At 38.7% G+C, this 69,363-nt stretch overlaps 1 protein-coding gene across 8 annotated transcripts; it reads right to left on the reverse strand.

Annotated features, from left to right (window-relative positions):
- Positions 1 to 24,252: 24,252 nt before the first annotated feature.
- Positions 24,253 to 60,249, reverse strand: AGL (amylo-alpha-1,6-glucosidase and 4-alpha-glucanotransferase). 8 transcript variants are annotated; one of them, XM_086463509.1, is made up of 33 exons: positions 60,168 to 60,249; positions 57,447 to 57,657; positions 56,379 to 56,545; positions 55,721 to 55,924; positions 50,932 to 51,113; positions 50,591 to 50,702; positions 50,183 to 50,303; positions 49,900 to 50,002; positions 49,712 to 49,809; positions 49,016 to 49,155; positions 46,436 to 46,623; positions 44,782 to 44,905; positions 44,038 to 44,201; positions 43,391 to 43,492; positions 43,001 to 43,153; positions 42,770 to 42,920; positions 41,489 to 41,613; positions 41,263 to 41,375; positions 41,006 to 41,140; positions 40,368 to 40,498; positions 39,647 to 39,783; positions 37,818 to 37,951; positions 37,014 to 37,189; positions 35,059 to 35,161; positions 33,601 to 33,826; positions 33,053 to 33,164; positions 32,551 to 32,686; positions 30,613 to 30,725; positions 29,778 to 29,989; positions 29,107 to 29,204; positions 28,557 to 28,644; positions 28,331 to 28,464; positions 24,253 to 26,815 (listed from the first exon to the last, which is right to left on the reverse strand). In XM_086463509.1, exons 1-33 carry the CDS (start codon positions 60,247 to 60,249, stop codon positions 26,698 to 26,700), a joined length of 4,593 nt encoding a protein of 1,530 aa, XP_086319635.1. In that variant the 3' UTR covers positions 24,253 to 26,697. The 8 variants fall into 8 exon arrangements, with proteins under 8 accessions (XP_086319635.1, XP_086319634.1, XP_086319637.1 ...); XM_086463508.1 differs by having other exon boundaries at positions 42,740 to 42,920; XM_086463511.1 differs by having other exon boundaries at positions 39,647 to 39,762; positions 50,576 to 50,702.
- Positions 60,250 to 69,363: the final 9,114 nt, after the last annotated feature.

The raw sequence follows: 69,363 nt of genomic DNA on the forward strand, positions 1-69,363 counted from the left end.
AGCAGTTAAATACAGGCTTCTTCATATACAGCAAGGGAATCAGCATGGATACATATATGGGCCACAGAAGCGATCTGTGCCTTTTTCACACACTGGGGAAGAGAAAACACCACCATCACCTCCTGTGACCCACACAGAGAACACTGCATTTTGCTAAGTTTAAACAGAAATGCCGAGATTCAGCCATAGCCAAATAAAGAAGCCCAAGAATGAATCAGTAAGTTCAAGATTAACAGATGTTTCTTCTATGTTGGTCCTACTAGATTTCTGGTGCTGCATCAAACTGTGAAATCCCCCTTCCCCTCCCTCACCTTCTTCAAATTCAGCTCTAGGATTCTTCCATTCTTTATAACTTGTGTTAATTTAAAAGCAATCCTATACCAATAGTAGCTCAGTTCCTCCAGTATATCAGTAGAAAAGAAGCAGAGCTGCTCTTGTTTTTTTCCTTCACTGATTCAGTAATCCACATTGGTAGTGTTGCTCCAAAACCAGGAGTGCCTTTTCTTTGGGGACAGAAAGAGTAATTTTGTAAACAAAAGAATAAGCATGAGAGTTGGGGGAGCTGCCATCTATTCCTTGCTCTGTCACAAATTTCCTGTGTGACTTTAGCAAGTCATTAATTTCTATATGCCTCATCTAGTAAATGGGATAATGATATTTAACTATTTCATTGGGAGGCTTAATGGTTGTGAAATGTGCTGAGCTCCTTGGGTAGAAGGAAGCTGCTGTCAGAGTAAACAGTAATAGCATGATTATGTTTGGTGGGAAGGTTTTAGGAGAGTCACTTTATAACAGCAATATCACAATTCTGTATTACACAGACAAGCCTGGCTAATCAAGTGAGTCACTTACTGAGGCAATTGTGTTTTACTGCACTTGTGGTACCTATGCACACCGTCTGGACCCCAAAGTCAAGAGGAATTGTTAATACCATGTAAGTCTGTGGAAAGAGATACCTTCTTCAGAGAAGGACAGATTTTTTCTCTAGTCTTGGAATCTAACTGCAAGAATCAGCCTACGAAAGGTTTACAAACATGTGTATGGGCTTTGAAATCTGCTACAGATTAGTAGATCCCACCATGTGACAGATCAGAGTGATAAGCAGTAGCACAGATATTAGTTCCTTGTTGATATTTCCTCTGATATTCCAGAAAACAATAGGTCTTGAACTAACGTATCTAGCATTCAAATACTCTCAATGGGAAAGCAACTACAGATTCTGAACGCATTTGTGAAAAAATATCTAATTCGTTCGGTCAGTGGGAAGCACAGATGCTTAGAATCTCTAAAAAAACTCCATATAACCTTTTTTGAAACTTCTCTATGGATGTAGGTACCGAATGTTAGACACGCATACTTGGCAGTTCTAATTTCCCAAAGTCTCACCACTCTCCAATGACACATCCTCTCCCTCCTTCTCATCAATACTTCCTGGTTTTGCTTTTTTTTCAGGTTTATATTCTTTTAACTGAGAAGACGTTGTGACATCAAATAGTCTTCTATATGGCTTTTGGCCAGCATAATGCGAAAAATGTCGTGACTATCTCCTACAAGCTCAAACAACTCATGGTGACAAAATGACTGGTAACATTCTTGGGCAACAACTTGAAACTGATGCTCCTGCTTCCACCATAGCAATCCTCATTTCATTTGTGATAAGGGATTAATACTGGTCACCTAAATCCTCTGTGATGTTTTAATGTTAGTAAAATGTCAATGAACGTGTGTTGTTTCCCTCTTCAAATTAAAACGTCACCTGAAGTAAATATATCTGTTTATACACTCTGTTTGTAAATACCTAATAACACACGACTGATACTTAAAAAAAATCTTGATATCCACAGCCAGTACCTTTACCACACGAAATAACAAGCCACCTTTTTCACTTGAAAAAGGAACTTAATCAAGCATTCACTTTCACCAGATGTATGTTATAAAATAACAAGGAATTAGAACAGCGTTATATAATAGAGAAAACAGTAAGTCAGAGAATGAGAAAGATATTTGCTCTCTAGAGAGCACATTCTCAAAGGTAAGGCATGGCTTTCATGAGATTACTAGGAATGTTGTTACAATCATAGCAGAATCAAAGTCTTCTAATGGTAGTGGCACTAGAAACTATAGCGTTGGTCCTATCTAATCTGTTCAATTCATGCTGCTTTAGAAATTTAACCGAATTTTCTCTAGGAAACATTACCTGTCCACAGGAGATCCATATTTCAGAAAAAATACAAAATCTTGGGATAAACATGAAGTTCACATATTGTTGTGTCAAACACAGGGCAACCAGCTAGCCAGCCAATTTTTAAGATTTCATTACACCATTTTGCAACCTCTCAACAGCAACACAGCTGAATAAGGATCCTCTCACACTTAAGTCACATTTCACGGTTTCATATCTTAAAGATCAGGAGATTCCACAACATCACACTAGTGCCTATTGAACTGCTGTATCACTGGAAAGTAGGCAATTCCCATGGAGCCAAAAGATGTAATTTAAATAGATTTGTAGGTAGCTGCATTTTTGTGTTCCATCACCAAACGATTTGATTCACGTCAGCCCAAGTAAAACAAAAGACCAGTTATGATATGGAAGTGGCCAGAAATCATATAGTGGGTCCACAGGTTAAAATATTCATTCTACAACCAGCACCTTGGGAAACACATATGAGATAATTAGTAGAAGTCTTTGAAAGAAGAAAAATTTACCATTTACCACAGCCATTTTCAAAAACTCAATCACAAATGAGTGTTGAAATAGGAACTTGTAACACAGGACCAGTGTGGTAGTTCCTGCTTGGCAGTATCTGAATAATGCAAATTCTGTTAGTTGCAGTGCATTAAGTAGATGACAAATTATGAATTATTATGTTAAGGTTACAAATTAGATGTAGGAATACCTGAATGGACTGCTCCTGTTGTCTTACTGTTTTCTGGCCTTTTCTGTGCTCTGGTAAGCCTTTTGCGACAAGAATCATTTCTATACATGTATCTTCTAAAGTGCTCAATACAGGCTTTTGCAAGACAAACCATAGCAGATATACTACAGGAGACAGCATTAAATCTCTGAAAACTCTTGGATTAACCTTACTTTAAATTTTAAAACAAGAAGGATTCACCTGTTTTGCAGATTGCCAAAAAATAGATTGTACTGTGACAAGGCCTACCCAACACCCAAAACTGATCATCCACTAAAGCTGAGGCTTTTCTAGTATGTGTTTATACTTTAGAATATGTGGTTTTAAAATTACATCAGGGCATGTAAGTTCCAAGTATTTGCTTTCAGCAAAAGGAATGCAGCAACTACACTGTTAAGCTGACATCACCGACAGGTCTGTACAAATCTACACTTGCTTATAACAACACAGAGATTTACAACTGAGAATGAGCCCTACTTTTAACGCAGAATGCAGTGTCTGCCAGCAGGACCCAACACTCAGTGGAGAAAAATGTGAGCTTGGCATAACTAAGGTAGGCATTAGAAGATGTACAGCTGGGAGTGGATAAACTGGAATGGGCAAGGTCGAGAGTATTAAAATTTGGCCTATTTCTTCTACTGAAATGCTCACTGAAGGACTGTACAGGGACAAGGTACCATACACTTGTTATGTAAAAAACAGTAAGAATAAAAAAAAAAAAAAAAAGTGTTAGGAAGAAGAATGTGTATGACAAGATCATGCAAATTAGGAATGAAGAAAATTTAGGAAAACGTGAATAGTCATTTAAAACAGTAAAGGAAGAAATTACAGATTACTTATTTCCCCCTGAATCTTGCTCTTGGTATGTATTTGGCTATATTATAATATTGTATATCGTGCCCAGCTCATTCTCAAACTTCCCAGTTTGTTGTCTGTCCATCTAATTTGAACTGTGTGAAATTATAAAGGACATGGCATACCATGCAGCTACAGGAATTACTGTGCCAAGAGCTACTGTGTAGCTCTTAAATTGCACAAACTCTTGTTTGAGAAGGGAGGAGCACATATATAATGGTTGAAAGGAGAAAAGTAAAAGGGCAGAAAGGGAGCCAGAGAAGCAAGTCCTCCACGGGACTGAGTCCCTGAAGTAAGAACTGTAAACAGTATGGAATTTCCACTTTAATGTTTTCAAAGCTTCAGGTCTGAGTGACCCTAAAGCAGCTCTAAAGGACTGAGAAGAATACCAGCCACCACCTTCAAATGCAGCTCTTTCCCATTCAGCTTTTGGTAAGAGTGATAAGAGGTCTTTGAAAGTCATAAGCCTTCTATTTTCTCCCCATGTAAACTCCTCCCCCCAGACAGTTACAAGAGCAAGTCACGGATATTCAACAAAATGATCAATGGCCTAGCTACCCTCTGAATGAAATTTTCTCCTTTTTCCTGTATCAATATTAAATGTTTAATGGGTAACTATAGGAAGTTTATAATTTCAAGCATAAAAATTAACTTTTATTATAATTCATATTTGTAATGTATGGTGTTAAGTTTACAGTAGAAAAATTAACTTTTATTATCATTAATATATATAATAAACCTAAATTATAATGTTTATGTGGTTAGCTGCAAGGTACCTAAAGTTTTATACATTTATAATTTATACTTTGAAAGTGTTTAAGTGTCTTTTAATTGTAGAGGGCCACTTTGTTGGAAGGGCGCAACCCAAAGTTCAAGGGCTGACACTGACCTGTGTGGTGATGACTTGGAGCCCTAGGGAACTGGGACGGCCCCTAATTTATTGTGATGCTGGCTGAGGCACACCACAAAACTCTCCGGCCTCTTGGTTAATGGTAACTTCGATTCTCACTCCCTCGCTACAGAAACACAAGCTAGTTAGGTTATACATGTTCCTCAGTATGCTGTGGCAGCTTCATGGGAATGAAGTAGAAAGCAGAAAAAAAATAACAGAAAATCTAGGCAATTCACTTGCGAGGCATCCAGGTGATAGGCTTTTGCAAAAAAAAAAAAAATAAAAAAATCAATTTTTATTTGAGCAACACAGTATTGTAAATTCAATAATGTATTTCTTTAGGGCCAGAAGAAAAGCGATTACACAGGAATATCAGCTTCCCTTTTTCACTCTAGTTACGCAAAAAAACCATTGAAAACATCACATGTATTTTAAATACTCAGAAGAGTAATTATTGTTTTTCAAACCTCATAGCTTTGTATGGTTGAATTTGCAATCCTGGATCTAATCTCAGTGCTCTTCCCTTTCTAGCTCAATGGGAGACTCTGCTGCTGTAGAAATCCCTCAGAGCAAAAATGAGATTGGATCAAAATGTAATCATTGCCTTGGCTTTGGCTTAGGATGTTAGCCATGATACAGCTATTGATCCGCGATGCTGCTCGTGCAAATGACAAACTTGACTACTTCTACGTGGCTGAAAGAGACGTTTCACACCATTAAACAACAATTTCTTAGAACTGCTATATATTTAAGAAATGATAATTTAAATGTAAATTAGACCAGTAGTTTTCACTTAGCGCTAAAACAGGAAGTCTATGTTTGAATGTCTTCAACACAAACTTCTAGGGTCAAAAAGGCACTGATTAAAATAAGAACCTTTTTGACCCTCTTCTTGTATATCAAAAATCTTGTGAACTAAAGCTTTTTGAACTTTTGGGTAATACAAGACCTAGATACAGGCTGCAGCATTTAAGTGAGACATTTTTCACTACAGTGAAGAGTTTGGAACAGGGTGCAACTGTGAGTTTATTATTGCAACACGGGAGCAGATTTAATCCTCACAGTCCCAAAGAAATATCGGTCCAGTACAATCCTGAATTTCTATCTAAGCAAGCACGAATGGTGGATAACAACTAAGTCTCCAAAATCAAAAAAAGAGCAAAAAAGATGGGAGACGGATGAAAATCACGTCTATGTAAGTCTCAGTCTCCAGTATTTAACAACCACAGCAACCTAGAAACCAAAATGGAAAGTGTAGCGTTAGTGGCACTCTGATTCCAACCAGCCACGACTATTTATTTTGAGAGAGAATATAGAAAGAGGAGGGAGGGATTTGTGAGGGAGCCGAAGGAGCGCTCTGTGTTTCACCACATCCTGTTTTGAACAGTTTCATCAGGCTTACTCTACAATTAATTTTAGGAATAGATCTTGCAGCACCCTAAGGATATCTACACTTTCCTGGCTCTGTGCTCCAGAAGCTCACACTGAACTGATGATACTTCTAGACCATAAACTTTTTCCAAGCTCATCAACAGTGAATAAAGTAAATTAATTGCGGCATTCCAAAGTTCTAGATGATAGCATTAGCCTTGAACTGGACTGCTGGGGAGTTGGAACACACCTCAGTAACCTGAGTTACTTCCTACTTAATGACCTATGACCTATTGATATTATTTTGGAGCTTAGAATGATAAAAGATGAAACCTTTCAAGAAACTGTTTGCTTGACATGCAGAAAGCCAGTGGATCCTACAAAACTGAAGTGTTAAGGAAGAATGAAAATTAAAAGGATAGCATACACTAATGTATATGAGGGCCTAATGTAATTTTCATTAACAAGACTAAAAGTCATTAACTATCTGTAGCACACATTCAGTATATTGGAAAGACTAGAAGCAAATTTATAAGTATAGAATCTACAGCTATTTCTTAGAATATTTTTTCCTAACAAAACTATTTCTAAAAAAATATAAACGGTTGAACTGAATGTAAGAGAAAATGTACTATTAACTGAGCTGAAGTTTTAAGTAGCTGTTTTTTTCTGGTATTGAATAAACCCAGGATCCTAAAAATGAAGCTCAGGAACCAGTAACAGCAATGTCACTGATCGTACCAGTAACCTTAATCATCCTCTCCACTTGCGAGCATATGAAAATAATACCTAGTGTTATGAAAACAGAAGGGTGTCTGCTTCAGTCTGTGTGCTAGATGAAGGACTCTTCTGTGCTCAGAAATAATGGGACAGGAGAGGTACGGATACATTTATATATGCAAAGAACACTATTTATTTATACAGCTTGAGAAACAAGAAGTTAGGTGTGACAGGCTTGAGCAACGCCTGTTATCATTTCTGCAGACAGCTTCCTACGCTGAAATCAGTCCTGTGATAATTATTTCCAAGAGCTTGGTTGGATGGCTTGCCTCATAACTCCATTTTCAACTTTATACCCAAACCATTTTTGCAGTTCCAAAAGTAGATTCATCCCGAAGCACTTGACAGTTGTACAATGACAGGAAATGTACTTTAAGAAAAGGATGAGGAGGAACACAAATGACGCAGGAAGGGGCAGGTGGCACTGATCGGTGGCACTGAGCACGGTATGCTTATTCTGTATTGATGAATTATGAGAAGTCTGATGCATACCGATACCTGAACATGGTCAGACTGGTAACTGAAAATAAGAATAATTGTTTCATCTCCATTTATTCATCTTTTTTACAGTGGCAAAAGAAAAAACCTGCTGGGTGGCTCAACTAATTAATTTATATAGACGATTTCTCAATGACTTGGAACTAAAGCTGTTTCTTGGATGTGACCTACTTTCACATTTAGGTACAGGTATATCCTAGCATAGCTATGATTTACTGTTCCCGACGGTCAATAATTTCATTATATCCTCAGCTTGTGAGCTACTTCTAGACTATCCAACGGAACATTAGTATGCAAGAAATCATATAGTAACACTAATTTCATATCTTTTTAGAACCAATGTATAAAATGGCCAGTCAGGAAATACAATTTCTATATGTATCTTCACCAAAAGCTTCCATAAGCCAAACATAACTCAAACATACAGACTTTTTTTTCTGTTTACAATAATTACTATTGGATTACTTCTAGAATTTTTGCTGCTTAGAACTATGTATAATATTACAGGATCTGACTTAATATTTTTAAAGATGACCATCTAAACTATCACCTGTATGACAGTAGATCTTGTCATACAAACACAGCAACTGGGACCACAGAGGAAAGAATAACTGAAGAAAATGTTTTTGTTATGGTCTTCTTTCTCAGGAAGCATTCCACTCTCACAACAGTAACAATGGCTTTTTAGAAAAAATACAGAAACAAAATAACAGTTACAACAGAGTAGTACAAGAAAGACAGCAGAAAAGTTTGTTTATATATTAGAGATTTTGGGAACAATGCTATCATTGTTACCTGGTTACTTCTGTTAAATTAGCTATGCTAGCTTCATTGTTTTCAAATAAACAATCACCAGTAGAATCTTTAGCTTTATAAATCAAGGAGATTAGTAAAGGTGTACCTACACCTAAAAGCATCAGTGGTTTAACTTGAGCTTAATTAAATATAATTTTAGTAAAGAACTATCGACAATTGAAGTAGAAAGAATGTGAATGTGATCTCATAAAAAGACATTACTTTTATCTCCTGTCCTGAGAAGTACTGAAGAAGTTGAAGAATTTACCTGAAAATTGAAAAAGTCTCTCTTACAATCTAGCCTGACTGCCTTGGATTGGATGAAGAAATAAGTTTTGTAAATTTGACTGTAAATTAAAAAAAGTCCAAAGACTGAGCAAAACCATTTTGAAAACTTTGTCTGACAAACCCAGCAAATGTGTCACTGTCCAGTAATACTTCTGACAAAAATTTAATGAGATTTTAATGATCCAGGATAGAATCTAAGACTGTGAACTGTAATCCAGAATACACAACTAATTAGGACAGCTGGATCTCAGATTCAGGCAGTCCTCCTGATTCTAAGCAAAGTCTGGCTGCACCTACATGAACGATATAGTTCAGACCAGGAGCACTTTCACATCACTCCTGAAGCACTTTATTTTAGCAAAATCTATCTTATTCCTCTTTTTTCAAAGTCCTTCACAGCCCTCATTCTAGTGCATCTAGCCTTGGCAATAATGATACTGTGCCCCTAATCCACAAGGTCCTTATTTATGCTGAGTCAGCACCTCTAACTAACTCTTCAGTCCTCTTTCCTTTATTAAAAGATAGGTCTCATACCATATCGAGAAGGAACCTTCTAAGTGGCAGTTAAATAAATTTTTGGTGATAAACTATTTTCACATTTTGTGTAATTGTAAATGACTTTTCAAATATTTTAGAGTCTGGAAGTTACCTCATTCATTGACCTAAAATAGCTTGACTTCGGTGACTTAGACACAGAGCAAAAGATTTCTCTTACATTTCTTGGCAGAAGGCTATTAATGAGCTGAAGTGAGTAGGTAACAAGGAGATGCTGCAGGTATCTATTGGGCTAAATTTCGATTAGACTGACTAATTAATTTGAAGAGGTTGTAATTTCACTGGATAATGAATTAACATTTTCAAGTACTTAGACTCTATAAATTTGTAAAAATAAAGAGACACCTACTAAATAAATAAAAAATGACATTGGCAATCAGAGCAGTAAGCTTGCTGGTGCAAGGGTTATGACTGCTTATGTCATCGTACTCAACACAAGGAACACCTTCTCGGGCTTCTAGATATTGCCTTAGTATAAATATATTAATATCCTGAGATAGGGAATTTGAAGGCACAAGAGAAGTCCCCAAAGAAACTAACTATGAACTATGGCCTTTCTCAGAAGAATCAGCTGATCTTTATTGTTTAATATTCAAAGGTCTCCTCCAGATGTGCCAGGACTGGGATGTGTGTCTTGGCACTCAGGTGTTGTCAGTCAATCAGAGTCTAGAGAATTCCAAAGGTATTCCCTGACTGTTTCCCAAGCTCTTCCTTTCACTCTGCATAGCAGAGAGAAGTCACCACAGGATGTGTCCTCATGATGCTATGTCACCGTGGCTGCACTGAGTTTTCACTTTCAAAGGCAGAAGTGGGTGAAGTCCCACTCCTTCAGCAGCTAACACTATAAGGAATACTCAGGTAACAATTTCTGTTAGCATTTCTTAGCATTTCTTAGCATTTTTTTCATGGTGAATTTGAAATCTACCACAACGAAAAAAACAGCTAACTTTCTATAAATAGTCAGTTCCCCAGAGCTGGAACAATGTCTTCCATCTTGTTTCAAATTCTAAGCATGCCTGGAATCATATCTGAAATAAACAGAAGTGCAGTACATTTAGTATAGCTACTTTTTCAGGCACATCTGTCCTCACTGATCTGCAGCCGTGTGACTGGGATAGAGTCTGTTAATGCCTACCAGCATCACCCTGAGAATGCCACCAATTCATCCTCAAAACAAAAGCATCTGGCTTCTGTTTGGCACTCCCATTGCACGGCAACAGATAGATGTGCAGTAACGGATGAAATTTGTAATGGATAAAGCTCAGAACAGCTAATATATCATACGTGCTTTGGTAGTGCAAGTAGCTATAGAGCCTGATTTGCAAAGACTGCTCATTACAGAAAGCGTAATATCAGACAAAGGACCTAGAGGCTGAAGACAAAACATTTCTACTGAGGCCCCTTAACCTTACTGTTTTGACCGCAATTTTTCTTTTCTTCACTCTTAATCACTTTCCTACAACATCACTGACTCCTCCATCAGACAGAACATGGTCTTCCTGTGTGAGCTGTGGCTTATACCAACTTCCTGGCTTGCAAAGTCAGTTTATAAACCTTCATATCCCTCTGGCAACTTTCAGTCTTGAGGCTTGATTAACAAAATCAGGCCTTGGAACACTCAAAATTCTCCATCCTATAGACCAAGCCAGAAATGACAGAATTTTTACTAGACTACGGAATCTTTGTTTTCTCAAGTACTCGACTGTCAGGTACTTTGGTCTCCCATGTAGTACTCAAGGTATGGCAAAATGAGTGACATATCAACAATGACACATGATTTCCTAGATGACGTAATAGCATGAGGATACACACAATTCCTAGCACTTTGAGGAGGAGAATCGGTTTTGGAGGACAGTGGGAATGGAATGTGCAAAGAAGTCCAATTCCTATCACTGTTTCATTATCATGTAACCCTGGGTAAAGGGGCACTCAGAGACCCAAGCACAGAAGAAAATGCAGAAATGAACTGAAGAGCATAGCAACAAAGAGCTCCAAAGAGGTGAGGGACAGGCATGTAAACACAGCCTGTTTACAGGGAAGCATGACTCATAGGGTACCTTTCTGTGAAGTGGAAGAAAGGAGTCCCTGGTGTGTATGCAGAGTGGTGAAGTGCATGTGCTCTATACACTGAAGAAATATAGCTGCCCTCACAATAACACAGTTTTCTGAAATAAATAAATAAACCACTTCACACTAGCAGTATTCCCTTCCATACACTAGTCATGAAAACACTTTGAACTCAAGAGTTTACTTAATTGCAAATACCTAGCTAGTTTACTAAGGCAAACATCATGTGTTTTTGAAGTGGTCACTCTTGTCCCTCAATCTAATTGTCCCCTTGTCTCTTGCTATTACTCATGATGTTAAGTCTAAATGTAAGATTATCACCTTTTGGAGGCAGAGGCCAAGTATTATGTCTTTGAAGCACAATGAATCCTAATTAGGTATAATCAATAATAATTATAGTTATGTAATGGAAAATAGGAAGGTAAGGAAAAGGAAATGACTGAGATCATAATAATTACTTTGTGTTTGGACTGATAGGGAAAACTAGTGTGAGAAGCGGGCCAGCCGAGGAAACAGATACCTATTTACTTGGGTTTTCCATAGAGTTGAAATAGCTACGTTAAAGTGCACAAAGCGTCACACTAAACACGACTTATGACTTTAACAAGTTCTGGAAGTGAAGCTATACTTTCTTTCTACTTGAGGTACGTGTATCTCTAAGGGTTTTGCTGTGGCAACCTCTTTGGAATGTAGCAATTACCACCTACGTGGCAAATTGGAAGTTACATTCCTCTGCTAGTAATCCACTCCTCCATTTAGCCAGAGGACAGGGAGGAGAAGGAGATGACTCTAATGGAGGGAACAGTCAGAGCCACAGAGTATTCTACTGGAAGGGCAAAACACACTAGGCATTAACCTCACAATATAAGATTTAAAAGCCCTCCACGTGGAGTGTAAAAGCCCTGTATACCCATGAGATACAAGACAATTTGGACAAAAAATGGAAATTGAGCTCCATGACACTTCTACTCTAATGCTTTATGTTCCTACTGATCACTGAACTCTGGTATTCCCAGAAACATTGCTCAATGCAGCCTTCCTAACACGAGATTGCTTTTTTCTGTTGTTTTCTGACAGGCTCACAGTTAAATGCTACAGGCAAGTATGATAATTCCAGGCTACAGCTATTTTTCTGCTTTCCAGTCCAAGGAGAAGTTACACTACATCTCTGTAATGGTGTCGGCATATACAAACATATACAAATGTAAATAAATAAATATCAGCATGTATCAGCACAATGCTACCATTTCAGGACTCAAGTTTTACAAGTAAAATAATGTTTTATCTCCCAAATAGTTGTGGATGAAAGGCAGAGTTTCAGAATGGATATGTACTTTAAAGGAACAGGAAGTAGTGCTGCAGAGACATAAGCTGCTGAAGTTATTTTAAGAACCACTGTGTTATTCTGTACAAGATGGGAGAGCAGCAAGAACTTCATGCATACTAGTGTTATTCCTAGTCCAGTTAAAAAAAAAAAACAACAACAACAAATCCAAAAAACAAGAACAAAAAACCCCAAACCCATAAATCTCAGTCTTTACGTTGCAGTTCAACAACCTTATGCAATCTCCAAGGCCAACCACAAGTGCTCTTAGTTCTCTAATTTGACACCTATGTTTTAATCACCATTGAAAAATCCTATGTCAAATCCATGTTTTCTCAGTTGTCTTTATTACTGTTGGCTCATATCCAGTTCTTAGGCTAACAAAGTAGTACTCATGTTAAATTTAAAAAGCATGTTCTGTATTAGCTTTCCATATTGCGCAAATTCCTACTCTTGCTACAACCTGTAGACTTATATTAATGCTAAACACAGCACTTTGAAGACCCAAAAATATCAGATTCAGTTGTGAGTAGGTGTAAGATGACACAGTGTTCTGCAGCTTTTATTAATGAAGATAAATGGTAGTAAGATGGTGATGAGCACTCTTAGTAGTATGCAGTGTAAATCAGGCTTTGTAATGCAGTGCTGGATCGTGCTCTGAGTGCAGGTCCTAGGCCGCTTTTGGTCTTCAGCGGGATTTTTTTGTTATGATGGTTCCACGGAGAACCTGTGCCAAGTGGCTGTCCCTCAGGGGTCTGTACTGGGACCAGTGCTGTTTAATATCTTCATCAGTGACACAGACGGTGGGATCAAGTGCACCCTCAGCACGTTTGCAGATGGCACCAAGCTGAGTGGTGTGATCGACACGCTATCCAGAGGGCCCTGGACAAGCTTGGGAAGTGGGCCCGTGTGAACCTCATGAGGCTCAACAAGGCCAAGTGCAAGGTCCTGCACCTGGGTCAAGGAAATCCTCATAATCAATACAGGCTGGGGGATGAAGGGGTTGAGAGCAGCCCTGCCGAGAAAGGCTTGGGGATGCTGGCGGATGAAAAACTGAATATGAGCCAGCAATGTGCGCTCGCAGCCCAGGAAGCCAACTGCATCCTGGGCTGCATCAAGAGAAGCGTGGCCAGCAGGTTGAGGGAGGCAATTCTTCCTCTCTACTCTGCTCTGACGAGACCTGGAGTGCTGTATTCAGCTCTGGAGTCCTCAGTACAAGAAGGATATGGATCTGTTGGAGCAAGTCCAGAGGAGGCCATGAAGATGATCAGGGGACTGGAGCACCTCTCCTATGAGGACAGGCTGAGAGAGTCGGGGTTGTTTAGCCTGGAGAAGAGAAGGCTTCTGGGAGATACCATTGCAGACTTTCACTAACTAAAGGGGGCCTATAAGAAAGAGGGGGGCAATCTTTTTAGCAGGACCTGCTGTGATAGGACAAGGAGTAATTATTTTAAACTAAAAGAGAGCAGATTTAGGCTAGATATATAAGGAAGGCAGTTTTTACAATGAGGGTGGTGAAACACTGGAACACGTTGCCTGGAGTGGCAGTAGAAGCCCCATCCCTGGAAACATTCAAGGTCAGGTTGGACAGGGTTCTGAGCAACCTGATCTAGCTAAAAATGTCCCTGCTCACTGCAGGGTGTTGGACCAGATGACCTCTAAAGGTCCCTTCCAACCCAAACTACTCTATGATTCTATGATCAAGGCTGTTGTTGGTACAGGGTCCCTCACAGCTGTGTTAGACCTGTGACTGGGCATACAGCAACTCAGGGTAATAAGTTAGTGTGTGGCATGTCTGGCAAATATAACTTTTAAGTCTTCTTATTTGTCCAGAATTTTTTATTACTTTTGCTCCGCACTAAGAACCTACTGCCCAGCCTTCTTTGGGTCATCAGATCACTATGATCAGGTAGAGTTCCCGCTCATGAGGACTGGCAGATTAATTTTCTTGAGTTCCTCCAACCTGATGTTCCATCTATTAAATGGATTCCTTACAGAATGCATTATGTTTTGCAATAAATTTGAATGCAATTATAGTATATAACCATCCTTATGGAGAAGTATTAATTTAAAAACATTCAAGCTTAGTACTATTTGTTAACAAAGCCATTTGTTACCTTCTTATCACCCTCTCACAAAACAATAGCATCCTTGTAGCAACTGTAATTATAGAGAAACAGTAATATAAATATCCTTAATACATCTTTTAATTAGGGTAGCAAGTGAAAATATTTTGGGGAGACAACTCAATGTTGTTGTCTAAGATGTCTAAGGACCACCTGGCAGTGATTCACCACGCTGTAGTGATTCAGAAAGCATCCACTGAGAATTTCTGCAGTAACTCAAGAAAATACATTATACTATCTGCTATAGCTGCCTACTTATACTATTGTTTGTACTGCCAACGCATAAATTTGCCTTTGCATGTCTGCTTTAAAAGGGTTAAACCACATCTACATCCACAGCGCAAGATATCAACTAGATACTTGAAACTAGGTCACTGTGTATACTTTTCAACATTAATTCAAATGAAGTAATACAACTGGGAAGAAAAAGAGAACAGAAATGAAAAACAGTGCAGGAAAAGGGAAAAAAAAGGAAAATACAAACACATCTCAAGTCAGAAAAAGTTGCTGACAAAGAATATACATCTCATAACCAGGCAGTCCACAGCTGTGGAGCCAGATACGTTCAGGTTCACATCTAAGTTTACAGAAAGACAAGTTTCATCTTTAAATTAAGGAATCTGTTATTTTTACATTTCCAATGCTTTCTCCATCAATGTGAAAGTCAAACAAAGTCAGGAGTGTGTGGCTTCCAGCAACAGTAATAGAAATGGGTGTATTTATCATAGTCTATAAACATGTGTTCCACATATCCAAATATCTAAATTACGGAGCAACCTTTTGAAAAATCATTCAGCCCGCATTAAAGTAGTATATAGACATAACCTTCATACATCAGTTCCTCACATGCCATGTAATTTTCCGCAGAATGCAGCATGGCGAACAACACCTCAAAAGGCACTCAATGGATATGTGATCTGTTTCATTATATAAAGCCATATGATGATCTAAAGACAGACATGTCCTGGACTTTTTGAAACCTTTGTGACACATTTCAGAACTTGATTTGGAGATCACGCTTGAAACAGAGCCCAGAAAGCTCTGTACCGTTAGGTCAGAGATGAGCACAGGCTGTGAGGTTTCATGATGGCTAAACACAGTATGATGTGAGAGACGTGAGAGCAAAGGAGTTGTAAATTGTAGGAGACAACCATTCATTTATTATAACCTAAGTATTTAACTATAGGCAGTGCAATCTGAAGGCATGTACACAAGCAGACCTTCAGGCCTACTGCAAAGCATCATGAGACTGGGCTTGGTGTAAAGTGCTGTATAATCCCTGGCACTCGTACAGTAGGATTAGATATCAAGCACCTATGGAGGGTGAATCCAAGGTCTTACCACTCCTCATGACAGTCCTGATGACAGGGCAGATATAAGCAGCTCCTGATGAGCGCAGTGCTGACAAACATTAGTGTTACTGGTACCCGGCGGGAGTGATCTGAGCAGGCAGAATGAACACCGTATGGATGGGAAACTAACTCCTGACTTCCTGGTTTTTAATGCCTGTGTTCTGCTGAACTTGACACTGTAAAAACATTACCCACTACCAGTCACCCCTCATCCATATGTTAACAAGAAGAGGTTCTTTTCCTCTTAATACTACCACCAGCAATGTAAGCAGCAATATTTAGAGATCACATCCAACAGCAGCAGCAAAATTGATGGTTCTTTGCTTAGACGATACCTGTTCAGCCAAGCAGGAGTTTGATTATCACCATTATTGTTTCAGCAGAAAATTATTACTGATTAACTGGGAAGGGCAGTGAAAATGATGGAGCAGGAAACCAAAATAAAAACTTTCCAAAAAGAAGTGTGTTAATGAGGTGGCAGTACCCATCATCCACTTCTGCATGTCCTGAAGCTACCAAAAGTTCTCAGGCTACCGCAGTCACCATTTTCAAAGAAAGGAAATTTAGGCCACAGAGACACCTACATACTATGCAAATGTCTCTTCAGTTAATTCAGAGCAATCCTTAAATTCTTAGCATTGGAAACAGACTAGTGTGTGTGGTGTGTACTAATTACTGTCACAAATGTTTAGCATTTCAAAGCAGTTTCATGACAAAATTTTAATGTAATACAATACTTACATAAGGCATTAGTACTGAAAAATGCTAAAGATAATGTAGTATCCTTGACTTCTACTGCTTTTCCCCATGTTCAAAACCATATATACATCAAACATATATACATGTTGAAAGAGTACACTTATTAGTAGTACATTGAGTACATAATTATAGCAAATGAAATAGAGAACGCTGAGAATTATCTTTATGAGACAAAGTTACTATTACAGTAATTACTATTATAAGTTACTTTCATATATGACATCAAAAGACTTTAAAATGTGAAGTTCAAGCACATAAAACCTTAAGAGTCTGACGTAGTACTTATGTTTCCAGTGATTTTGATGATTTCTGGGTGAAATTCACATTAGTATTTTAGTTATATTGAAGAAGGAGGAAGTGAAGGATGGAGAAATTGAGAGCCCTTTTAAGACACCACAGTGAACCAACTGAAGAGCTAGAAATAGGGCTGACAAAACAATGCAGACTTCTGACTGCAGCCAGGTGGAAAATATTTTTTCAGCCTCTACTGGAGTTCTTTTCCCCCTGAGATTTCAATATAAAAAGTATCTATTTTTCAAAAGCAAAAACCAGATGAAGAAACATCTTCCTTGTCCCTCTTTGGTGTTCACACAGAAGTCCTTCTCCCTTTCTCTCCTGCCCTGAACCATCACCACATCTCCGAGTTCCCTGAAGGATTCATTAACCACCAAGTAGTAGGTTCCTCTTCAGACAACCACCCTTAAGATAAAATTGAAGCACTGAAGCATGGACGGAAACACAGAGGTTCTGCCTTGCAAAAGATTCTCTTCCAAACAGTAAGGCTGCAGCTCTCCCTCTCAACAAATATTCAAGTGCTTTATAACTTGAACTCTGGCAGCAGACATAGAAAAACCCACCCCCCACAATTAAATGGGACCTTTTATGTTAAATTAAATCAGGGAGAAGAGTAGGAAGCAAGATGACATTCAACAGCAACATTCAGTTTAGAACAACTACATCATCACAGATAAAAAGTATGTGTTGAAGAAAGGTTTAATTACCCAATTGAAGGCTTCTTATCTCAGGTACTAAACTAATAAAGATTTACTTCTTGAATATCATGGCTTTCAAACCTCTCTAGTCAATCTTCCATCACAGACAGAACAAAACTTTCCAACAATACAAGCACAAAATCTCCAAACCCTTCATGTTTTCAAGGAATTTCTGTGCAAAGGTCAGCTTTGAAACCATGACAGAAATAACCAGATGTCTACCCCTACTAACACATACACCTTATTATCAACTAGCTTTTATTTGCATTTAATATCCTCACAAAGAATGTTTTCTCCAATTTGATAAATCCGAAGTACAAAATTCTATCAGCTTTTTGGGAACACAGCAGAATTTAGAGTCTGTTCTATTAAGATTCCCACAAAGGTACCGACTTTGTATTTCAGAGATGGCAAAAAACCCCTAGGTAGGACTATTTTAAAGGAACCTATCATGACAATGTATCCATTCACAGCATAGGCTCTCTACTCTGGAACAAACAATAGTTTATAGCATTAATACATCGATTTCTACTTTTAACTGCTAGTTGTAAAGGGGTATAAACTGTCTAAAGTCAAAATTATGGAAAAGTAAACCTGCAATTACTCAAGGCATGGAAATCACATTACCCTATATTTACTGTGATCCAGCTGATAACAGAACCTGGTGCTTAAACTTAACTGAATGGTGCTTGGAGGTCTTGGGAAAACTCTGGAGCAACCAAAGTGTACTGAACCCATCACTGGCCTGCAGAGGCCTGGGGAGAGACCTGGAGCAGTACAAGTCAGGCAGCCATTACAAGAAAACAAAACCACCTCTTTAAAAGCTGTCACAGTAGGTCTGATTATAGGCTTTAGAAATTACAAAATTATCTGGAAAATGCGGTGTTCCCACCCAGCTTCAGCAACTGGAATAACTGCTAGAATATGTAGCCCGTTAAAAACACGTAAAGCTCATGGCTAGAACTTAAAGCTGCAGGGCAGATACACCTGGATTTTTTTCAGCTACGGGCTTGTCCTGGTTTAAGCCAAAACAGATCTAATTCTGTTCAGTGATTTTACTTTTCAGTTCAGTCTCTTCTAAGTAACTGCACTTTCTGAAACCAGTGGCATGTTTTTACAGACAGCATCTGCTTCTAGTAGTGATAATGCCTGAGGTTTATAGTTAATACCAGGGAACGGGATGCAGAAAGGCTCTTGCTTATACTTGCTCCTACAGCAACCAAGGTCACTGCTGAATCCTGTATCCCATGTTGAGGTGCTGGCAGTGAAAAGGGGCTGTAACAAAGTGAAAGGTGGCACCTGCATGGAGGAGTGAGCCAGACACGTGACCCAAAACTGACCAGCTAAGTATTCCATCCCATATACATCATATTCAGGATAAAGCTGAGGGATCACGAAGGTCAAGCTCGTGATCAAGGGGGTTTGGTTCAGTATTGGTTTTGTGTTTATTTGTATACGGGGAGGGAGGGGGGTCAACAGAGCACATCTGTCATTTGTGAGTGGCTGGCCCAGCCCTAACCCATGACAAGGCTCCATATTTTTTCTTTTATTGTTGTATTTCATATAAAGCTGCTCTGAGCCACTTAAAATGATCTACCACTTCATACCACTCTTTTTATTCTTTTTTCTTACCATGTCTCAGTGCCTGAGTCCATCTAGGTTCCTTCCTACTGCTGCATTCTTATCTAGACTTCTCTCCATTACTGACTTTCCTTCCTAGAGTACAGCCTTACAATTATCTTTAACAATATCATAACATAAATCTCAGGCCTACGAATCTTTCATACTCTAGGAGAACAAAGGCATTCAAAGCAAATGCTGGCAACTAAATCTAAGCATTACAGTTTGCCTGAGTCCCAAATTAGTAATTTTCAATTACAGTTTCATCATTTTTAGCCTCACTGTTTGCAATTGATTGTCCTAGAAAATTGTGCAAGCTTAATGCCATTAAAAAATCCACATATAAAATACTTTAGTTAAAATAATCACAGTTATAGTGAAAGATTACCCAGGCAGAAATATTTTTCGTTTTCACATTAAGTTTATTTGGACACAAACAAAACATATAATGAGACAGATACAAATGTGAGCAATTACAGAATCATTATATGAACTACAACACAAATAACAGATAAACACCTAACATGCACTTGGTTTCATATCCTAGCATTTCCCATTCTTTAGGAGATAAATAGATTCTTGAACTTTGCAACAAAACAGATAAACCAATTCCTGAACTTTTTAATACTGAAATCTACTCATTAGCTTCAACTATCATTTTAAAATATCAAACTGTCAAAGATGTGCTCCTTTCCACTTCCCCTTCATGGGAGTATATTACCAAAACATTTTCTAAACATCAAAAAAAATTATTACGATTTTGACGTGCGGGAACGGACACTTCAGCCATCAGAACACAGACAAGGGAGTGTGGCCGTACAGAAACACACAGACTTTCTCAGAAGGACGAATTGAAAGGCCCAGCCTCGTCTTACCATGAGCCTGAACAACGGGAGGTGGCGAACTGGCGCCACCCTCTGCTACGAAGCTGGAAATGTTAATTTTTCAGCTATGACAAAAAGTTTCGTTCTTCTTACCCGATCTATCATCCCCCACTTTCTGCCGAGAAGTCTCCGTCCTGCCAGGCCACCGTGCTAGTCGCTATGTTACCGTATATTCACGTGAGATCCTTTCTAATGTCACCCATGATGCTCAAATCAAGCACTCACACTCACAAAACTTATACATCAACTTATTCTACTATATATACTATTATTACATATATATATTATATACTATTATTACATATATATATTATATACTATATATATGATTCTATATGCCAATCAAAATCCCACTCCAAACTCTCCTTAGGCACAATACTACAAAACATCTTGACAATAGTTAACCTACTAATGCTCTCCAGTGACTAATCTCGCTAAGACAATATTACCTCATTATTTTGCTGCTCTTCAGGGTGTTATGCAAGCAGCTGTGAGCCTCACTTTTCCATTTGGAACCAAATTTTCACTGTGTTTTATTAGAGCAGATATCACACTCCAGGTCTAGGCTGTATGTAGGGCCCTTACCGACAATGGCTGTAAGAACAATTACAAAGAAATTTAAAAAACAGCTCCTGAATGTACCCCAGAAAAGAACAGATTGTTCATTTTGTAGAAACCTTTCTCTTGAGATGTCACTTGCAAGAAATAAATCTTTCTTTCTGCTTTCCTGAATTTTCATATGTGATTGCGTGTCTAAAAAACTTCTACTATTATTGTTTAACCCCCACTTTAGAGCACCAAAGTTTGAAATAACTGTACTTACAAGTCTATGAGTCATTAGAGACTACAAATACCTTTATTCCTTTAGAACTGATTAGAAGATGTCATCTTACGTTTCTCATCTCATTAGGCTCCAGTTTATTTGCCACAGTCAGACTTAGAACTCAGAAATACAGCATTCCGTATCTGTCATAAAACTGAATACAAGGAACTTACTTCTATTAGTACTTGGAGCCTGGGTTATCCAGCTTAAGACCCTGGCCAGGCTACAGCACAATGCTCTTCGTTTGTGACCAGCCTTCCTTCTCATTGCAAAAAGGCACGATAGGGAGCATAGTGCCTTCGTCTGAAGTTGTACTGAGATGTTGCTGTGGCACGCACATAGACACAGAGAAGGGAAGCTCTCACAAGCTGCATAAGCTTACATGAATGGAGGTAAACAATTTTACTATTTGCAAATACAGTCAATGACACTGAACTTCATTTGTTCATTTCTTGTACTCTGAGAGTACTATACAGTGTAAACAGCCACCTGTGGATGAAACGTTGTAGAGAGCACAGGCATCACAAAGAGATAAAGATTTCTGCAATCAATTCAAGGAGGCATTACACAACAAGACAAACACATCACAGGCAACAGGACTGTGCAAGTGCCTACAGAAACTCAAGAGACTGCAACAGCACAGCTGGTTTACAGTGCCACCTGACTGACCACCAGGAACCCAGTTTTCTTTCTCTATTGCTCTCAGGTTCATCTTCCTAACACCACAGCCGCTGGCAAGTCCGCACGCTAATTCTGCTTTGGCATTTGACCCTGGGAAAAACAGTCATTACTCAGACAAGTCACAGAAAAGCTGCACCTTGTCCAGGGCTGTACATGCTGCTCACGCTCTGAAATCAACATTCCCTCTCCCCATTTTAAAAGGCTGTTGCTCCACTTGGACAGCTGCACTCCTACGCAAAACTCAGAACTAGGAAGCCTCTGCTTCGATTCAGTAAGCGCCTCTGTGAAATACCAAAGGCACAGGGAAGCCTCCTAACTCTCACGGTCGAGCTCTCCCTCACGCTGCTACGTTAAAACAACAGGTGGGTAACTCCGAAGTTTGCACAACAATCCAAATCTCATCCACAAATCCATTTTCCCTCTTACTTCTGCCAGGTAGGGCAAGTTTCGCCCGCTTTCCCGGCAGGTGCGGAGCTCACCTACACGGAGGCACTGGCCGCCCGGGGCGGTGCTGCACCGCTGCGGCCGAGCAGCTCCTCACGCGGGGCTGCGAGGCTTCCCCTCACGGCTCGGCTCGCTGCGCTCCGGCGGGGCTCTGCTTGCCCGGGCGCTGCTCCCCCGGTACGAGGCGCTGGCCTCCCCCGCGGCTGCGGGCAAGACACACGGGCCGTGCCTACGACGTTTGAGCGCGCCGTTAGGATTAATCGTACCTCTGCCGACCCGATCATCGCCCACTCGCGGTGCTCCACACGCCGCCGCCGCTGAGGCACACGACGGGCCCGTGGTGCAGCTTCCCGCCCGCTGCCCCGCCGAGGGAGAAGGCAGCCGGCGAGCCGACCCGGCTCTCGCAGCTGCCGGGCCCAGCGGGCGCGTAGGCTGGTAGCAGTCGCGGCCCGTCCCGCCTCAGAAAGGGCGGCAGCCCGCGCCCCCTCCGCAGGGGAGCGGACCTTTTCCCGCAGGGGAGCGGACCGTTTCCCGCAGCGGCCCCTCACGTTTCCCGCCGCCGGGAGGGCGCCCAGCGCAAGGGCCGCGCGACCCCCGGGAGACCCCCTGAGGCCGCGGGGCAGCCCGCTTAGCCCTCGCCCCAGCCAGGGGAGGGGAATTCAAGCCCTTTCTCAGGCGATGAGGCTAGCTGTCTCTCTCGGGTGATCCACAGCAACACAGGCAGCAATCTTCCTGATGATGATGTATTCCAAATTGCTGACTGCAACCGCGGAAGGAGCTTTCAGCAGAAACCTGCCCGGTCACCAGCAACACTTCATCCATCTCTTCCTCGGTTTAGCTGCTCGAGGTGCCGTGAGGTGGCAGAGTTGGCAGACCTTGAGGTTACCAGCTCCCCTGCTCCTTGGCAACTCAGCAACTAGTCAGTTCTATATTTCCTTAACCATTTTTCAATGTGTATTTAATTAAAACTATTATACAATAGAATAATAGACATTACTTCCTTAAAGGAAGTGCTCGAATAAAGGATTAGAAAACCCCCAATTTCACCAAGCGTGCCATGAAATGGGGTAGTTGCACAACACATTCCATCACAGTCACCCGTACTGAGAGACCGTGATTTTACAAAGCAGAGCTGGAAGTAAAGTCCTTTCTCTGGTAATTTTGCAGAGAATGTTAACCACTAACTGTGTCACACATGTGCAGCTGCTGATCAGTATACCTCAGGACTGTTTTCTTGGGGAATTTGCAACACCCCAACTTAAAATTGTGTAATAATTTAGAGCAGAAGGGACATGCAGGGCTCTTCTAGCCCAATCCACCCAAACCTAGGTGAGAGGCTGACATGAACATAAGAATCTGTGTATAGGGCTCAAGTTTATGTGGGTTTTTTTTTAAATGAGTTGATCATTATTAGCACTTTTTGTTATTAGTATTTGACCCGAGGAGTTCGTGACCTCTCTGATGAGTGGAAAATCGTCAACTGAACAAGCCGCAGCATCTCTAATGTTTGGCTTTTTTCCAAACAACACATGAAAACGTTAACTCAGTCTGAATGAAAGAATTTTATTTTGTGCATTTCAGAAATAAGTGAATAATGACATTTTCTAAAATCAGTTGTTGCTGTGCTAGACAGACACATGTAAAACTCATCTTTCCATTTTACATTACAACATGCAGTGCAAGAATGATACATTATTTTACTTGAATTCTCAAGTTAATAATCTTTGAATAAATCAAGAGCTAGTAACTGTACAAACACTGGTAACAATCAAAATTATTTCAATTGGGAGGAAGGAAAAAAAAAAAAAAAAAATGTCTCCATATAGATCAAGAAACACCATCCAGAACACAATCGATTCACAGTTCTTACTAAGCTCTTTAGTTTCTTTCTAAAACATATTAGTTTACTTCTAGAACGTATTTTACTGATTATGACTTTGCATGACGAAGTTTTTGAGTGTATAATATAAATGATACTAATGAATGAAAATACAGTTCAGGATCAGACAACATAAATGAACTATTTTTAGGGGATAATGACTTAGGTATAGAGTTTATCTAGATGAATACCAGCTCACGTAAGTGTTAGAGTTAACATTGCTTTCTTCCCTCTTCATTTTTAAACTGTCTGGCTCGACAAAGCGTTGAGTAGCTTTGTGGTAAAACAATTCCCCTTCCCCCCAAAAACACCCCCCAAACCCCACAAACCCAATAAACCCTAACAGTTATAACCTCAAATCTTACTTTTGTTGCTACTTAACAGCAAAGTCAACCAGTATGATACATGGTTTTTTCCTATTTAAAACATTTATCTGTCACTAAAACTAGTTCAACTAATCAAAGCAGAAGCAACATTATAAATGGGCATGTTTAGAAGTTCCATAACATACGTATTTGTGTGTACACAGTGGTGATTTATCTTTAAAATTTTACTATTAAATTAGAAAAAAACCCTAGCAGTGACAAATATGCAGTCTCTACCAACAGCGCAGTTTGCAAAACAGTGGAAAGCCATCTGTAGTAACATAGGAAGGTTTGGATGAGTAATTTCTCACTTTTATTTTTTAATCTAACACTTAAAGTGTGTTATTGCCAATGTATATAACTTGACACCTTGTGGAAATCTTTTTCAACAGTCACAGCTCTTAAGCTGCACTTCCAATTTTCAATTGTTTTCATCAAGTAAGAACAATGTATTCTGCCATATTGTTCCTGCTTTCTAAACCATAAGAGCTATAAAACATACCTTGAAATAGTATGTGAGAAATGGTTATCTAGGAAAACAGTAAAAAGCTAACGATACAGTAGGACGCAAAACCTTGATATCACTATCAAGAATTTTGGGAAGTTCAGTACATTATGAGAATTACTTAATATACCTCTTGCACATTAAAATAATCATCTGTGGCTGATATTTCAGTAATGTTTTCGATCAAGTAACATCTCTCATGCATTGTGTCAAGAAAATAAGAATTTCCCAACCCATGTACTGCAGCAGCTCAGAAGCTGAGGTACAATGTAGACCTTCCCTAATCATAACTTGTAAGTACTGAACACTTCAGCAAGTGAGTTCAAATACTTATTAACCTTTCAAATAAATACTGTTAATATAGCCACTTCTTACAATTTATCTTCAGCCTATTAACTTGCCCTTAAATGTATCTACCTGCAACACACCTCCCTGAACAGGACAGCACACTTGCACTACACTTTAGACAGGGTATGGAAACTTTAAAATATGGATATAATAAAATCTTGACCTATGTGTTATTAGTGCATTGTTACTACATCCTGTGTATATTTTTTTCAGCATATGTTGTCTAACATTCATAAATGCAGTACCAGTTTTGTTTCCCTCCCCGCTGTGATGCGGGAAGTGTCGTCAGCCTCACACTCTGCCTGTTTATTGCACTCAGATGGAAAAATCACAAGAATAGAGAGTTGAGAATTACCAGCTCCACTTCTGTCGACCACCCTTCAGTTTGGGAACGCTGAACTGAACTCAATAAAAGCATGCAGACAGCCAAATATGAACGAACAAATACGTGTTTTGCATCATGTTCACTGGATGCTGCTCCCAGAAAAACAACACATAGAAGTAGCATGCTTATTCTTATTGGTGTAATTTCAATAGGCCTAGAAACCTCATCTTCTCCAGTGGCAGGCTAATACTGCTTCCCACGGATGTTAAGTGTTTCCACCTGCTTCTACAGAGCTACAATTTTCCTAAGAATAAAGGGCTGAAGTGACCATACCTCTTCAGTAAGTTTTAAATAATAAATTTCAGCAAACACGTTTGACTTCTGTATCTCTGGCCTCCCCTTACATACAGGCTGTGCACTGTATGCACATGCACGTGTTTCTTAGGAATTCCTCACGAAAATCAGATTTAAATGGAGAAACAGGTTTGCTGCCTGGCCCACAGTATTTAGATAAGTTTAAAAGTGGATTAGCATCGGATATTACCTCATTATTGCTGAAGTTAACTCTCAAAAGTAGTTTAAAGTTTTTGAAAGTGTTATATGTAACTTCAAAGGTTGGTTTATTACAGTATTGATAAACTTTATTCCTGTGGTTACTTAATGGAGTGTTCAACTGAACACATATAAAAAAAAAGTCCCCATAATACAGATCAACAGAGACAAGGTATTATGCCTTCCTTAATGTATGGTGCTACAGCACAAAGCATACCAAACTCAGAAAGCTATAGGTTAGTCTACTCCCCTTCAAGCATGCATTTGCAAAACATCCATTTACTTTTTAAGAGACAAAGAAAAAAAAACAAAAACGTAAGAGCTGTGCTATGTATTTTAGCTCAGGAAAGAGCCACCTCACTTTGTTACATTAAGATTTTGATTGGAAAAGTCTAAAAAACCAAGGCTACTTGAAATTAAGTTTGTGCATATTCTTAAAATTGCTCCTTACTAAAAGTTTCTGCATCAAGTGTGCACTGCAGTTTTGTTTCATTGTCATGGCCTGATTTTCAAAAAACAACCCAAGCCCCACTGAGTTACAGGGCACAGGAGCTGCTGGCATTCAGCATCTTGGAAAGTCAGGACACAGCTTAAGTGATTGTGCAGAACAGGACACTTCCCTTGCAGTATAAGCCAAGTGTTCATTTATGCCCAATAATAAGACTACAGAAGTTTCATCAAATCAATCAAAATAAACTTTTACAAGTCATAAAGGATTTCAAGGATAACACCAATCGACCAGGCCTGAGTTTCACAGCTAAAAGGGCAATACTGTCCGTTTTCATTGGTCAGCTCCGGAAGCCCTTTCCAGGAGGATCTGACAAAAGAAAAGACAAACGAGTATAGTTGTCATATTATACACTGAAATTAAAAGAACATTTCATTTTAAAACCTTTTAGAAGACTAACTCAGTAGGAAACTGAAAACCATGACTAAAGGTCTGTTGTCAGGCACAGCATGTCCTTTAATAACTGAGATCTAATGAATTAATTTTTTTCCTGCAGCTGCGAATTACAATTTTTTTGTGCGGGCGCCTCTGCTTCGAAGTAGACTCTGCTACTAATAATATCTGAACTTACACTACTGGCATGTTGCTCCCATTTCTCATTCAGGTAGCTGGAAGAATACAAATGATCTTTGAGGTAACTGAATGCTATTCAAACTACGCTTGAAACTGGATTATGGTACTAAAAAGTGGTATCGGCTGGAAGACAGCATGACTACATAAGCCCTTCTTTCCTCCATAGGAATAAAAAAACTCCACAAACTAACATATAGAAATACTTGTTAAGTTCAGCCTGTTGCTACATAATTCTCTACACAAACGAAATTCCAAACCAGAGTAAAGTACGCTACTTAAGTAGCAAGACAGAAAAAACAAAGAATGTTACCAAACTGCAAGTTGTGTGGTAGTATGACCAAACAAGACACTACATAAGGTAAAAAGCTGCTTAACAAATCCCTTTTCTTCCTTGCATGGTCAGACAAACCCTTCTGTCATGACCCATCCTACCGAGCTACTCTTACGGGTACAAATAAACAGATAGTTGAAGTACTGCAAAACATATTATACGGAAGAGATATCAAGGGCAAGATCTGGGGTTTGTTTGTTTGTTTCCGTTTGTCTCAAATCCTTAAGAATTAAAAAAGTAACAGACACAGAAAGGGGAAAAATCGTGTGGGTTTGGTGGTTTGTTTTTTAAGAGGGAAAACTCAAAATGCAAAGGAATGTTTAAGGGCCATAAGCAAGTTCCTCTGCCTTCTTAGATATCAAGTTTATTAAGATTCTGAAACACTGTCATAGTAATTTCCTCATTTATAACATGGGAAGTCCTAAAAATATTCTGCGTCACCTTATCTGCCACAATTTTAATCTGTCACTACTAGCCCTTTAACTATTTTGTGTTGCAGGTTGTTTTCAAATTTGGTTGGTGGTGGTTTGTTTTGTTTTTTTTTTGTTTGTTTGTTTGTTTGTTTTGTTTTTTGTTTGTTTGGTTTGGGTTTGTTTTGTTTTGTTTTTTTTTAGAAACAACTCCCATTTTTTTCTGAAACTCATTTTTTGTATGCAATTAGATCCTAATTTTCACATAAGGTTTATTTCACCCAGCCTTCACATAGGCAAGCATTAGCAATTCTGCAGTCTATAAAAACACTAGACCTCAGCCGTACTTGAAACCTGACTTGAGACCTGCAATAGCACCTATAGCGGTGAACTTGATATGTAGAAGAGAGATGCTGCTTATGATATAGATCTGTACTTTTACAGGCAATTGGATGGTGGATACCACTAGCTTGAGTGAGTATTTTGAATCTGTGTTAGCTGGTGTCTTACCTTTCCAGGTGAACATAGTGGCGAGAAAGAACATTCTTAATCATAACTACGGTTTTTGCATATATGTCTGGACCAATCAACTTTGAGAAGTACAATTTGGCACGAAGAAAATATCCAATTGGCCACACCCATTCCTAAAAAAGAAAATGAAAAGAGATTATTATTATAGCTGTCAGTTTGAAAAGGTGACAGCACTTTTTCTAAAATTGAAGAAACTGGTTCTTACAGGTCCTTGGTGATAATTAAAACCTCTGGCTACATTATAGTTGTCATTGTCAAGAGCATTATCATATACTCCACAGTAAACCATATCACTGCAAGAAAGAAAAAATAAATTATGCAAACAAAGCCTTAAAAATTATGCATAAAAATGGAAAGCAGGAATTAACCAAAAATTTGTCATGGCATTTACATTTAATGATGGTTAAGTCAGGGAGGCCTCCACCAGGTTTTGTATTTTACATGACAATGGAATTCCAAATATAGTTTACTAGGAAAATGGTTAAAGTCTTGGAATGACTTGAATTTGTAATTTTGCCCTCGTGTTTTTACTCAAACTGTAGTGCTGTGCACTGTATCGTATCTAAGTATGTATCAAGATGCAAATTCAACATCATCTATGATACCAAATTCGATTTGCTTACTGTGTGGCATCCAAACCCACCTGGTGATTGTCTACATAAATATTTTAACAAAATAAATACTACCCCCATGTGTCAAATAACTCCTAGTCATGTTTTGCAATGAACACTTACTCTTATCTCTGCTATACTTACTCGGGATCTAAGGTTTTCATGCCTAATGGACCAAGCAGTTTTTCCTCTGCTATCTGCAGAGCTTTCCAAGCTCTCTCAGGTGTGAACAACTCAGGGGCCTAATAAAATAATAAAGATTTAATGAGTAAGCTCTGTGCATGTACACACACAACACTGTGTATACAAGTGCAGAAGACCACAAAAAGCCCAAGTTTTGTATTACTGAATCAACTTCTGGAACTTACAAGTCAGAGTAAGCAAGAAGACAGAAGCTACCCGGTGCTTTTCATTTTTATTTTGTTTTATTTTAAATACACTTGCCAAGTATTATTACTGAAGCTCTTTATAAACCAAAGACAAACAACTCATGCTTTTTAGCTGATTTGATGGGAAAAGCAGACCTAACCTTAAAAGACATTCTGAATGCAGTGAACACTGCAAATTTATCCTAACTGTACACAGGACAGCAGTTTCTTTTAGGTTAAGTCCTGTCAAGGATGTATTTTTAGGAGATGCTCCAAGACAGAGCAGTATCAGAAGCATGGAAAAGCAAAGCTTTCAAAAAGTTTTTCTAAGTGTTTTAAGGAACATCCTGTTACAATGCCTTACAGATGAACCTTACAATGCAAGCTTAGTTCAATCATACAGAAAATTTTAAGCCCAAATGCTTCCCCCCACTCCCCCTCACTTACCACAACCATTGCTATTGCAAAATTTGGCCTGAGTTGGTAATCACACCACGGGCTTGAAGCTCCATAGCTGTCCTTATAAATTCCACGTTTGTGAACAAGAGTTGGATGCTTCTCATTAGGATCTGCTGGGTTCTCAGAGACAAAGAACAGCCTTTCAAAGTGTCCTTGAATTTTTCTGTTCCACTCATCATATGTTATAGTCTCCTCCTTTCCTGCAAGATGTTACACAGAGGTTTTATTATCTGAAAACAGCCACAGTGATAACACCAGAATTACGCTCATGTCTATTTTTACTGTTTTACTTACTGAAGTTTTACATAAGATACTCCTAACACAATAGAGGCCACAGTAGCACTGCAAAATTATTATCTAGAAGTTGAATTATGCAATTATACTGCAGACCAACACACGCACAACTTTTTTTTTTTTCACATTTCTAACTTGCAGTTAGCTAGAAGCAAACAGTGTGAGGAACTGTGATCTACAGTAAGTTTAAATCAAGTTTAAAATTTATAATGAACATTTCAGCATGATAACATGTCAGCTCTTTTATAGTACTTGGTATACATATTCTTGCTATCTTGGAGACGTCAAAGAGAGTGTCAAAACATTAGGCTAAGTGTCACTTTCAAAAGCTTTCTCTTCCTGAATTTCTGACACTTAACACAACAGGAGCAGACCTAGGATCACCTCTCCTCAGCTGGTGATTCCTCACATTTAGGCCAATTCTACACTTCACCTTCTTGAGTATTTCGATGTTGTATGGCCACAATTTCATCATTTTAGTTATTTTTATACTCCAGTAATACAATTATGAGGTGTGCCTGTTTTTTACCATGTCTTTTCACAGTGACTCCACGGAAAGGAAACACATTTTTCCCAGATAAATCCAGCAACCAGCGAACAGCAGACTTGCACAGACCAACAATTTCCACAGCAGAGCCATCTCTAAAATAATAAAAAGCACCCAATAATTACTTTAAGAAGGCTATTAAAGTTCAGTAAGTAACTGAAAAAAATCTGCATCTTAAACACATTGTTTTTCCCCTATTCTCCTACTATTCCCCTATTTCTCCTATATGAGCATCCCAAAGTTCTACAGTATTGCAGTGTTTTGTGAATATACAGCTCCATCACCATCATCACTATTGTAAGACTTTCTAAACCGCAGTCATACCCCTCTCATCCATATTCTCTTGAATATGAAGAGTCTTTGGACATTCCAGTCTCTCCTCACAAGGCAGCTACTCCATCCCTTTGAGTTTTGGCTGCCCTTCTCTGTAACACCCTTTATTATGTCCTTCTTGAGACCAGCACTACAAGTAACACTCAAGATACAAGTGCATCTTGCAGGTGCAAGGTTTCACAAAGAGGTAGAATGATGCCCTCTGTCTTGTTCTAAAAATCTTTACTGTTAACACCCATTATTATTATTTTTATTAGCTTTTTTGGCTGCTGTTGTACACTAAGATATGATTTCAGAAAACTACCAGTGACTCAGATTTCCTTCCTGTGTAGGCATGGTTTAGACTATTTTCCCCCTAGATGTGTATCTTATCTACACTGAAGCTTATCTGCCAGTTTTAGGCACACTCAGTTTTCTAGGGTACTTTTGAGTTTCATGAAGGGCCGAGAATAAGAGAAGAGAACATTGACATGAGCAGACTGTGTCAATTTACTTTTATTTAGATCAGTAGGATTCCATCTGATGAAGAAACAACAGAGGAAAGGGTGGAAAGGTGAGGCTTTCTATGAGCTAAGTCAGAGAATGAGCTTGATTGTAAACTGGCAAACAGGTACTTTTTTTTTTTTCCTCTATACCATAGACTAATTGAAATTGGTATTATCACACCCAGCTGATTTGCACAGATTTAAGATAATTGATTAAGAACTTGAAAAAAGGATCAGCCACAAACAACTTGGTCCTCTGATGTCAAAACTGTGTTCAATACAGAGGTTCTCATCTGCATGTGCACTTTGGTAACTTCGGCAACATTTCTGCCATAATAGATTACTCAAGTCAAAAGCGAGACATTTAAATAAGCACTAAATGCACTTCTTGGACTTGATTCTTTTTGCAGGTGATACTCAGATAATCCTCATATGCATAAATTTCGTATTGTATCGCCTTGAATTTCACTGTCTGCCTGATGTAAATTTTTTCTCCAGCATCACCAATTTAGCCTCTTTAGGGCAGATACCTCAGCCTTTCTTGGTTCCCAATTGAAATGCCTGGCTTGTCAAGCAAGATAATGTTTTCCTTCAGGACTCACCCACAGACAGCAATCAATTTGAAACTGATGGATGCCCCCAGCAGTGTGCTAGCACATAGTAAAGACCTTATTTTTAAAATGTTTAATCTCAACGTTAAAAATTTAGAGGTTATAGGTATTTTTGAATTCTAAAAAACAAGTAATCAAACAACACAACAATTATCAATAGGTATCTCCTATAATAAGTATAAATGTACTGCTAGTACTACAAGCATACAGTTTTTCCTAAATTACATTTTACTACTTGAATTCAAAAGTTGACTCATTGCAGGGAGCTAAGACCACGCCAAAAGCCGAGGGCTTCACCTGCTAAGAACGCACCTTTTTTCTTCAAATGAGCACAAAGAAAAAAATTACCATTAGCATTTAAATAGGCAGAAACATTTACAACAATGTAAAGATCACCTCTCAAATGTGTTAATGGAAGGCATAGTAGCTCTGCAGAAGAGTTTAAATAAAAAAAAAAATTTAACACATCCCCCCAAGTGTGGATTTTGTACCTTGGAGTAGCTGGAATTCCTTTGTTGCGAGCTCTGTCACTCTCTCCCATTTTATCCATCCAAGTGCCACAGTTGAAGCGGTTCCCTCCGAAGACAAAACCAGTTTCATGGTCAACACCTGCAGTTACATTAAAACCTGCCAAGCAAGAATATAATGTGTGAAGTTAGTATTTAAAAAAAAAAAAAAACAAACCCAACCACCCCTGCCCCCCAGCCCAAACCTCCTAAATAAACAAAAAAACCCTCTGAACAAGAGATCTGAGGTGGATTTCTGAAGGCAACTGTACTTGAAGCAAACATTGTGCACCACGACCCATAAACAGTTGCTGATAATAAACAATTAATAGACGCTTTTTAGACATTAAATGCATTTAAAGTAATACAGTTTGAATGGCATTAAATATAATTAATTTTCCAAAAATATACTCAATAGCTAGAGGAAAAGAAATGTAAAATAATTGACATCTTTTGAATTCCATAGCAAGTGTTCTATATATGTTACCTTCATCTCTCATGTTTTGATCTATCTGAGGACCAGCATTCCTTTCTCGGAAATTTATGCCTTCCATGTGTCGTTGCATTGCTTCCTGTATTACTTCATAAAGTGGCTGATCCTACGTTGATTTCATGTTTGGATGATACGTGAAAGGCAAGATGAAAAAGGAGTACAGAGGTTCTAACATGCAAATAGCAGCGATTCTCAGCCTCTCATTTACAAAACTTCAAAAGAAAAGCAGCTAATGTTTTCAGTAGCATCTTTGTCAATGGTAATAACACTGTATACAATTTTTAATATGAACATTTTTTCACAACAAAAAGCAGAGAAAAAAATTGAGAAGCCGATGGAACCTTTTTCTCCATCCCCAACATCCTGTCTAATCGTGGGATGCAGATGTAGTGCGAAGTGCCTAAAACATGGAATTCTTGTGCTAATAATCAAGTTTCACCAAAAACAACAGACAGTGACAAGTTCTTGTAGCTAGAAAAATTCCACCTTTTCATTAAAAAGTTATAGTTGTCTTAAATACTTAAATCAGAAGTGATCTTTACCACAGTGCCTGCAGGTTGAGGAGAAGAGTCATCTCTTGGGTACATCCTAGAAACAGGACACCTGAGAATGTCTAAGCCGTTTGGAACCATTTTACAGTAGTCCTGGATACACTGAAGCCACCACCATACAGCATCACGACAGTTGTATCTGGCATGTGTCCCCTGGCCAAGCAGATTGGGAATGAGACCGTGTCTTAAAGTCCCACCAAATGCTAAAATGATGTTTCTAGAACAAAAGAAAAACACAGTCTTGAATAAGGTACTTTCAAGGCCATTACTGGAGCAAGTACAAAGCACACAGGTTTACCTTAATAGCAAGGTAAGTCAAGGAGATAAACAAGATCTTAAAGAGAGATGCCAAAAATTCGCTGTTGAAAGCTACAAATTACTTCATTGCATGAACTTCTTTTACAGTAAAAAAATCATCTATTTTCCTACACATTCCCCAACGTGAATATGTTTAAATCAGTTTGTACAAAACAGACAACATCTGCTAATACGGAAAAGCTAGTTTGCTTTTTCACAGGTAGTGATATAAAGCCTAAATCCAAATCCCACTGAGGTCACAGGGAAGGGTTTTATTGACATTGTTTGATTACCCTGGTATCCATTCTGCTAGGTGGGGTTGAATGGGGACGAAGGGCAGGAGTAGATGGGAATTTCCTATTAAAATACAGAGAGGTGACAGCAACTGAGGTTATGAGAAGTTTCATTCGAGAACCGTTGCGCATACCTTGCAGAAAACACGGATTCCAACTAGCTTTAAAAGGGAATACAAACATACTAGTAGATTGCAGATCTGACTGCATGAGAAAGGTTAATAGTTGGCCAATGTACAACAGCAAAAATACACGCTAGTTTAAAACAACTCATTTTTACGTTTGTACAATGTGTCAAGCTCCACCCAATTAAAAGATTAACAGAAATAGCAAATCAATAGATCTGGCTTATATCTGGCTCATTTGTCACGTTAAACATTTACAACCAGATACCGGACTGTAACAATCCGCAATTAACCAATTACAGTTTAACAGACAAATACTATCAGTTAAAAAAAAAACCCACAACAAATCATGACAGACATGCAATCATAACTTTCTGATTAAAATAATATTCTCTTGCTACTTCAATTTTTTTAAATAAGTAATTTTGAAATTATTGCTCAGTAACAACAATGCAAGTACATGTGAAACACCATCACTTTGCTTAAGGACTAGCAGTAGTGATACAGGGGTTAAAACTGCCTTATCTCTACAGAACATCAACTTCATAACAGTGCTAAGAAAGCAAAAGAGAATCATTTTAGTATTTTTAATTCCACTCAGAGAGAACTCCCAAATCCATCTAGGGCCATTAAAGTCTCATACTGCACGTCAGCTTGTGTGTCAGGTTTCGAGAGGATGCCTTTTTCCTAACTACCTGCAAAACTTGTAAGAACTAAGAATAAGTCAGTCTTACCTTGCTTCTAGATAGCGCCCAGTAACTAACATTAGACCTCTCAGTGCAATAAAGGTATCCCTTCCCCAGGAGCGAAAAATTCCGGAAGAAAAGTGAGGTAAACCTAAAAAGAAATGTCATTGTTTATCTCATTTATTGATAAGGCAGAAATCTCCAAGCACACATGTATGTATAAAACGACCAAAAGTAAAAATATATTCACATTTATCATTTTTTTCCTAGATTAAGATATTTAAAGTAAGCCATCTTCTAGACCAAGTTCCTGATAGAATTAAATAAAGCCTCATTTTAGAACAATGTCTTCTAGAAATGCAAGATCACACAACACAACAGAATTTCTCCTATCAGCAACAGCCACATTTAAATTTTTATTAAATCGCTTTGTACCTAAACCAAGTGCCATCCTTTAATCAAATGAAGCTGAAAGAAAAGTAAAACAAAAAGCCAGAACTACGACAAGATTCATAATGCTTTGTTGGCAAGAGTTTACGTGAGAGCTATGCCACCTCAGTAGCACAAAGAGGGTAAGACTAGAGAGCTATGACTTTCTTCAGCCCAAAATTGCTGCCACAGTAGCTCGGCCGCTATAAAAGGAATCCTACTTCTCTTTTCCAGCAGCTTCTGGAACTACATCTTACTGCAAACTTTGTAAGATGTAACATTAAGAATAATTCTGACTAATAAAACATAATAACTACAGCAGTAAGGTCCATCCATGCCTTTTATTCCATTTATTAGCTTTTCAGTCTATCAAACAAAAAATTCCATACAGTAAAGTTTCAAAACAGCAGTCTGTTGTGCACGCTTGACAGAACAACATTTTAACCTCTGTCACTTGCTTTTCCAAAGTGTTTGCTAATACTCAAATATGGCCTCCATACCTCCACAATTTTATAGTATATGGCAACAGCACTTGAGAATGACAATCCACATACAAGTTAAAAAAGTCTCAGACATAACTACCAGTGAATATGTGGAGAGAGTATTTAAAACCAAACCCTCTATAGTATAATTAATCTTTAGGACCAATTTAAGGGAACATTGTGCTTCTGTGCTTCTAGGTAACGCTAAAGCCGGCAAATGGAATGTTACTAAAAACTAAAAGCAATAAAATTCCACAAGAGAAAGGCAGACAGCAAAAAGAAGAAGAAAATAAACAGTCCAGTGAGAAAGATGCCAGGGAATCTCTGGATGATAAAAGTTTCTACGGTTTCAGAAAAGGAATGGGCCAACTCAGAACAAAAATAAATCCATTTTAAGCCACTAAACACAGAAGATAATACTTCTGACTGAGGAAAGTGCCCAATTCGAGGACTGCCAGATGCTGGCAGAACATTTGGAGGTATAAACATTATTTGCTCACTGCTTTTATGCTCTTTGCTTTTGGAGACGGTTTCAGAACAGGCATTCTTGTGGTCTGCTAGTGGTTCTTTCTTTTTCTGAGAACTTGTAAACAATAAATTCACCCTTGTATTCCATTACAATTCAGTTCTTAAATTCATATTTAAAAAAGATAAACTAAAACCTATTATGCTAAGCATATTTACCTCAAGCAAGTTTTCTGGAAAGAAAGAGAACATACTTGTTGATCTCCATACACGATGGAAGTGCATAGAGCTAAAAATGTCTCTAAAGTGTTTATAAGCTCCCCCTCCCACCCCACAAGAGCAGTAACACAATGGTTGTCCCCAAGAAGTACTGCTAGATGAAACTTCTGTATTTTTAATATGGGTAAATCTTTATCTCAAACACAAGTTAAAACACAGGGGGAAGTGAGGAAAACTGCTACCTACGTTTTACACACAGTTGCTGACATATGAATCCCAAGCACAACAGAAGCAATTTTAATATATTTACTAAAAACAGTTTAGCCATTTTGGAAGGCTTTTAAATTTTTTTTATTTTTTATTTTTTTTTTAAAAAAAAAAAACAAAACCCACACTGTCTTCACTTACCAGCTGCCAAAGAAACACAACACTGTTCTTTCTCATTCGTAATCTCATTCAGCCTACAGGGAACATCATGCAAGGAAGGAGACAGATCTGGCAGACAAGAGTATCTTCCTATCCCACACATCTGGACTGAACCCAAGGAAAGGTGTTTAACAAATGTTGATCCATTCTGCACAAAGCTGTAATTCAACATAATTAAATTCAAGTAACTTTACATTCAGCAATATCAGTCTATAAAGTGTACCCTTTTTCATTTGCAGAAGACTATTATAAGTATTATGCATAATAAATATAATAAACTAATGAGTTAATAGTAGCATTTTGCATTAACTAATTTTGTATGTAAGATTTAATTTGTAAATCACTTTTTTCCGCAAAATGGAAGCCAAATTTTAGCTTTAAATTTTTATTTATTAATGCTTTTTATTACTGTAATTTTAAAAAAATTGGTATTAAACATTTATTAGTGTTTATGCTAAACACTTCTAAGGATGGGGTGGTTTAACCTCAGCCACCAATTAAGCACCATGCAGCCCCTTCCTCGCTCCCCCAGTGGGATGGGGGAGAGAATCGCTTAAGTTTTCCTCCTACTACAGCACAATACCAACAGTAGTTATAAATTCAAACCCTGGATAGACATTCAAACTCTCAACCTTCCAAATCACCACCATTAGAAGATGGATTTGATATTTACTACCAATTTTACCCTTTTACATTGGATGAGTATGAAAATATTCAAATTACATTCTCTAGCAGATAAAACTTAAAAATACAGATATCTCTACAGTTCTGATAGGCAAAGCATACCTAGACATCTGATGCCACCCCACATCCAGAAGCGTTGTGTATGCACCCACTAATATGGCATCAAAGTAACAAGGGATGAGGTAACGTGGAATTCTCTTTAGGTAGACAAACATAGCCTTCAACCATTTACCAACCTATTAAAATACAATATAATTAGAACTTGATAACACTAGGGTTCAAAACCCAATGCTTTCAGCATCCATCTAGTTAAAGTATTTGTCCCAGTTCTTGTACATTCATTACACCCAAGTTATGCTTGGCCACCACAAAGATCAGGTTATCGTCAGTTATTAATAACACCACTAGCATGCAGCCATTCACATCTAAGAAGTTCTCCCTGCTAGATATTTATGGTAGAATTGCTGTACCCTCCTGCTCCAAAATTTCATCCGAGAAAGATGAACTCTAAGAAAAGGGCAGGGAAAAATCTGTACTATAGCTGTACTAATGGGCAAGAATGTCATTTATAGAAAGAGATTATATTTTGCTGGTCTTGTAGGGGGAAAAATTATCAAAAACAACCTATTAAAACTGAGTAGCAAAGGAAAGTTGCAACACAAAAGGCATCACTACAACCCAAGTGTGGGAAGAAGATTTCTCATTGCTTAAAAAGACAGGACCGAAGAAATGAAGCTTGAGACCAGGGCTAGAAAAAGATTATCAGAAGGTTAAATTATGTACGGCCACTAGTAAAAGTAACTGCAGATCTGGGTCTAGGACTCAGGATTCTGGATCTTCACCATCCTTGTATCCCTGCAAAGTGTTCAACAATACAAATAAGTATTTCTCTTATTTCCTTCTAGCACTGTTAAAGAACATCATGACAATGTACTAGGAAGTCATTAAAGACTTAAACCTTGCAGATGAAGACTGTTCAGAAGAAGAAAGTACGTGTTAATATATTACATGACGACACTTTACTTTTAACCTGGAAATGTGAAGGGAAAGTTACTTATGTAAACAGTCAAATTGTAAAGCTTAGTTTAGTGACTTCAGCATAGTTATAGGTACTCTATATTTTCTGCAAAACAGAATGAGATGCTGCAAATTAAGAACTCAAAACAAATACACAGGAAAAAAAAGCGCAACAGTCTTTGAAGAGCAGTGAACCTGGCAAGTATCAGACTATCTTCCTTTCTAGAAAAGCTCCATCTCTGAAGTGAGATTCATTATTCACTTCAGCACATTACACTGCTTCATCCATTCTTCTGCTTTGTATCACCACACTTGACTTCAGGAAAAAAATGAATTAGAAGTGCTAAAGCTACCCAAATCAGGCCTTCATCTGGTGAAGGAATAAAGCAATTGCCATGCAGGAAAATAAAATAGCACAAAGAAAGAAAAGCACTGTATTGTAACGCAGCTATACAGGTAACTTGAATCTCAGTAATTCCTGTCTTCTCAGTGCTTGACTGTGCAAACTGTATCATAATCCTGTATGCCTTAGTAGCATTTAGGCCCTCTTTTGAAAGTACTTTCTGGAAAAAATGGTTTCTTCATTTTTGAGGAAAAGCAATAAACAGTGAAGGATCCCTGCAGATGTTTTTGTAAGAGCTAACAACCTCTCCATGTCACATGTATTTTTCACTCCCCTTTTGCAGTCTATTCTCAAATAGGATTGAGGAGAGGCAAGAAAAACATATTACTGGCTTAATCTCCTAGAAGGACTTGCCTAGACAAGAAATGTTATTTGGATCATAATAGATAAATAATAATTTGTATTATTATATATTATGGACAGACTGAATCTAAAAATATACCAGTATCTGAAAAGGAAACAAACCAGTAACTTTAAACCCCAAAGTCAGGAAATAAGTGTTTTTACTCACTTCTGCACAGGCCCCTGAACGTGAAATCAGACGATTACTGACATAATCAATCATCCAGTCTCCAGATCTTAAATTATCACAAAATGGATGACCCAAATCATTCTTTGGTCTAATGTCTGCCATCACTGACATTAACCCTGAAGACAGAAACCCAACTCTGTATTAAAAGACACACCATTATCACAAACAGCAATTACAATTCAGAAGGAAGAGGTACACAGCAACAGATGCCTTAACTGTATTTAACTATATTACTTCTCCTGATCTGCAGAATGAGTTAGGATACAACTCTATTGTAGCTTCCTCAGTGTACATCCTAGACAGGTATGAAAAATCATTGTGTAATAATTAGCACAACAGAATTCATACGTTTGAGAAAAAATTGACACACCCCAGTAATCCAGTAATGCCTAGGGTCTAATTAATGTGACACTTCACTGCAGGTATATGTATTTTCTGTTTATTATCAAAGAAAGGGCATTGGTATTAAAACACATATTGAAACTTAATTTCGCAGCTTGGAGTATCAAGAGAAGGTTTTTGTTTTAGTAATGTGTGATTTCCTGGGTACAACACTGATTAGTAACACGGTCAAGCAGGAAAAACTGGTTTTTATCCAAACAATAGCACTAGCCATAAAACAGCATTAAGGTATGATCTAGATTGAGCAGCTCTGTTTTACTTTTTTTCTTGACAGAAGAAAGAATACTGAAACTATTACCTTGGAGGCCTGCATACTTCAGCGGTGACCAGTTTGGTATATTGTAACAACCTCCACCATCTTCTTGTTCTTCTGCCTCACACCTATACAATACTTGATTTAGGTCAGCCAAAGTTAGTTTAGATGCAATGCTGAAAAAAAAAAAAATTCCAAACCCAAAAGCAACATTAGGAGGGAAACTGGGAAAGGATTTCACAAACAATTCTAGTTTCAGACTTATATTAAAAGAATCAAATATATACAAGTCTCTCACCACTTAATCTTAGAAAAAGAGTCTGATTTTTCAGGTTCTGAGATGTTCTGCTCAGATCTTTTTTCAGTATTTATTCAGAAACACAGTATTAAGCACAAACCCCGAACAACCATACCCCAACACTGACAAGCACTCCATGTTAGTAAGTCTACTTTAAGCAGCAATCACACAAATTGTGAACAAGAGCCTAGGAAGTTTTAAAGTATCAACCCTGCTTAGTGTAACACCTATAAAAAGAATATCTCAGAGTTTTGGTTGCACTCTGACAACCCAAATCTATCTGCAGTAACAACAATAAAACAATCCTCACTTTAAGTTTACAGACTGTTCTTCAGTCCCACTGTAGTGCTCTCGATGCTACTTTGGAAACTTAAAGAATACTCACGAAGAAAACAGTGTTTTCAATATAGGTGCTGAATGATCATCAGGAAGACTTCCAGATTTAAAGTGAGGGCTGAACTGGATCAAATGATTGCGGAGTACACCAACAGCCTCCTGTGCCTTTGGGTCAAGGCTAACTCTGTAAGTATGAATGCATCACTTGTAGAAATGTACTGCAGTAACTGTTCCCAAGTCTCAAAACAAAGAATCCTATCATTCTATTTTAACCAGCACAGCCATCTGGCAATTATAATAACGTACCTGAATACTATTACACTTCCTGGTGTTAATTTTTCAAATTCTATTTCTTGAACAAATTCATTTGGCCCTTTTATGGCAGTTCCAGCTTGCTTTATAATTTTACTGTCTTTAATCTTAGAAAAAGAAAACACATTTTCAACTGAAATTCAATGGATTTTTTTTCTAATATAAAATATCACAAATTACAAAATACTACATCAGAACATGAGTGAAGAAGCCTAATTACCTGGATATGCTCTCTGAGTTCCATTGTGAAATTAGGCAATCCATTTATAAAACGTGCATCTTTTTTGTAAGGACCAACATTTCTCTCAATAGTCCTAGCCTCAAGTACTACTTCTTCTATTTTTCCTAAGAAAAGTTAAATCACATGGTAGCTGTTAAGATACTTTAAGTAAAAAGTTATTCTTTTGAAAACATGAAGATAAACCTAAAACTAAACCCCTAAATATTCAAAATACAAGTCTCTGTTGTACAGCTAAAGAACAACCAAACATGACAAAACTATGGGGAAGTGTTTTAAATATCATATAAATACTCATTACACATTCACTGGCTGTATTGTATTTAAAACTGCAGTTTTATTATTTTATAATAAATTAACCATAAAATCAGTCAATTAGTGAATTACAACCTGTCTTTTACTGATCACCAGCTCTGTTAGTTTCCTTATCTTTTAGGAGACTGTATCAGATTGGTTTCCAAACTGCAACTACAATGGTTTATTTTCAAAGTGTAACAACTTATTATTAATATTCAAATATTTTAATTTTCTCTACCCTTTCAGTCATCTACAAGATAAGGTCTACAAGTCTTGCAGCCACTTGTAAATGTATTAACATATAATGTGACTTTAAAACAGGTACACACATGCACTCAAAGAACTGAGTACACTTAAAAAGCCAGTTCGGAAAGCTTCTCTTCAGAAATATGTCCACATAATGTGCAGACATCGTTATACTTTGCTACTATTAAGTATAGTAAATACTTTGCATATTATCTTTATATTAACTTACGCAGTACAAAGCTGTTTCTTGTTATTTTTGTAGTTTGAAGATACATCTCTCATATATAAAATACATCTTATATATGGTCATATATAAGAAAGCTAAATAGCAATGACATTGACAAATATGGTAAGATTTTAGCCCTTTTCCCCAGTGTTACAATAAATAGTAATTTGTGTGTGTGTGTCCCACTAACCATCTTGCTGTTAACTATTTCTCACCAGTTCACAAACAAGACAGTAAACAAAACCACACCCTCATGGATGGGAAGCTCCTAGCAGGAAGCACGCTCAATACGAACGCCTTTGAAAACCTGAAGCAAGGGAAGTTTGTTATTGTTTCTTTAACCACTTTTGGTGCATGCACGGTAGTACATATAAAAGGACTGTTATATACTGAAAATTCTCATTGACTTAATGTGTTTGAAGTTAAAAAGTATATATTTAGAATAGATTTAATTTTTGGTACACCTGCCATCTCTTGAAAAGAAATCTGATTACCTGGGATGCACATTTCAGGTACCTCTTTACTGTAGAAGGAAGTTTTAGGATCCCTGAAGGCAGTTCGACTCACAGCCACAACAGACTGGTGTGTGTTAGGGCAATGTCTTGTCACTGCCACTATATCTTCATCAACTTGATCTACATACACCTAGAAAAGACATACCATCGCAACTGTGCTCACTCAGAACACACATGTGGAGAAATCACAGTGTTACCCTCACTTCTTGCCTGATTAAAGCCTTTAGCCCCTAGCTCCTGATGCAGCCTGTTTATGGCCAGCCTTCCTGCTAGAATTCCTGTTTGGAAATTAACTTCACCAGAAGTCAGGTGTGCTGCTGGATTCCATTTTGCATAAAACCTCTCCTCAGATACTACAGAGATCTGTAAAAGAAATGAAGATTTAAGCAAATGTCAACTTCTCTGGAAAAAAAAAAAAAAGCAACCAACCAACTATATAATCAATTCAAATTTCATGTGAAATTGGACAATCTGAAGTAATGCCAGCTAGTAAACTGCTTGGAATTTCAAATAAACAACGTTAACATATCTGTCCTAGGACAAAAATAAAGAACTTTACATTTTTAAAAGTAACTTAAGAGCTAAATTCTAGGCACATACCTGGTGTGGTACTAGTTCATCATAGCCTTTGGTGCTTCCTGTAGCACAGCATGCCATGGAAACAATCATGGCACTAGGAAGAGCATCATATGCAGATCGGTGCTACATTAAAAAATAAATAGGCAATAAATAGTGAAACAAGGACATAATTCATCCCTCCCAATTCAGCATACAGAAGATATACTCAGTTTAACAGAGAAGCTGCTAAATCACATGATCATAATGTTCCAAATCACAACAGAATTATTGAAAAAAATTACTACCAATGCACTAACAAAAGCAACGTAAGAGAAACCCTCAAAAATAAGCATTCCAATTCCCACCACTTTTTCTCTCCTGTAAAACAGGAGCTTTGGAGAAGAGCTTAACAGCAGAGACAGAACCACTGATAGTAGCTCGAATGAAAGAATCAAAACAGCTCATTAAGTAGATTTAGACCCTTTTTCCCTTGACAGACAAAATCTGGAACATCAGGGGGAGCTGTTATAAAGTTTTATTCTCTGCATGGAAACTTGACAATCTGAAACACATTCTTCCTCAATACTGCTCAGGAAAGACATCCAGATCGCACTAAGCCCTCCATGGTTCAGAAATATCAATTCAGAAAACACTAAATGTAAACTTTGTTTTTCAGTTTAGGTGCTTACCTGAATTGGACATTCATTATCATGTGTAATATCCATAAACAGTGCATGAGCAATAGCTGGCATCAAAGGCCTCAAACGTGGCTGAACAAAAGAGCCAACAGGTTCACCTCCAAAGCGATAAACTAACCTTCCCTCTTCATGGCTATTATAAGCAGTCATCGCCTCTAAAGAACAAAATAGGTAAGTGTTTGCTTAAGAATAACTACCATAGAGTACAGCAGGCACAAAGATGTTAATGCAGCGTTTCACAGTTGTTATTTTGGTGCATTCAATCATCAAAAAAAAAGAAAAGAAATCACATAGCTATATTCTCCAATGTGGATACACAACCTTGGAGTATTCCATTCACTAGAGTATGTTAAATTACAGAAAGTTAAGGGAAAAAAGGGAGAAAATAGCAGAGATCTGAAACTTTCTCATAGGCTTTAAGAAACTCATGCAACAAAAATCAGACATGATGCAACACTTGCATAGCAGAACTGTGCTACAACTTCTTTTTCTCTTGCTAGAATAAGAATGAAATATTTAACCTTCTGTGAACTAATGCAGGATGCCTTCTCTTGTTTCACAGCTAGTGCTCTATTTTTTGCTGAGTATCAAAAAAATCACAACACAAAAACTGTACTTCCGATTACACAGAGTATGAAATAAAAAGTGCATAATCCAGAAGAAACCTTTTCCTTGGAAAAAGCACGTCATCTATCATCTCTTGTTGGAAAGAGACCACACACACAGCAAGCCTACCTCTTATTAAGGAGGTAATGCCCAGCCTATTCACAAAGATATTGTCCAGCTCCTCATTTCCTGTGAACAGTTCAGCCACTACATACAAATCGGCTCGCAATTTTCTAGCTGTGTCCAGCATGTACTGCAAAAAGCACAGCCAAAAAAGCCACAGAAAGGGGAAAGGTAGATACAAAAAAGGACAAGTTTCAAAGCTAGGCAGGGATTGGACAATAGGAAAATGCCATGCAGCAAAGATAAATAGAAAGCCAAAATTAAGGAACAAAAAAAGTCGTTACACAGAAAAGGACACACAAACATAAGCAAAAATCAAGAATTAGCATACAACACAGGAGAAGTTAAATAGAACATAAAGAAGAAAAGGTAATTGCATAAGCAAAGAACATGAATATGTAAGGAAAAAAACAAACAAAAAAGCATACCAATGTTAGTTTCACATTAGAAACTCCAAACCATACACAACAATCCTACATAATTTTCAACTGCTTATTGTACCTCTAATCAGGCTGGTAATTCCCAGGCGGTTGACAAAAACATTGTCAATGTACTCACTGCCCGTGAAGAGTTCAGCTATCACATAAAGATTAGGTCTGACTGATCTGGCTGTTGCTAGCATCTCCTATAGATCATAATACATTTTTAATGCAAGACATCCATTGTCAGCTATGTATATGCAATCATTAACATGAATATTAACCAAACACAAATGAGTCACACATTCAGTTCATTAAAAATATTAACAACAGGTAAGATTCAGAAAACCGTATTTATATTTCACAGAGATTATTTATGGACTGAGTAATTCTACGAAATTCTCTGAAGATTTTAAGCTAATTACAACGTTGTTTTTAAACAGAATCTCAGATAAAAGAGATACCTGCAAGGTAAGAAATCTGAGGAAGACTTCAGTGTAAGCCTCAAAGTTACCATTCAAAAAAATAGTAACAATAAATGAAAGAATGGCTGAAGTTTTGAAATGACTGCATTTAAGAGCCACTTAGAACTTTTGTGTGGGAAAAACAACTTGTTTCAGAGAGCTCTTCATAGACTTAGTTACCTAAGTAAGCTAAGACTAAGCTCTAACAAGCTGCACTACTCAAATCTATTTAAAGCTAATTTGCTAGGTAAGTACAATTTCTGGATGCACTCAGCTCCATGGTAAATGGTAAGCACTAATCTTAGCAATAAGCCTGCCAGACTAAAGGTTTTGCAGGTGCTCTTTACCAATTTTTAAATTCTGGGAAGTAAACCACTTCCTGTTTAATTCAGCATAGCAAAATATGTATGGCAAAGAAACACCAAGACTTGTAACCAAGTCTTGGCAATGACCCCAGCTAAAACTGACATACTGGATACTGGCAGTCCTGCACTAAGTCCATAGCTGCGTGAGGGGAAAGTTAGCCAGGTCCATCTGCAATATTTCAGCTAAAGTAGAGAATTAAGAGATACAATAGCTACACCACTCCACTAACTGTTCAGAGTAACTGAAACTGTATCTAAACATCAGCAGTCAACAAACTTTGCTTATGCTATGAGGAAGATTCATTCACACGCAAACTCTGCCATGCAGATCCTGCAGATTTTATAGCAACAGTGCAGGAATTATTTCACAGACAGGAGCTGTTTTATAATAAACACGCTTAATTTTGCGTACCTCAGCTACATGAATAGGTGTTGAGTGACAGTTGTCAAGACGAACACCATGGAAATATTTGGCAGTCATTTCAGTGTATTTTTTCATATGTGCCCAGAGGTACGGACAGTCTTCAGGTTTATTACCGTAACGCAGTTTCACACTGTCTCCCCAACAAATAAGCTCTCTTCTCAGGTAAACATTTGAACCTGTAAGGGAAATAAATTCACTATTGCGTGTATAGATGTATAGTATTGAATGTGCACCAAAATGAAAATGTGGTATTTCATTTTCTACTGCTGAAGAGTAGGAGAACACTGTGATGAAGAGTAAAAATTCTAACAATAACCATATCAACTCAAAATCTATACACCCTACACTGATGTATAATTTCAGATTACTCCAAGGGTATATTTAACTTCTATAGTGATATTGAAATAATTTTTCAGATTGAAATCAAACCTCTTTTAATTCTTCAGTATAAAAACTACACTTGAGGAAAAAAAAAAAGAAAAAAGCAGCAAACAAATGAACAAAACTAGTAGTTCAGTTGTTTAGACTGGCCAAATTCAAAAAAGCATCTCACTGTTATGGTAAATTAACTGCCACAGCCACAATTTAAAATTTTATTTTCTGTTAACAGCAGACTGTGACGATGTAAGGCAACTTTCCAAAGTGCTTAAGCAGGTAGGTCACTTAAATGGACAAAGTCCCTAAATAATTTTTGTGTGTATGAAAATATTTATCCTCCATCCATGTACTATTTTTGCCTTCTTTTTGATACAATTAAAAAAAAAATCTTTAAATCTGAGTTCACCTGTAATATACTTACTGCACAGAATATACTAACAGATTATTATACTAACTGTGACAAAGACTTAAATAACCAGTCATACCTAAAAAAGTGACTTCTGTCCTATATAAATCATGTACTCCATAAGGGCAGTAATATAATTTAAAAAACAAACCCACCAGCCCACCAAAACCCCACGCTATTTGCAACACGTAACAACCATGGAATTGCCAATAATCAGACCCCACAGAAGAGAAATACAATTATTTTTGAGCCATCAGTCTTCTGAAGGTTTATTTATAGTCATCTTAATCTAAAACTGATCAAAGCACGAACAGGGTCAGCACCACTCGGGATGGGTAAGACATAGCTACTCCATGGCTTTCTGCTGCTCCTGGACCAGCTATACCGATGCACCACCACAGCTATTTTAGTGGTTGAACCTTGAATTAGATCAGGAAGCTTGTTCAGCTGAAAAGTAATCCTGCCTTAGCAGAGATTATTTTTCAGACAGACTCATTTCCTAAGGCTCACATTATGGACACCTAAGTGATTTGGCCTATGCAATGAAAGACACACAAGAGTATGCAGCCAGTAAGTATAGAGCAGGGATTGTAAGTCACCACTACTTCCAAAAATATTCACTTAAGCACAGCCCACCTTTTATCTTTACTAATGGCAACATAGCTACACGGACAGAAAAATCTGCTTTCTTTCAACGTACACCATGATTATTTTTTTTTTTTAAGGGCAATTTACAGAACTAGCTGCATTTGTTTTGCAATTCCTATATTTGTGCCCTTATGTATCATCTTTTCACACTGCATGCTCAGTTGAAATAATGTTTGGCATAAAACAAAGGTATAACACAAGTATCAAGCAGTCAAAAAGCTGTAGGTGAATTAAGAGAGAAAACTCAGTAATGGAGGTTAGGTATGTTAATAAAGCCAGTGACTGAAGGAAAAAACACAACAGTCTGCCCAGGAGAAAAGGCAATTAGCTGAAAGGCAACTGAACAAAACCACCCTTGAAATGCATATTATCGTCATCCTTGCGAAGAAGAAAAAAGTAAATAAAAAAGCAGTGGAAGGGCTGTATATTATTTTGCAGAAATGAGGTGTTTGTTAACTCCTGATCATTCTGGAGTATCAATCAGATTATCTTCTAAGCAGACAAACTCTTAGATAGAAGTTTTCAATTAGAATTAAACTGGCCTTTGTTTACAAAGTGAATTTCTCCTCTGAAAACAGGAGTTGTCAACCTTACTTCTATCAGATAACGATGCTGACCCCAAAGGAGGCAGAATACAGTATTTTAGTGCATGGTGATTTCATACCCTTCCAAGTAATCTGCATTCTTAATTTGCATTAGCTGGGTCATCTCTTGACTGCCTGACTGCCACTCACTGGACCTTTCAAGGATGCAGTAAATTACTATCCACCTTTTTATTGCATCAGTTTTCTGCTACACTGTCGTCTTATGGAAATGTCAACAAGCAGTGGTGTTAGAACAAAGTACAAAGTAAGCAACAAAGACAATGGCAAAAGTGGAGAGGCAGGATGTCCCCACTGCAGTGCCAGAAAGCTGGTAATTCCCCTCCTAAATCTTGCAAAACTCTACCTCAAATCCCAGTTCTTACAGTTGATCTGTATGCTGACTGGGAAACTAAAGTGCTGTAAACTGAGTATCTGCTACTCTACAGCTTCATAGGAATACCTCTGGAAAAAAAAATAGATTAAATAAAATCATTTTTGCTTTGGCTAAAATATCAGAAGTTTTATAAGATGATTCAAAGTTCTTTTACAAACCTGGTTCTGCAAAGTTTCTAAGAGGATCATCTCCCATAACCCAGCCATTATGAGCCATGAAATAACAAGCTTTATCCGGCTGATGTATCATAGTTTCTTCTTCCTCCACAGTCAGCTCTTTGAATGGATAAGTAAAATACCTACAGAACAGAGAGGCAATTTTAAAAAAAAAAAAAAGCCACATAAGGTAACCTAAGCTGAAATTCATTGTCTTTGAAGTTAAAATATCTGCTATGAACTGGCTTGTAGATAAAACAAGATACAAAAAAAGCTAGACTATAAGTGACAGGGAGTTTTCTATTTTGCAGCATGCCTTGAAGGAGAAAGGACAGGTGTTGCCACTATCTTGGTGTCAGCTGGTAATGTAAGATTAAAGCCCTAGCTCTTCAGATACATGAGTGGCATCAAGTACATCAAACTTGAACAGTGCAAGCTTTCCTAGTTCCACCCTTCTTCCACCTACAATAGCTATTTGCACTATGTAAGGCTTTGATGTGTTCCAAGTACTGTTTTGTTCTCTCTGGTCACATTTGTTCATTAAACAGTTATCACTGATGCTTACAAAAGACAGTCAATTCATTAAGTGGCATTTGTCCATGGGAAAGAAAACACATACTTGTACATATAAATGTATACCTTTAATGAACTTTGAACTCACTTTCCCTGGACAAATTCTAAAACAAAACAAAACAATACCTGGTAACTAAAGGATGTTTTCTACCGATGGGACCCAGCTTAGGACCATCACCAGCCAGTCGTTCATAAACCACAGTCCCCACAAGACAAGTGACAGCCTAGAAGTAATTAAATTATGCATTATTGAAATGCTTGCATTTATTTGCAATTTAAAACGATTCAGCATTAAAACAGAGTAACTATAAGACCTGCTCTTGATGGTGATTAGTTTGTCTGTACTGTTCAGCATTCAGTTCCTCAATCCTCTTGCGAAACCAGTTACAACATTCTTCTATTGCAGCTGGTCCATTGCTTATCAGGAGGACATTAAAAGCAGAGAACAATTAGAATAATTTATTCTTAAAACATGCAGTATACATAACTAAAAGAAATGAAAAATTAAATTTTTCCCATTACTGAATAGTTTAATTTATTTGTTTCCGCAAATTTAGCTACGTTTGTGATTTTAACTTGTAATCAATAATACAATACCTGTGTGGTATGAATGTTGCCAACGCTATATTCATATCTACAGTGCAGCCAAATCGCCTATAATCAGGGTCCTGAACTATTTGAAGATGTTGATTTGGATCAGATTTAGTGCTCATTTTGCCTAAGAACAAGATAGAAAAGAGTATTCATAAAGTAAAAATAGGAATTACACTTAAGAGACATACAACTTTCATAATCCTAGCATAAGCAAGATATGGGTAGATAAAGGCTTTGAAGGGGTGCAAAGCCCTCAAAACATTCTTGTATGTTTAAATCAGCACAGCAGATTTCTCACATAGCAAAAAATCAGGATTATTTTGTTTTCCAGCTTACTGTTAAGTTTACCTATAAGTTTATTGAAGTATAAATATACAATCCACATGCTTCAGCAACATACTCTTCCTTTACCTTGAGTTAGAAGGGTTCTAAATTGCTGCACAGCTTTGTTAACATCCACTTGGAAAAATTCCCACAATTTAATTTTTGGATATATATCTTCCCAAATTATTTTACGGATACACTGTAAAAATAAAAATCATGTTAGTTAATAATGTTGATGACTGAGATAATTAAGAAAAGCTACGTGCTTGTATGAATTACTAAGAAACTGGCGAGTAGAGGGTTATTTCCTTAAATATATCTGCAAAGTCTACACCATTTTTGTGTATTTCCACAACCTTCAAAATATCAAGGGTTTATTCAGCTATTTATAGCGTTCATTAGCTTATACTTAGTCCTGGTTCACTTACATTCAGGTGTTGATCATTTTCAATCAAGGGAGGGACCCCTTTAGCAATATACTTTCCGTCAGCCACCATACAGGTAAAGTGCCACAGAGCTCTATCCAAGACCCAAGCTGGCTTCAGGTGAGGAGAATTTACAAGGTTATAGCCACATTCTGGGTGCATCCTGAGCCATTCACTGTTAGTAGCTTATTCAAGAAAAGGAGGAAGGGGGGGAAAAAAAAAAAAAGAAAAAAGTAAGTACACAAGCTGAACACTTAGTTGTTTTGTGCAAATGTCTTAACACCAAGGAGTTAAGGTACTACGGCATGTATAGTTAGTTCACACTTCAACTAAAGTTTTCCATGCCGATAGAAAACCATGTCTTATGCACAGGTGTGCAGTACTAATAGGCATTCGTCTTGCAGAGACTGCAGAGAAACTTTTTGTTAGTTACATAAAAATTTGCAATAGTACCACCAATTCGAAAACACTTACATAAAAAAGGAATCCCATTTTTGTTACAGAAAATACATCAAATAAGGGACATGAAATGCTCTTTGTGTGTTGAAAGCCAAACATAAGTCCCAAGCCAAGACTTAAGTTGGCCTAAGCTGTTCATTTTTTAATATTCTTAACCCTATCAGATGATACACACACAGCCAGCATGCACACTGCCCAAGGAATAATTAATGAAAAACTTAGTTAAAAGGGCTTTTAAGAAAGGATGAGCTGTGACCATTATATACATAAGATGAAGCAGAGTGGTGGGAAGAGATGCCACCAAGTCTGACACAGGAAGAGGAGTGCACTGTGTGGTGCATACAAATGGAACACTAGTTCAGATCAAACACTACACTCTACTGTGGCTATTTTCTAAACTTCCCTTGTAGCATTAACAAGCACCAGAAGAGATGCTGAACATTAAGAATTAATTCAGAGAAGGTAAGGAGCCTTCACTAGAAAACAGATCTAAAATTCTAATATAGACAACAGTGTGCATGCAGCAGTATGAGTAAATACATATATAGAAGAGAGAATTTTGATTTTGGAAGTATGACAATGAAGAAAAATCCTCAAGAGTCAATTTCTTTCCATTTTTGGAACTGTCCTAAACACCGTTTAACTGAAAATAATTGTCACATTCTTCTTCATTAGTCTCTGCAATTGAAAAACTAAATGTAAAAAAAAAAAAAAAAAGGGCCCAGAATGCACAAGAACAAAAAATTATTTTTACTCAGGTTTTACAAGGTTTCTTTAAAATAATTTCTCATAGAAATGTCTTATTAATCCAATGTTTTATAAGAGCAGAGAAAAATAGAAATAGCACTTCACACAAGGGAAAACATATTAACAAATTATCATATTGGGAACATGAACAGCGAGCCATTACGGTGTCCAAAATTATAGCAGCACAATTAACAGCTAAGCCCCAAGTTTGCTTAGTTCGAAGAAGTTCAAACATAAATGTCAAAGGGAAAGAAAAGAGTGTACTCTCTCAGTCTATAGTATGAACAGCTCTTCTGAACATCCACTTACATTATATCTCAAGGCCATTATGAACATAGCAAAATTCCATCTTTATAAGGTCAAATCATTTGTGGAAATTAAGATCTTCATGGTTTAAATGCCACCTACAGCTAAACCCCACCATATTTATTTGAAAGTTACATAAAGTTCAGGCTGTTAAAGGCTTTTCTAGGCCAATCAGATCCCCTCATCTTTTTTTTTTAAAAATACATTTTTCTCCAAAAAGCAAACCTGGCTTACTCTATTCATCTAGCAAGAACCATGACTTACTATAAAGGACTCATGACTAAATACAATTCTAAAAAGACAATATATCCTTTAAATCTAAGGTATTAGGCATGCAGAAGAAAAAGTCAACAGGCCTTCCACTAATTCTAGTACGGAACAGAATAATATTTTCTAATCAGAAGGTAAGCTCCAATGATTCACAACATAACACGAAAAGAAATCTAATTCTGCAGAAAAAAATTTGCCTCAAACATCACCTGTGATTAAATTTGTTAGTGAGGCAAAAAATACACATAAGTACAAAATATGGAAATATTAAGATGAGTAATTACAGAAAACAATTTCTAAAATTAACTAAATTTTTAAGAAAGTAATTTCACATTTTTCAAAGGACTAATTCACTGTTATATAAATGAAACTCAAAGTTAATATTTAGTAGTGATGCTCACTGCCCAAGATGACTTTTTTCCCTCCCCTTTATAAAGCTGAGAAAAGGTGGTGTTTGGAGTGATTAGTCAAGTGCTTGGAAGCAGGCTTTATTCAAGTGTTAAATTGCAACTAGACAACAGTAGCCTCTTCTGAAAGATACAGATATAATTAATTTCAGTTTATTTTTATTACTTTGTTACAGCCACCGAAAGCTCAGGGAAAAAAAAAACCACAACAACAAACAAAACAGAAAAACAACTCTCCTTTTTCTGTTTCCAGGTGAAAAGTAAATGGTTCTTATTTGAGGGTGTTTGAACACTTTTAAGAAAATGGCAGCCCAAAAAGGGCACATCTACCCAGTTACCAGGCAGGGCTTGCAAGTTTATCTGCGATACTCCTGCTAACATGCCAAAGGTGCATCTATATTTAACATCAGCGCATGCATCTACTTTAAAAGTAAAGGCAGGCAATAGATGCTGGCTTTCACTAGAGCCTAACAGAGACTTTAACACCAAAACCTGATTCCCACCATTCTCTACTGTGCAAGCAGTCTGTTCTCCGCTCCAGTGTAAAAACCAAACACCTGAGCTTATCCACTGAGTACTGAAAGTGAGCTGTCTGACTTTGAACAGCAACAGAGGGGAAGCATTGCCATTTTTATACAGTGGTCTCAGCTAGAAAGCAAAACTACCTACGGATACAACCACTGTAAGCTGAGGGGTCATGGGCTGTTAGAATTATCAGCATTAGAGGATTTACTGTGAGACAACTTAAGCTTTTAATGCAGACATGCTGCAGAATTAATAACGATGTGCAAGTATCCATAATCTGCTCAAAATAACTGACTATACATTTTGTGCCTTTTAGATTCAAATGGTCTAAGAAATATGTCTTACAATTAAATTACCCTAATGTGCAGGGATGAATTAATTTAACTACTAGAAATTACTGTTTAATTAAAATACACCCCCTGGCAAAGTTAAGGTAAATTTCCATCTAATGAAGATCCAGACAAAAGGAACCCCAAAAACTATTTCCCTGTTTTCTTATTTCAAAAGCCCCCAGTAAAGCTCCACAGGCATATACAACATTATCGCCTACTCAAGACATTTATCAACATGTCTTCCTGCTTACGCTAAATTTGGCATTTAACAAAGTCTGGAGTCAGGTGCAAATCAAGAGTGTTGATTACAAACAACGAAGAGGGGGGAAAATATTCGAGTTTGAAAGCAGGAAACAAAGTCATCAGGTTAATGATGTAAGTCAGAACCGTGGTCATCTGACTATTTCCATCCTGTTAGAAGACACTTCAAAACATCCCTTCACCATAGTATAAATGTTTAGTCACCCATCCCAGTGAAGATTATGTGGAACTCTGAATGTAACCTGAAAAATTCCTTCTACAAATGTAGCCAAATAGCATGACATTTTTCTTCCCAGATGTATTTTGGAGACTAAGAGTTAGTTTGGAGTTAGGTATTTCTATCCATAAAAATATTCTCCTTGGTAGCATGCAAATATACACAGTAAAAAGACAACAGGATCTCAAGCACGTGTGAGAAACTGGACTTGTAGTTGGCAAAGTGCAAGAAATTTTTTATCCAAAATTGGGAGAATGTTTAACAGCCCAATTCCCTCAGACACATGGCCAATAACTATACTTAGTAACTTTTCAACAGACAGACAGGGCAAACAAGAGGGCCCACACTGCATTGCAGACTGATTGGATAGGAATGTTTGGCAGCAGTCAACACCAAAGAACTAAAGCAAATAAAGCCTGAAATTCACTGATACCTCTGGTTAGGGTTTTTTAAAGCCTCAAAGGACTGTAACATCAACATACATAACCATTTGTTGTACTCTCTACTATGAGAAGGCTAATCATTGTGATCTCTAGGATAACAGCATAAGATGAAAACTGCATTATAAACATAATCAAAGTAAACTCATTATCCAAATAATCTACAAAATTACAAATGATGAAGTACTATAATTTAAATTTCATCAGATCGTACTGAAGAAAACCCACTGAAGAAAATCCCTCAAGAAATTAAGAGAAGTAAAGCCTTCAATGTATTGGCATATCTATGCTTAAAGAAATCCCAGCCCAAATACAAAGCTACTTTTTTCCCCCTCTTTCCTCACAGACTGTGCTGTAACATTTCCTCCATTGCTTAATCCTAGCCTCTTGTCCCTATTGTTTGTTGTCTGCATACTACATCCAACTTAGAGCAGCTACAAGAATAATATCCTGTTTAACAAGAAAGTACTCAGTTTATGTTCACCAAGTAATTCATAACACAGATTCCATTCATTTATGTGGGAGCTGCACACTGCAGATCATAAAAATAAGCATATTGTAAAAATAGACACATGCACAGTTCATTAATTCTCTCTAAGGGCTCTATTCAGTCTTTCAGTAACAATACTAGATTCTTTTACATCTGTTATGGAGACGTATCAGTCATAATCGTAAAGAGTTGTCCTGGATTTGAGAGATTCAAAGACAGAGACAATGAAGTTACTTAAAACAGCTACTAAAAGATGGGTTCAAGGGGGGAAAGTTAAAGGAAATAATGAAATACAATTATAGGACCAATCTGCTTACTAACACACACAAAAATCATACCAGTATGATTGTAGACTACATCTGTGATGCAAAGCATATTCCATTCGTTTTTCAGTTTTTCCACAAGAGCTCCTATATCGCTCCAAGTGCACGTTTTATTATGGCTGGAAAAGTCAGGATTTACTTCTAACTGATCAGCCAGTGAATAACATGATCTAGACAGTCCAAGCTTCTGCAGTGGTGTAAAATGAATCATGTTGTAACCTATGTAATAAGAAGCCATTTATTTAATAAGAAAAACAAATTTCAGTCAAAGTTAATTGAAAGAAGCATAGTAAACTACGGTTATAACATATACTTAAAGCTAGTGTTTGGAGTAACGAGTGCAAATTAATTTGAATCTTCCCCTTGAAATTCTACATAACACAAGCTTTAAAAATCACCCTGTCAGTTCTACAAACTTCCAAGTCTACCTGAACTCAAAACAAATAAACAAAAGTGGTTTTCTGTACGGGGAAATCCCTGAATTTTTGCACCTCTGCAAACACTTTAATCATTTCTCTCACTTAATCTGTGAACTAAATTGAATCTAGTGGAAAATATTGAATCTACAAACTAAAGAACAAATGAGCTATTTACACTGAAGCTCTTCAGCGTAACTTTGTTTTTTGATCATAAGACAAAAACATATACCCTTTAATATGTGTATTTGCGTTACCTGTTTCTTTTGCAACTTTAAGCCTATCCTCCCATTCATGAAACGGTCCCAGACACTTAGCGAGGAACGTCTGGAGTGTAACACAATCCAAAGGTAACACATGATTATCAGCTCCAACATGCAAAATAGGATCCACAACTATGTAACCTCCGCCACTTTTTTCATTTCTAGGAAAAATTAATTTTCATTAGTATAGTAAAAACCGATTGTACCAGCCAGTTTCAGAAAGAGAATCCAATAAACACAGCAATTTCAAAACCACAGTAGCCCAGTACAGTCGTTGGGGGGAGGTGGGGAATAGGACTGCAGGGCACCTGAAGAGAATAGGAAACACTGCAGAGTCTTTTAAGCATCATCTTTCTATTGGACTTACAAGAATACAATTGGGACACAGAGCTTTAAACTCTCTGCAAAAGTGAGATACCTTTCTTGTTTTCTGAGACAGGCTACTGGTTCCTCCTTTTAGAACATGGCCAGAAACAAAGAAAGTATAACTGCCCATCTTTTGTACAGAGACCTCCATTTGGAGCACCAGCCTTGGGAAGATACCCGAGCTACAAGCCCTTTTAAGCCTGAGGGAATTTAACCACCCATCCTCCAGAAACACAGAGTACCAGTGTACAATCGTTACAGATACTGGCATTCTCTTCTGCGCTTGTCCTGTTGCAACGAAGGAGGAAGTGAAGAATATGAAGTAAAGAATGCTAGAACCTCTGTCCAAGAGAGAGAGAAAACAACCTTCAAAGTCAGAGAAGAAAGCACAAATTAATCATTCAGATACTTAGAATGCCGATGACTTTGAAAGCCTGTAAAAACGGCTTGCCTTTCCAACATTCACAGAAAACCGATCAACTTTGTTCTGTATATTGTCCAGAATATTTTGCATCAGGAAGTATGAAACAACCACCACAGCTACTGTCTTTCATCAGCAGATTCAGATAGGGCCATGGTTGCAATTTGAAAAATGGATGGGAAAAATGTTTTCATTCTTAACAGTGATTTCTTCAGGTTAAAATGTAGACCAAGGGAGCAGACTGCATGTAGCTATAAGCACAGAATTTCACTTACCCAAGACTGAAATAGTACTGGTATGACCCAGAAATTTGGAGATCCAGCTTGCAGTACTTGTCAGAGTCATCTTCTTTTCCTGTGGGATTGTGCCATGATAGTGTCCTGAACTTGTGGCGATCAAATACTTCTCCAGAAGCTGGATAATTTGTGTACACAGTAACAGGCTTGCCTTGAAGGGTTGGGCCCAATCTGAACTGTAGTTCAAAACCTCAAGAAAAAAAAAAAAAAAGACAAAATCACTTTATCAGGAAGACTAGATATTTGTTTTCTGTAATTACAAATCGTAATTTGATGTTAAGAAGAGTGAACCACCATATCTGCCAAGAATTTCAGCAGAATAGTGTATTTCTACAGCATCATCTCTCCCTACTTTCCTAATGTTCTTTGCACACTTTACATATAGTCCTTCTCCTTCACCTATATGGCACTATCCACCTTCTTTCCAAGTTGCTCCTCTTTGGTATATAAAAAGTCTTAAAAACAAAATAGAGCAAACATCATGATCGTAAGACTACATACGATTTTATGCAGACTCTGGATTACATACAAGTATTTAGGTTTACCAAATGTATATACTAAGCTGACCCACAAAAACATCTGAAAAAAATTAGGAACATATTTCAAAACAGAAAATATTTCAAATCCCTTCACTCTCCACTGAGGGTTCACGAAACACTAAATTCCTTATGCTTTTAACTGTAAAGTGACATACACTCGTGTGCAATCTACAAAGTACAAACAAACCGTAAAATTTCCAGAGAGCTCAACAAACCAAAGGAAATTTTGTCTACGTGCTGCAGGTCACACACACATAAGCAAGAGCAGTATTTAGGTTTAAGATACCCATGATAATGAGAAGGAAGTTAAGTTAAAATATTAGGACCTAAAACCATAGTGTAGTCTGTCCAGTTGGATATGAAAAATTCCACTTAGGTTTCAGAATAGGTTTCCACTTGCAGATACAAGGGCCACCATCATGTGCATGGCTAATTACAGGGTCCTTTGAAGTGACTGAAACAAGTGTAACTGCTTGCACAATAGCTTTCACTAAGTTACATGCCAGTGATGTAGTTAATTGTAGTAAAACACCTACTAGCCCTAGCAGCCTCCAAAATTGGGAGTAAAAGAAATCTATTTGTGAAAAGAGCAAGTTATTAACGCACAGATAATGAATTATAAAGTATTAAAAAAACCCTGAATGATGTAAAGTTCCAGTATCTTAAGTTGAAAGAGTCACTTGCTTATTAAGTAGAATCATGGGGACTCCAATACCAAATTCAATGCCTGAATGAATACATTCAAATGGAAGTTTCACCAAGCTCGCAGTTTCTCTTATTAACATAATCACCACTGCACCAAAAACCACCATGTAAAGCAGTGTATTTAGGATCTGATCGTAAACGTCAGGTAAAATGAAGCTCATCTGACCGCAAAAAAAAGAATAAAATAAATCTTACATTAAAAAAAAAAAATCACTTTTGAAAGGTTAAGTATACTCTTCCCAGTACTGTTCTGACATTTTATCATTTTATTACAGGGATTACTAAAATTAGAGCACAGGGATATATGCCATTGATATCTTATTTCCTGCAACAGTTATACTGACATCAGGAATGCTGTGCTCAAAATTAGCTATGCCCTCTCAGAGACTGCTACCAGCAGAGGCACTTTGAGTGTTTTGACAGCCACGCACTTCTGTGTGCCTCCTTCCAACAAAATTTACACAGTTCGAAGGATGAGTTAAAAATGCAGGTTAGGGTCAATTCTGTACTTCTTCACTACTGACATTTTCTTAGATTAGACTGTCAGAAAATTTTTAAGTCAGTATAGCTGAACAGAATTCTTAGTCTCAAAAATCAAAGATCTTGTTCCTCCACCAATCACTTTGATATTAGGTTCCTAAATCAGTAATATAAAGTAATAAACCCTACAAAGTTTCATAAGTAATAAAAATTGTTGCATCATTACAAATGGTTTCTAAAGTCAGTAGCTTTAGTTTTATAGCCTGAATTTGCTGATCAGTGTAATAGTGGACCAATTAGTGGGGTGGGTTTGGTTTGGGTTTTTTTTTCCAAATAGACTTACAAACATATTCAGAGAGAAATAAAGTCAAGTTCTTAGAAGTATGCAGCCAGAAACACAGCACAGCTATAAGAAATCTGATAGGCAAGGTAAGATTTAGGAGGAGCTAAAGATCCCATAGTCTGAAGCATTACCTCAAACTTTGCATTGTTAGTATTACTGCTGTGTTTCAAAATTATAATATTAAAGATGGGGTGCTGCATGACACATTGCAGATAAATACTAGAGAGCTTGACTTATGAGGAATTTTTCAGTTTACTGGAGTACAGGTTATAAAAGGAGAGGTCTTGTCCTGCAGGGCCTGTCTAAAAAAATGCTTTGCACTTCATTCCCTTGTAGACTGACAGCTCCTAGCCGATCTGCTCTTCATTTCTCGAGAGTTTTACGAGTCAGACCAAAGCACGACAGGAGCCCGTGGAGCTCTGCAGTGGAAGCAAGCACGTCAGAAACCGTTTCGTATTAAACCAAGAAAACAAACAAACAGAAAACCACCGTCGCAGGCGGGAGCTCCCTTTCCAGCGCTGCCCGAAGAAAGTGGCGAGCTCCCGGCCATTTCCCTTTCACCCGGCCCCGGGGGCTCCCCGCCGAGGAGGAGGAGGAGGTTGAGGAGGCCGCAGCCCGCCGCCCCCGACCTACCTTGCTCCAGCCTGAAGAGGGTCTTGTCCAGCTTCTCCATCTCGCTGAGGTGCAGCAGCCGCGTCTCCTTACCGCTCGGCATGGCTGCGGCCGTCTGTCCGGCGCTCCTCCCGCGCCAGGAGACTCACTTCGGGGAGGGAGAAGCGAGCCCTGCCATGGGGGAACACAGACAAAAACCCACAGGTCAGCGGCGACCCCCGGGAGGACGGCGGCCGCTTGGGAACGCCTCACGCCGCCGGTCTCGCTTACATGTTCCCCAGCCCCGGGGGAGTGAGGAGCCGAGGCGCGGCAGGGCGGGGAGGAGGGGGAGGAGGGGATGAGGGAGCTGTCAGGAGGCACCCAGCCCTCCCCCGGCCGGCGACCGCCGCCAGCAGCACCCAAGAGCAGTTCCCCGTCCCACAGCGCGGCCCGGCCCGCAGCCAGAGCCGCGGAGGTGCCCCCAGCCCGAGCCGCCCCCGGAGGGGGGGGGGGGGGGGGGGGGGGAGCCTGACACCTGTCACTCTCCCCGCTCGCCCCGGTGCTGCCGGGAGTCACCGCCAGGCCCCTTCTCACCGCCCTGCCTCTGCGGGAAGCGGTGCCCGCCTCAGCCGTCCCACCATACTCACGAGCGGGCCCGGAGAGCGGCGGAGGCGCAGCTCCCCGCTGAGGGCGACGGCTGCCGAGGCCGAGCGGAGCCAGGGCGGGGGCTGGAGCAGCCCGTCCGCCCTCGCCTGCTGCGGCAGCTCCGGGCTTGGCCGGGCAGGCAGTCACTCACGCACTCGCCAGCACCCGCGACAGACTCGGCAGCACCGCTTTTTTCCTCCCCTTTTCTTGCTTTTTTTGAAACAAACTTTATTGGTTCCGCCGCGGCCGCGAACGGAGACGGGCGGCGCCGGCGCAGCTCCCGCGAGAGCGCAGGGCCCGCCCCGGCAGCGGTGCGGGGCGGACAGGCCGGGCAGGGCCGGGCCGGGCCAGGCTGGGTCTGCTCCGCCCCGCTCCTCCCCTCTCCGCCCCGCCGCTGCCGGGCCTGCCCCGCCCCGTCCCGCCCCGCGGAGCGCCCCCTGAGGGGACAGCTTCCCCCAGGAGCGACCCCTGTCCCCGGCGTTGTTGCGGCTGCCAGCGGGCTGAGCTCTCCGCGAGTCAGGGGCCCGGGGCGACCCAGGGCTGTCGGAGGGCGCAACGCGGCGGTACCTGGTCTTCTGCCCCCGCCTTTACGGCCGCAGCCCCCACCAGCGCCTTTATGCACGGGCTTGTGCGTACCGGCGGGAGAGACCGCCCGCCGAGGGGGCTCGGGCACCGGGAACTAAAGCTCTGTGCAATTTAACCGGCGTTCCGCTGAGGAAAACGGGGCTTTAACGGCTGCCTGAAGCAGCCCGGCTGCCGCCTTTGGGCCCAGCCGCTCCTTGCCGCGATGGAAACGCGGCTCCGCGGGGCTTCCTCGGCGTTCCCGCCCCGGTGCCGGCGGGGCCGGGGCGGGCAGGAGCCCGCTGCCTCCCGCCGCCGCGGGCACACACGGCCCGGCAGCCGGCTCCTTCCCGATAGGCTGCGCTGTAGAAAAAACATGATGTCAGCTAGTGGTTAAGGGCTATATATAGTGTGTGGGCAAGGCTGCAAACTCTGGGGGTCTGTCCGTGACCGAGAGGTAAGGTGGTTTTAAAAAAAAAAAACCAAAACCAACACAACAAGCGAACCCCAAACCCCACCGCCCTTGTTTTGAAGCATTCTGTCAACCGCTGTCACCAAGCAGCCCTTACCCTTGCTTTATGTTGCAGTTGCTCCAGGCCTCTCACCACCGAAGTCATTAACTGCACCCCACTGTAAAGGTCAGCCTTGCAGCTTTGGAAGGTCAGTCTATTTTTATTGCTTAGAACTTAAAAAAAAAAAAAAAAAAAAAAGTGCTTCTCAATTTACAGTTGCTATGTTATACTGTTTATTTATTATTTTTTTTCTATTCAAAGGTGTATATTTTCTGCAATTGGGAGGAGTCTGCAAAACAATTTATACTTAACCGTTTACTTCTGGTCATCCCATGCATACCCTTATAGATGTGTCTTACTGCGATATGCTCATCCAGTTACGATGCATTTAGGGGCAGTCCAAAGGTGTTTGATATTCATGGGAACACTTCTACCCGTTTCAAACTGAGACTGTTGTCTTTCGGTAGCTAATTTTTTCCTTTCCCCCTTTATCTGCTCCTCCCTCTGAATATTTTAAGAAATCTGTTTGTTCCTCCAATTTTTTGGTATTGTTGAGAAAGGTTTTCACATTAGTGCAAGTGAATATGTCAACTTTTATGGCCCCTAGACAGACGGGGAAAATTCCTGGTAAAAGCCCCACTGTGTGTTTGTGCAGTTCCCCTAACGTTCACCTCGGTGAGACTCATTCAGATCTGATTCAAATGTGGTACTTGCAATCTGGATTATTTTACTGGCTATTTCCTGGGGGCTCAGAGGAATTCTCCCATCTTCCTTGTCTCTCCTAGCCCCCTTATTCCCTACTCAGCGTGCTGGCCTGCATGTTCTGTGTGGAGGACAGACTTGCGCCTAGCAGAAGACCAGCTCTCCTGCTATGCTGGCTGTTTTCTCTGAGTTGGATGTGTCCTAGTAAAGAAGACACAACATAGAAATGGCAAATACAAGAAAATCCAACAGGTATGGGGGTCGTAGGAACAAAACAAACAGACACGTCATTGAAAGAGATTGGGGCCATCTCTTTGCTATAGTCCTCAGGATGCTTCAGAATCCAGAAGTGACTTGCAGTCCATCTACCACAGAGCCTTGCACAAGTGCCTCTTCCTCAAGGCTTGCTATTGTCCTGCCACATCCTGCAAATGGGGTGGGGTTTAGAAATTTCACGAGCTGCTTACGCAGTAAAAGGTTCTAAGAGAGAAAGAGCAAATAATACCTATGTAGCCAAGTCGTTTGCATAAATAGTTACCCTAAAGTGCATGCTGAATACCTCGTGAAAAATCAAGAAAAACCCAAAAGGGTATCACTGAAGGCAATTTCACCACTGCTACTAAGTTTTAACATGTGGCTGTTTTGTTTTCCCTACTTCATAGGGAAACTCACCCTATGCTAATTACTACGTTTGCACTGCCACATCTCCACTGTACTGTGCATTTAGACAGGTTTTGAAATGTATCCAAGTTTATGGAAAAGTATTTTTAAGTTTCTCGAGACAAAATCATTAGGAAACCAAACTAGCACACACCCTCCTGATTCCAAATCCTGAAGTGGTTATTTTGACCAACATTTCTAACAGTAGCTGAAACAGATGTCAACGTTCTAAAAGAAGGGCTTGATCTGCTACACAGCATTAAAGTTCCCTAAGTACTATGAAATCACTTACTAATTAAAATGGTATCACTTCATTGGCCTTCAATTCAATATGAAAAAAATGACTATCACAAAGATGCTGAATGAATATAGCAGGTCTCTTGTTGAAGTTTAACCAGGAAAGCAAAGCAGACGGCTCTAATCTTCTCTCCATCAACATCACCTCTTACCCCGTACAGATTTTGGGCCTGTGTTAATTTAGCAGATGTAAACAGAGCCGGCTTTCTGTATGTGGGAACCACAGCAGCAAAACATCAGTGCACAAGTGCTGCCATTTAGCATTGCAGGTATTGTATAGGACTTAGCCAACAGCAGTCATGGGTGGTGTTTGCTACGCTGGCATCTAAGTGGTGGATGTCACAGTGCCATTTCATCTTCAGTTTGCAGTTCCTCTGTGTGTGATATGATATACCACACCAGGAAAAGATCAATAGTTGCTTCAAAATAGGAGTGGAAACCATATCAATGTCATTAGCAGGAAACAATTTTCCAGCTTTTTCAAATATATCAATACCAGAATTCTTCAGTCCTTTTACATACAGCTTCCTAGTACTTCCTCCCTTCCTGCCTTATGTTTTGCAAGATAGTATTAGAGAACACTTATCCTAGCAGTGGCCTCAATACACCTTGGGGAGCCTGTTCACTAGGTGTCAGATCACACTCTGACTGTTTTATGACTACTTTAAAGGTCATGGCTGTAAAGTGTGGGAACTCACTTACATGACAGTACTTCCCCACCCCCCCCACCAGAACAATAGGTCCCAATAACAACAGTAAATGCCAACTAGCACAGAGAGAACTTAACTAGACATCTAACTAAAATTAAAAGCAGATTCCTTTGGCCTGTATGCAGGAGATATGAGACTGCATAAAATTTAAAGTGACAGCACAGTTTTTCTCAATGCCCCACACTCATGACCTGTAAATTCATGAATTAACACTGTGCTATTGTTCAAACAATAGGAAGCTTCAGAGGTGTTCAATCTTCTGCCTAGCTGTTGTCTTCTAATGGGGAGATCTCACCCAGAAATGCAAACCTGATTTTGAAAGAAAGCTGCTTTTCTTTAAAACTGCAATTTGATTAGACTGCAGTCTTTTCTGCGAGTTAGATCTTTGCTATGCAGTGCCTGAAAACAAGTTTTTTCTTAGACACATTATACGCACAACAGGAATTTCCATATGGGCTTGCACATCAGTTTTGAGAGAAAACATTGGTCAGACATTGAAGTCACCTCCTGTAGCCTGTTTCTTTAAAATCCCTTCTAAATAGCTAAACAGATTGCAATAGTGTGATAGGCAGTGACTAAATAGTAGATTGGAATAAAAATGTCTGTGTAAGAAAGAAATCCAATGAGATTGAGAGGCTAGGACACCAGCCTGTTCTTACTGACCATGTAAATGCCCTTTCTTCTAGTTTCTTTGCAGTGTTGGTTTGACTTTTCAAAGATGAACCTGGCGACATCATGAATTTTTGGACTGCAGAAACATTTTTGGTTTGTTTTTAATCCCAGCTCAGCCATTCCTTTATTGTGGGGCCTCAATCAATGCTCTTTGCTTTAAGTTCTGTATAAAGTTAGACTGCTATAAATTTTTAATGGAAAATTGTAAAATCCAATGCTTTTATCTTTAAAGAGGTCCAAATAAAAATTTTTTACAGTTAAATGTAGTTTTTCACATAATTGCCTAAGATGCTTTTAGCTAAAGCACGTTAATTTGGTATTAATAATATTCTGCAAATGTGGTGACTTGGCAAACAGGATTTTAAACTGAGCATCTGAAAGGTATTCTTGTCCCGTTTAACATAGTTAAGTGTAAAATAAATTCACACGTACGGGGCCAATTTTTGTTTTACAAGGAGAACAAATTACACCAGTCTGCTGAATCACTACCAGCACTTTTATCTTCCTGTAAATTGTTCCATTTAACACTAGTGAGATATGCTGAAAGAACCATAGTAATGTTCTATCAAGTAGATCTACTCTTTCAGTTTCCTCCTCTACAATAAATATTTAAAGAGTGTCTTTTGCACACTCCATTTTCTTTATGATACTCCTTCCTATTGTATCAAATTATAGTGAGAATACCATGGATATTTCCATGGTCCATTAAAATAATAATCCTTAAATCTTACCTAGTCAGCTCTTTAAGCTCAAATGGTAAACAACTGATTGCATTTGGGTCTGTTGTATAAAATCTGATTTTTAAGTGAAGCAATAACTACGTACTAGTCCCACATAACCTGAGGTTATCTGAAAGCTAACGCTGAGGTCTGTAGGCCTGCTTTATAATCTTTCAGCGCAGACAGAACTCAAGCCATAGCACTTTAAACAGTCTACCATGCTGTGATATGTTGCAGAAGGAAAATATGTCACCAAATGTATGACTACAGCAAGCATTTGTCCTAAAAGAGAATTTTCATCTCTTCCTCATCTTCATGCCTTGGAACAAATTCCTGATTTTCAATGCCAAATCACTTTCAGTCCCAGCCCTCTTTTCAACAAGTTTTTGCATTCTGCCACAGTGTTAAACATGAGCAGGAAGAGCAGGGAAGATGATGTAAGAGTGGTTTGCACTGGAACGCTACAAAGCTAAAATTCAGACTGACAAACCTTCTTTTGCTCTATAGCAACCCCTGCACTTAATTCAACATTTACAGTTGAACCGTCACCAAATGCTGCTACCAGAAATTCAAAGACCTTGCTTAATGTTTCTCTTATTGATATTTTGGGGTTAGCCATGAATTCGAGTTTAGGATTTCTGATCAGAGTAGCTTGCCCGTAACTGGGCAGCATCTCCCACATGAAATCACAGGATCTAGGAATTACTGCTGCATGTTGGGACAAACTGCTGCTGCCGTCCAGCTTTTTAGAGCATCTCACCTCTGCAGAAACCAGTGGCTCTCCTTTCTAGCTAGATTCTTGTTGGTGGAGGAATCACTGTCTCGTACAGGGGTGCTGTATCATTATTTTGCCTCCGAGTATGTCAGTGACATATGTGTTGGGTCACTGCAGATGTTGTGCAGCAGGTTCCCCCAAAGTCTGGACCTTCCTTGGAGATACCAGCTTGCACAGAGATGATGTACTAACCTGGCTCTGCAGGAGGCAGCTTTCCATAGCATCTCTGGACTGGGTCACTTTACACCTCGCTTGGTATTCCTCTGTGCTCATCAAGTGAAGGTTGCTGCTCATAGGACTTGACAGCTGATGTGAAACAATCATCTCTCTCTTATTCTCACAACTGTCCTGAGTTGGACATGCCTTCTACCAGCTCTGTTGTAGTCTGACCAGTTTATTAGCTTTTGAAATGGTCTGCAAGCATTTAGGTGAGACTTGCTAAAGTAAAAGCTAAAATCCCTGCAAGCCTTCCTACCAATCATCCTCAAACATCACCACACAGTTCCCCCACAGGGATACGGGGCACATACTAACTAGCATGTTGCTACAACTAACAGCGTTGCGCATCATGCATCATCCCTGCAGAACGATGGCTTGTGCTTGAGCTCAGACCCATCACAAAACCCACAGACGTGCCAGGTCTGAACAGAGAACCTGTTTATGAGCCATGAAGGAGACAAACTGAGAGCTGCTGAGAAAAAGGTGAAAAACTGGAAATGGCTTGTCTGTGAAAGGACCTCTGAGATGAGAAGAGTGGGAAAATTAGTTCCTAATCCAAGTGAAAGAGGAAAAAAGCTGTGGGGCAGGGGTGGAATTGAGATTGGCTGGCAAAGAAACTGGTCTGTGTGTGGAAGAGCATTGTACTAGGTTTTGATTAATCTTGTAGTTTCACATTACAAATTGTGTAATCAGGGCTAAAGTGCCTTAAACTGAAGCACTTACAGGTCCATCCTTTGCCAGCAGCTTCTTTGCTCCCTGTGAAAAGGGATACTAGGATCTCATCACATCTCGCTGATACAATGAAATTAATAATTTTAAAAAGCACCACAGAAATGGTGAAAAATAGAGAAAACTCAATAAAGTTAATAATTCAGTACTTTTATCAGATAAAGCTTCAGCAGTGTGCATCAGGTAAAGTGCTGGCCCACATCCCTTGAAGTGGGTAAAATTATTTTACTGCAGTCCTTTATCCACGGATTTAATTGTGCTGTGTCCTGAATTGAGAAAGGTGGCAGGTTGTCATTGCATCACAGCACCGCTACAGACCCGGCTCAAATTGGTACCAGGGAACCAAACGTAATTCTTTCATTTTGGATAAGCAAGGAAGTATTTTTTCTAAAAAAAATTCTTTTAAAGTCAAAGTCGATACACATTTTGGTGGAAAGCTATTGTGCACGTACTGCAGCTATTGATGTGTCAGAGCAGAGATAAGAAAAGAAGGTAGGTTTCTGTGTAGTTGAGTGGAAAACCTTATTTTACTTAGTGGCTAATGCCACCAGGTGGCTAGTTAGTGTAATTGACCGAAAGCCGTGAAACGCGTTTTTCTTTTTACCTCTAGGTCAACAACTACTTTCTTATAAAAGTGTTTCCAAAAGTGAATTTTTATGTGCGACATAGAAAAATTAAAAATAGTGGAAGTAGAAAGTGCTGATTGGTAGGGAGGAATAAAGATAGAAGAGAAGCACACTTAAAAAGGGTATTTGTGGAGGTCATTCTGGAATACGTTTATCTAGTTTCTAGGTTAACAGTAAGTCAGTCGATAAAACAGACAAGTATGAAACAGTGCCAAAGCTCAAGGGAAAAGAATTAATTATGGAAAAAAAAAAAGTCATCCTACATTTTGACTTTTATCATAATTAATTTATTTCCTTTGTTTCAATGATTCAATGTTCCACTCTCTTTGGGGAAAAAGAGCATATGGAAATTGCTTTGGTAGGAAAAAGTCTTCTTATCTAAGAGAATATTATTGTTATTATTTCCTTACTACAGATTTAGGTAATGCAATAATGCTGAAAATCTTGAAAAATGCTGAAGTCTAGTCTTGCAAGTGTAGGATACGTAAGAGGGAAGTGAATGAATGTAGATATCAGAACTGTTACTGTCGTAGGAAGACCAGTATCGTGCATGCATTCAGCCAAATCTAAATGCACTTTTTCAGACACACTTCAATATATCAAAATAGAAAACAGTGGTAACAAAACCTTCTTAGATCCCACTTATCCGTCATCAAAACGATTTGATAGAGATGCAGCCTTTTTGCACATCACTTGATTGGAGCTCAAGTGATGTTCTACCGTGATAATCTTGCCAGTAACATAGAGAAATGATCTGCCTAGTCCACACATACATGAACCTTGAGTGAGGTCTGAAATACCCAAGTTTTGCTGTATGGGTAGCTTAATACGTAAGGGGAAAATTGATTATAAGGAACCACATAATAACACAGGTTCTCTTCAGACCTAGCTTCAATGGCTTATTGTTTTCCATATTACTTTGGGCTTAAAAAATAGCCTAGATATCAATACATGCCTTGGACTGCACAGTATTTAATTTCCAAAATTATATATATTTTACTTAATTGTCTCCTCAGTTCTTAAGGAACAAAAAAATCCCCTTTATATACTCAACATGAAATCTCCATTATGAAATTGCCGTTGCTTTCAAAATTATAAGCTTTCACTTACTTTCTTGAGGTCCTGTAACAAACTACGCAAAAAAAGTCATCAGCTTCTTTTCATGTTAGATGTTATGTTATTCATTCGCCACTGATGTCATCATCCTCTGACATAGTTGAAGGGTAGATCACATGACTTTATCTCTCTTCAGGCTTGCAGGAAGATAAAAAACCAAGCCCCAGCCCTCTGTGTCTCTAACTGATCATTTGGTTAAGATAGAACCTTCTGCTTTGCCATAAATGCAGAATTGTTACGATCACACCAACAGAACGGTCATTGCAGCACATTTTACAAAGAAGATGCACCTGAG

This window comes from Leptosomus discolor, chromosome 3 (genome assembly GCF_034619465.1).
Source record: "Leptosomus discolor isolate bLepDis1 chromosome 3, bLepDis1.hap2, whole genome shotgun sequence".
Lineage (NCBI taxonomy): Eukaryota > Metazoa > Chordata > Aves > Leptosomiformes > Leptosomidae > Leptosomus > Leptosomus discolor.

What these genes read in the sequence shown, in the direction of transcription:
- AGL (XM_086463508.1), bottom strand. Translation starts at nt 60,249, where the DNA reads ATGCCGAGCGGTAAGGAGACGCGGCTGCTGCACCTCAGCGAGATGGAG. An exon ending in TAAAGTTGCAAAAGAAACAG is followed by an intron (nt 55,925 to 56,378) that starts GTAACGCAAATA and finishes CTTATTACATAG; the next exon opens with GTTACAACATGATTCATTTT. An exon ending in CACTATGTTCACCTGGAAAG is followed by an intron (nt 26,816 to 28,330) that starts GTAAGACACCAG and finishes TTCTTTTGTCAG; the next exon opens with ATCCTCCTGGAAAGGGCTTC.